We start from the raw sequence: 72089 nt of genomic DNA on the forward strand, positions 1-72089 counted from the left end.
AATTATTTGGAGTACTTCTATATGGAAGATCTATCTCTTCTTTATTTATTTATTCATGTATGTATTTATATCAGTATGGATTTATAGATGTTTATTTTATTCTTTGTGTTGTAATCCAGTTGATTATAAATTCTATTAAAAATAAATGTTATTTATTGTGTTGCTTAAATTGTTTCAGCTTTGCCCACTGGTAACTCTTTCAGTTTAACTCTTGTGCTCCTTTCACATGTATCTGAATTTTTGTATTTCAAACATGTCCTTATTTTCTGTCACTACAAGGTACTCCAACCTCTTATATTTTCCCTTTTAGTTCCTAAATCCAACTAGGCATCTAAGAAGTTTTGAATCATCTTATTAGAGAATGGTATTTTAAACACAAGTTCTGGTCATTGGTTGTTCTCATTGCTGGTGGGATGTATAATCCTTTTCCTTAGCCTCATCAATTTATTTAAGCAATTTAGTTGATTTTCGTATAGTACAGTAAGTTATTCTTTTAATCTGAAACTATAAATGGCAGAAGGATAGTTAATTTGTATTAGAGACATTAAAAGTGGGACCATTTTGTGCAATGGTCTAAATCCTGTTTAATTAAGTTATCATTTCATTTATAACTAGTGTGAGGTGCTCCTCCTCAAAAATATTGGACTCAAAATCAGAGTATGTGAGTTCAAGTCCCAGATTCTATGTTCTTGACGGCTAGGTTATTTAAGCAATCAAAGAGGTATAGATGAAATTAGAGTTTATATGGTTGAATAGTTTACAAAGAGTTGAGTAGGTTTTTTTGTGTGAGTATGAAAGGTTACACTACATACTCATGGTCATGGGCCAGATTTGTACAGAAATAAGACTGGATTCAGGTCATATGGGTTCTCATTTAGTTTACTTTTCACAAGACAATACAGCACCTACATCCCCTTTTCTCATTTTATAGATGATGCTAATTCTACTGTCTACCTTTTATGGTTGGTTTAAGAAAAAAAATGAATTAATTTGTGAAATGCAATATTCAGATACAAGATAATGACTTTTTTATCCTAAAATGTTTGTTTCATGTGCATAAATTAAAACCACCAACTCCCTGAATAAGGTGTTATTATCTTCATCTTACAAATATGTAAAATTCAAAAGAGAGTTGGATTAACCCGTGTAGGGTCATTCCTCTGGTAAGCAAAAACCAAACTCAGATTTTTTTCCCCCACTTTAAACTTTCATTATTTTCATTACTTCAAGATGCCCATTTCCCTTCTTTAGGATACGTGATTTAAAAAGTGTTTAATGGAACTAATCTTTCTACTTTCAAAAACCCACATCTTAGTTTTCATTGCTTATTCATCATATATTGTTATATATTACAGTTAATCATGAGCAATTTTCGTCTTTCCCTGTCAATTATCTGTTCCTAAAGGGAACTTATAAAAACTTTTTTTTTTTACTGCCTTTATCACGTGCTATGTTTTTTATTGCTCCCTTCTATTTTTCTTACATGGATGAAGAATGCAACTTCTTAAGAATGCAAAGAGGCAAAAAAAAAATAAAATAAATAAAATTAAAATAAAAAAAAAAATCAAGAATGCAAAGCAGCTTGCTCTCCTTGCAAAAGGCTTTTTACCTGACTGGAGAAGGGGTCGGGGCCCGCACGTGGCGGACGGGCGATGGGGAGTGTCATGGGCGATGGGGACTGCTGGCGGGCCAGCTGTGCTTTGGCCGCGGCCGACGGCGGCATCGGGGACCTGGACTTGGGCTCGGGAGGTATCCTGGGAGGGGTCTTATGTGGCAGCTGTTGCCCAGTGGCACCATCCAGAACCATCTCAACTGTTGCAATTGATCTGGCATCAAAGTGGGCTTCAATCTTTTCAATTCGGGTTTGTCTTGTTTCTGAAATCTGAAATTTGTTACATTGAGGACGGAAGAAGTGATTGTTTAATTAATAAATGTGCTTCTCAATGGAAAGAAAGGAAGTGAGTAAAAATGAAATGAAATAGTAAAATAAAATCTCAAGCTGACTTTTTTGCTTACTTACCATTGAAAAAGTAGGAAATTTCTGATTTAGTGGATCCTTTGGCAAAGAAGGTTTAGATTGCTTAAATGTTACAATTTTTTAAATGAACTCTCAGTTATTACTATGCATATCATATGAATCAGCTGAGATATTCTGGCTAACTATAACTTAAAATTGAATTAACAATTGAATTTAAATAATTAAAAAAAAACTTTTAAAAAGGATTTTGGGGGCAGCCCAGGTAGCGCAGCAGTTTAGCACCGCCTGCAGCCTGAGATGTGATCCTGGAGTCCTGGGATCCAGTCCCTTGTCAGGGTCCCTACATGGAGCCTGCTTCTCCCTCTGCCTGTGTCTCTGCCTCTCTCTCTCTCTCTCTCTGTCTCTCTGTCTCTCATGAATAAATAAATAAATTTTTTTAAAAAAATTAAAAAATAGAAATAAAAAGGATTTTGGTAGAATGATACTAACAGAAACCTCAGAGTTAGGCAATGTCCAGCTCCTCGATATTTCAGTGATGCTTTCAAGAACTGAGGCTCCAGCCTGTTTTGTCTGTTCTATCACTGCCTTGAATTCCATCCCCAGGTTTGTTATCTAATGTTTGAAAGATTCATTCCTCAGATCCAGCTTTTGGAACCTCTTCCATGATAATATTCAAAACAGGAAAGGGTAGTAGAGAAGAAAAAGGGTTGTCTTCTTATATAAATTTTTTCCTTCTTTTTCTTTTTTTAAATTAGGGAGAATAATCTTTCCAAAAGTCTCTCAGTTGTCTTCCCTTTATATCTTAGTGGTAAAAACTGTGCTACCTGCTTGCACCTCAAATAATCACTAGTAACAGGGACTATAATTAACGTAACAGTATTAGAACAATTCACACTAAATATTGGGCATACTGCTACCCAAACAAAAACAGGATCATGGTTGCAAGGAAGAAGGGATCATTGCGGTGGGATAAAGAGCAAAAAGTGCTTGCCCTGAGTACTTGTAGGCTATAAATCACATATTCCAGTGTCAAAAGACTGCAGCTAAGAACAAGAAACAGAGATAAACTAGAGAACTAATCTGACCATAGAAGTGAGCGGAGACCTAAGTTCTAGTATTTTTCAGTATGGTCCAGCTTCCCCAGGATGCCAAAATGGAAGGAATATCCTAAATCTACAGCAAGATTAAGGTTATTGGGTATGATGATGCAGCCAAGTGAAATCTAGAATTTAGCCAGCAGCTAGGCCAAAGGTTAAAAAATGGTCTGCTGGATAAAGAGGAATATTTAAGCCTGGCCATCTGTCAGGGCTCTACTCAAGAGGACTGGAATCCATGTTCTGAATAAGTGATAACTAAATCTGACAAAAATTCCTAGGCACACACAGAGGACTGGGACAGGTTACCATAACAGCATAGCTGGCAGATAGGTGTGAAGTCAGCGCCACCGTAGGTTTTAAGGCAGATAAGTTGCAAACCACCGGCTTACCTCACTAATAAAGATGGGTTTCCTTAAAAACATCCATGCTTGGTTTTTATTTTCTCAGGCATTGTACAGGGTTGAGCTGCTAAGCCAAATGCCTTTATCACTTGTGGCAACACAAAGCCAGCCTCAAGAGTGACAATACATTTTATAAAACGGTTATATTTGATCGGTGCTAATGAGTAGCAGACACTGTACACACATATGAGCTTATTTAATCTGTCAAACAATTTGTGAGGTAGCTTTTATTATCTTTATTCTTCAACTGGAGAAAATGAGACCCAGAACATAAATATTCCCAAGGTCAAACTGTAAGCAATGAGGCCAAGATCTGATCCCTGTTCTGCTGAACTCCAAAGCCTGTGCTATAAAGCAGACACCATATGTCTCATATTTACGGCTTGTCAAACCTTGATTTACACACAGGAGTTGCAGTTTCTTATTCTACTAGGACTTCATGGGATCCGTTAATCAATCTGGTGGTTTATAAACCAGACAGACCATGTGTTAGAGGACTCTAGAAAGCTGTCTATTCAGCTGCTGCATTATAAGGGCGAGCAAGCCGTCAACTTCACCCCATTTAGATTTTTTCTCTCTGAAGAGCATCTCAAACACATGAAAGTTTTACAAATGTGCATGAGAAAAAAAGAGCAGACCTGAACTGTCACTTTGAATGGCATTCAGAATTGTTCACTGGAGCCCCAAATGAAATTTGGGTGTCTTATTTAATGAAGGACCTGCAATATCATATTTAATCAACACTTTTTAAGCAGACGGTTACAGTGCTAAGTAGAAAAGTAAGCATGTCTTAATTTATGGGTATCTGTCAGTGCAGCAAAATGTACCTAAAATGTTAAATTGTTTTTCTATATACATTTTATGAATTTGAAATAGTCCCTGGGTACTAGTCTTATACTACAAATTTGAACCACACACGAGACAGGGAAAAGTCAAAAAAAAAAAAAAAAAAAAAAAAAAAAAAAAAAACGGAGGAAAGATGATCTCAGCCAAGGTAGAATGGTAAGTTTTGCAAAGCAGCATTTTCAACATGAATTTGTCTGCCAGAAATTCAAATCAGCTGTCCCATTTCATAACCATGTCTCAGCTTTTGTTTTCAGAGAAACGTCAAATTTTGAAGAATGGAATGAACTAAAGAAATTGTAACTGCACATGAAATACTAAATTATTAATACATATGTGGAATATTTTTATTACATTTCTAATTATCTGTAAATTACTAAATATGAGAAAATTAATTGAAAGAATAAAGAATATCCTAATAGAAAACATTTATCATTTTCAAGAGGTTTGATATTTGCTATACAAAGTTTTCCTTAAAGAAGGGAAATTTTTACAAATTGTTTATAATCCCTGGAAACAAAAATACATAAGAAATAATAGTATGAGTTTCTTAAACTTGTTTTATCCAGGATTTTTTAGATATAAGCCTATTCTTCACTTGACTTTGAAATGAATAGCCAATAATAATCAGAATAAGAACTACACAATATGTGCTTTCTATGTGCTAGGTACTTTTTAAAGGGGATGGTGAATTTCCTAAATTTATGACATTAGTGCATAAATAAATTAGATGCTGTTAGTTACATATGATAACAAAAACCAGCCATTCCTTATTCTTCTAAGCATTGTAAACAGATTTCTCTAGTAACTTAACAATATCCTTACCGGTATTATTATCAGCTACTATCAACTACATTGAGTAGAGAGTGTGATTCAAAGCCTCCTGGTTCCAAAGCCTATGGATTACTCTAATAAGCCATAAGGCTACTTATGTCACCTAATTTGGAGATGAACTACTCAAATTCTAGGGTTCTAGAACTAGGTGAAAGATGAACTTAAAACAGTCTAAACCTACTGCATATTCATAAAGAGTCAATTTTGCTGGACTGTGTGGGGAGTTTCTCACGTTGAGATAAATGAAGATCTGTCATAAAATACAAAAGTTTTATGAATTCATAGGCTAAAACAGAATGTGTAAAACAATAAAACATGTGCTCTAACCCTTACACACACTGTGCTAACAAATTAACACTTTGCAATGATCAGACTATTTTTAGTAGCCTATAGAAAGTTCAGGAATGGTGATTAAAGCCCTTTGCCTAAAAACATCTAACCTCATAGGGCCTAAAGTCTCCCTGCTAAATCACTTATATTTAGGGCAGTGATAAGCATTATTAAAATTCAACTTAGCAAAAAAAAATACTTTATATCAAATTATATGTAGAACTGCAGACCTAAAATACAGTGAATATAGTAGCACCCCAAGATTAAGTCTGGGGACTTTTCTTCCTACGTACACTCACTTAAAGATCCAACTCAGTCTCCTGGCTAAATATGAGCAATGTGCTGATGACCCCCAAATTGGTATCTTTAGCTCAGATTTCTACCCTTAGCTACAAACTCACTGTCAATGCCTAAGTCTACTTAGAAGCCTATAGATAGTGTACACAACTGATTTCCTGACTTTTCCCCTCTATTCACCAATTTTCTTCTCTCCTACTGTCTCTCCATCTCATCTTTTGAAAAATTTAAACTCAGTAGGTAAGACCAAAATTCCCTGGAAGCTGAGGGTTGGATTTAACCATCTCTCCCTCCTTCTCTGTCTCACACATGCATACACACACCACCTTTATATGTATATTTGATTTCTATTTCTAATTAATTAGGGTATTCTAGACTTCATCTTCAAAATGTATCTAGAACCTGACCACCTCTCACTATTTCTACCATCTTCTATTATCTAGATTAATACAGTAGTCTCCTGTATGGTGCCCTTGCTCCTGCTCTTAACTATTGGAGTCTATTTCCAATACAGTAGCCATATTGATTCTTTTTCAAGCATAAATCAAGTTTTGTTGATCTGTTAAAATTCCTTCAGTTGCTCTCCATTTCACTAGAAGCATGAGATAAACTTTGCAGATGGATTTTCTTGAGTATTTCCTATTCCAGCCCTAGAATCAAACATTTCTACAAGGAATACTAGTTCTTTTTATTAGAAAGCAAAATTAAAACGCAGATTGTGTTTATTGCCACAGTATTGTCATTGCTGCTAGACTCTCTCAATAGGGTACACATGAATCCTAGATAATGATAGAGAAATTAGTGAGTTTGTAACAGCAGGAGATATAGGCAGGAAAAGTTGATATTTATTTATAATAGTCCTGGCAAACCCTGTGGTCTTAAATAGACTTCTCATATCTGAATGCAAGGAGTGGTGTCTAAGTAGGAAGAAGCCCATAATAACTTGGAATATACCCCTTTAACAAATACTAACCTTAGAGAAAACTGACTGATTATGCTAACTTTGGAGTGTTGCTCAGAATGTAGGAAGCATACCATTGCAAACCCTTAATATGCTGAACTCTTATTTTTCATGTTCACCATGTGAAATCAATTTAACACCTGCATATTTTCACAAAAGGAGACAGTATATACACAACCAAGTAGGAAAACCATCTCTTACTGGAAGTGAACCAGATTCACATGACGCATATCCCATCCTCACTATTCTTCTAATAAAAGTGTTATTAAAATGTTCTGTTGAGGAAGCCACAGCCATTTCCTATATTATATTAGTTTTCAATCACTTCTTTAAAAAATTAACACAAACCTAGTGGTTTAAATGAAACAAATTTATTATGTCACAGTTCTATAGAGCAGAAGTCCAGATATAGTGTGGCACAGCTGAGTCTTTTGCTTAGAATTTTACAAGGGTGAAATCAAGGGCTGGAAAAGTCTTCACTTTTTGGGAGGCTCTGGTGATAAATCCCATTCTAAGCTCATTCAAGTAGTTGGCAGAATTAATTTCCTAGAGGTTGTAGGGCTGTGCTCTCTGTTTCCCTACTGACTGTCACTCTCACGGCTCATTCCTTGGTCCATGCCCTTCCCCCACTTGGCTCTCCATCTTTAAAATTAGCACTGGCAAGTCCAGTTTTTCTCAGGTTTCACATCCAATTTTTCCTTGGCCTCATCTCTCATCTCCCTCCCTCTTCTGACACATCTTTCACACTACTCTCCTTTCAAAGGCATGTGTAATTGGGCCCTCCGAATAATTCAGACTGATCAGAATAGCAATTTAAGGTAAACTTATTTTCAAGGTCAGTTAATAATCTCAACTCCATCTGCAAAGTATTTTAATAGAAATGCATAGGTTAGTGCTTGATGGAATACCCAGTAAATGAGAACCTGGGTAGGGGTGGGAGCTGGAGGGAAGAGAATCATAAATCTGCCTACTAAATATTTCAAATCATCACATTCCAGCTCCGGTCAGAGATCATTGTCCCAGCATTAGCAGCATCATCAACATTAGTACCTGACACAAGAAGCAGCAAATCTACAGAGTGGTCAACAACCTAAGATTTTTCATCTATCATCTGGGAATACAAATGTAGCTAATCATTATTCATGGTTTATGCCTCCTAAAAATGTTTAACTTGAATCTTATTATGAGAAAACAATCAAGCATGCTGATATAGAGGGCATTCTGAAAAACAACTAGCGTGAACTCATTAAAATTCAATGTCATGGAAGAAAATAAAAATGGTTTGCCACTCATCTCAGTTAAAGGAAACTGAAGAGACAAATGTTAATTAGAATATTCTTCTCTCTCTTCTACTATGATACATTATGTAAAGGTGGGAAACATTGCCTTTTGGTTCATAGACCTCTAAATCAAGAGGCTTATACCCAGAAAAGATATCCATGTGAACAGGACAGAAGGGGAATATAATCTTTTCACAGTAAGAGAGAAGGCAAAATTATGACCTTCATTTTTAGAAAACAATATTAATTTGGGAAGGATGCCTAAAAATTGAATTGAATATTGAAACATAACACATATATGCTTGTTAAACTCATATACAAAGCTAGTGAAAACCATGTATTTAAATACTATAAATGCTGCATTACTAAAACAATTATTTACCTTATCAAATAGAGTAACCAAATGAACCGAAAAGATTAACTGATTCACAGAGAACAATAAACTCCTGTGCACACAATCCTAAACCATATGCTACTTTATATATGGTATAATTTTAAGACTGGTCATCATTATGTCATAGATAGTATATTTTCACGTATAAATGTAAACTGACATCTGACATCACTTATTTTAGTGGCACTGAAAAAACACTAACTCTTCAAGTATCTGATACTGAAGGGTTTTTTTTCCTCCCATGGAATGTTTACTGATGTTGATAATTTGGCAGCTGAAAGCTAATGATCAGACAGGGAAATAGGTCTCCCAAATTGATACTGAAAAGATGTTTGCCAGCCTCCCTGGTGGACCAGAATAAATATTCTTATGATACTATTTGCATATTTTTTAAAAATTTTATTTTTAGGTGTTATTGTATGATGAAATAGGCTGTCTTTATTATTTTTTTTCTTAGCATTTCTTAGGTTTTGGCTCAAGATTTTAATAGAGGTTGAAGTTCATCAAAACATAATGTGTTACAGACTTCCGAAATGGTGGAGTAGAAGGACCCTAAGCTCACATTCTCTCATGCATATACCTAGATAACAGCCACATCAGTGTAAATAACCCAGAAAATGACCTGAAGACTGGAAGAGCAAAGTTTCCATAGTTAAATGTAGAGAAGAAATGACACCAAAAAGGGTAGGAAAGGCAGAGACAAGGTGAGATGCTAAGCAAACCTGCTAGACTGTCCATGGGAGGGAAAGATCTTATGGGCACAGAGATGGAGGAGAAAGAGAGTATCACACCAAGGAGGGTAAGAGGAAACTCACTCTTCCCTTAAAGACACAGCACAAGAAACAGGCCTATATAGAATAGCACAGAAACAGTAAAAACCCCTGAGGTATATTGGAGGGATCTTTGTTTACTAATCTCAGAGAATGTGCTAAAGACGCAGAGATCATTAGAAGATTTCTCTAGGACCAAAGTAGTTGGCAGGCATAATTTCCTTTCATCACCTCCAATCCTAGACACATGCATGCCAACAGGAACCAGCACAGTAACAATACTGGCTACCTAACTTGCTAGTAGCATGCTCCACCTTGTGTTCTCTTATGGATATACTGCCTCCAGCCAGGCCTCAAGTCCAGGTCCCTCCCAGGGAAGACCAGTTAAAAGCTTGCTAACACTGTAGGTTGGTCCTGCCATATGCTTCAGTGGCTCACTTCCTCCCCACAAAAAACTGGGCTTCCTCAGTCTCCAGCAGCTACAGAACCCCTCTTACAGCTGTGGAATTTCTGGTACTGTGCACCCTATTCTCCTGTATTTTGGTGATAGACCTATGGCAAATATCTGGTCTGATTCAGCATAAGCCCAAGTCAGCCCCAGACTGGCCCAACAACAATATAAGGACCAACCCCTGCCCACAACAGGCAAAGAGATCAATTTCAAATGACTAGACTGAAAGCAAAACAGCTTAGCTACAATAGTAGGGTGCATGCAACACATGTAGGAGACACTCCTGAGTGCCAGGTTCTGATGAACAAGAGACATTGTACTACAGGGCACTATAGGACCTCTCCTTCATAAAGCCACCACTTAAAGAGTAAGAGATATAGCTGACTTTCTTTCTTTTTAATTTTTTTTTAATTTTTATTTATTTATGATAGTCACATAGAATGAGAGAGAGAGAGGCAGAGACACAGGCAGAGGGAGAAACAGGCTCCATGCACCGGGAGCCCGACATGGGATTCAATCCCGGGTCTCCAGGATCGCGCCCTGGGCCAAAGGCAGGCGCCAAACCGCTGCGCCACCCAGGGATCCCTATAGCTGACTTTCTTAATACATAGAAACAGACACAGAGTTAGAAAAAAAGGAGGCACAGGGATGTGTCTCAAATGAAAAACAGGACAAAATCACAGCAAGGGACCCAAAGAAAACAGAAATAAGTAATACACCTGACAGAGAAATTAAAGTAATAGTCATAAAGATACTCACTGGACTTGAGAAAAGAGTGGAGGACCATGGTCAAATCCTTAAATAAGAGAATAGAAAACATATAAAAGAACCAATCAAAGATGAAGGACTCAATAAACAAAATTAAACTTACACAAAATGGAATAAATGACAGACTAAAGGAAGCAGAAGAATAGATCAGTAAACTGGAAGACAGAATAACGGAAAGCAATCAAGCTGAATAAGAGAGATAAAAATAACAAGAATAAACTAAAATAGATTTAGGGAACTTAATGACACCATCAAGAATAATAAAAATTCTTGGCTCATTGGTTAAACATCATGCTGTTGATTTCAGCTCAGGTCATGATCTCAGGGTTGTGAGATCGTGCCCTGCATTGGGTTCCATGCTGGGTGTGGAGCTTGCTTGAGATCGTCTCTCTCTCCATATACTTCTGCCCCTTCCCATCTTAGCTCACACACTCTGTCTCCTAAGAGAGAAGGGAAAAATAATAACACTATAGGATCTCAGAAGGAGAGAAGATGGAAAGGAAAGCAGAAAATTCAGATCCAGGAGGCATAGACAGACCCCACAAAATCAACTCAAAGGAGTTCCACACCAATATACATAATAATTAAAATGGCCAAAGTAGTGATAAGAGACAATTTTAAAAGCAGCGAAAGAAAACAGTTATATACAAAGGGAAACCCCAAAAGGCCATGAGATGATCTTTCAGCAACAACTTCAGCAGGCCAGAAAGGAGTAGCATGATATATTCAAAGTGTTGAAAGAAAAAAAACCTGCAACCAAGAACGCTTCATCCAGCAAGGCTATCATTCAAAATAGGAGAGGTAAAGAGTTTCCCAGACAAAAAAAAGTTAAAGGAATTCATGACCACTAAAACAATCCTATAAGAAATGTTAAAGGTAATTCTTTGAGTGGAAAGAAAGGACCATAGGTAGTAAAATGAAAAGTAGGAAACACAAAAGCAGTAAAAATAAGAATATCTATAAAAATCAGTCAAGGGATTCATAAAATAAAAGGATGTAAAGCATGACACCTTATACCTAGAACTTTGGGGGTTGGGGACAGGAATAAAGAATAGATTCAAACTTAAATGACCATCAACTTAATAAACACGGCTATATGTAGAGGATGTGATACACAATGGTTACCACAAATCAGAAACAAGGAATTGATATGTAAAAAATATAGAGTGACGGGAATGCAAGTATGTCACTAAAGAAAACCAACTAACTGTGACAGAAGAAAGCAAAAGAAAGGAACAGGTAAAAACTCTGAAAACAACAGTAAAGCAATTAACAAATGGCAATAAGTACACACCTATCAATAATTACTTTGAATGTAGATGGATTAAATGCTCCAGTCAAAAGGGTGACAGAATGGATTAAAAAGCAAGACCCATTTATATGCTACCTACAAGAGGCTCATTTCAGACCTAATGGCACCTGCAGATTGAAAGTGAAGGGATGGAAAAAGCATATACCATGCAAATGGAAGTGAAAAGAAAGCTGGGCAGTGATACTTACATTGCACAAAATAGACTTTAAAACAAAGACCAAAACAAGATATAAAGAAGGGCACTATGTAATCATAAAGGGAACAATCCAACAAGAAGATATAATGATTATAAATGTTTATGGATCCAACATGGGAGCACCCAAATACATAAAGCAGCTAATAAACATAAAGGAATATGATAATAGTTGGAGATTTTAAACCCCACTTACATCAATGGATAGATCATCCAAACAGAAAATCAACAAGGTAACAGCAGCTTTGAATGACGAATTGGTCCAGATTTGGATCTAAGGGATATTTTTATGATATTCCATCCTAAAACAGCAGAATACACATTCTTCTCAAGTGAACACAGAACATTCTCCAGCGTAGATCACATATTAGGCCACAAAACAAGACCCAATAAATAAAAAAATACCAAAGTCATACCAAGCATTTTCTCCAACAACACCACACTGAAACTAGAAATCAGTCATAGGAAAAATCTGGAAAGAGCACAAACACATGGAGGTTAAAAACATGTTACTAAACAATAAATGAGTCAACCAAGAAATCAAAGAGGCACCAAAAAAATACATGGAGACAGATGAAAATGAAAACACAATTGCCTAAAATCTTTCGGATGTGGCAAAAGACATTTTAAGAGGGACATTTATAGCCAACACAGGCTCACTTACAGAAGCAAGAAAAATCTTAATTATACAATCTAATCTTATACTTAAAAGGAGCTAGAAAAAGAAGAACAAACAAAATCCAAAACCACTTAAGAAAGGAAATAACAATCATCATATGGTTTCACTCATACAGGGAATATAAAAAATAGTAAAAGGGATCATAGGGGAAAGGAGAGAAAATGATGGGAAAAATCAGAGAGGGTGACAAAACATGAGAGACTCCTAACTCTGGGAAATGAACAAGGGGTAGTGGAAGGGGAGGTGGGCAGGGGGATGGGGTAACTGGGTGACAGATACTGAGGTGGGCATTTGATGGGATGAGCACTGGGTGTTATACTATATGTTGACAAATCAAACTCCAATAAAATATACTAAAAAAGAAAAGGAATAATATAGGGCAGAAATAAACAAAATAAAAACTGAAAAACCAAATAAATCAATGAAACCAAGAGGTCTTACTTTGAAAAAATAAACATAATTGATAAACCAAAGGGGTAAAAAGAGAATGAGAGAGAGACAGAGAGAGAGAGAGAGAGAGAGAGAGAGAACTCAAAATCAGAAATGAAAAAAGAAAAATAACTGATATCACAGAAATACAAAGGAATTAAAGGGAATATTATTATGAAAAACTATCTACAAACAAATTGGACAATCTAGAAGAAATGGATAAATTCCTAGAAACATATAAACCTTCAAAAATGAATCAAGAAGAAATAGAAAATTGGAACAGACCAATTATGTACAATGAAATTGAATCAGTAATCAAAAAACTCCCAATAGAATATAAATAATAGTGAAAGGGAATAGAGGGGAAGGGAGAAGAAATGAGTAGGAAATATCAGAAAGGGAGACAGAACATGAGCGACTCCTAACTCTGGGAAACGAACTAGGGGTGGTGGAAGGGGAGGAGGGAGAGGGGTGGGGGTGACTGGGTGGCGGGCACTGAGGGGGGCACTTGATGGGATGAGCACTTGGTGTTATTCTGTATGTTGGCAAATTGAACACCAATACAAAATAAATTTATTATAAAAATTAATTAATTAATTAATTTTAAAAAACCTCCCAATATACCTAAGCCCAGTTTCAATTGATTGAGTCACGTGTCTGCTTTGAAAAGAAAGTGGCTATTTGGAAAAGAAATTTCTTTATTGTTTGACACAAAACTAGTCAAAAGCCATAAGTCAAATAAATACTGAATGACTTTCATCACTGTTTTACTAATGTTACTAATTGCCTGCTAATTACAATAGCCAAAGGCTAAAAATATATTTTATTTCTTATCTGTAAGAGCTTAATAGTCTAGCAATATTGATTCGCCTTATTTCTAAAAATTTCTTTTATCCTCTTTGTTGTCTTCAAAGTTAAGTTTTTTCAGCTTTCTCCCTCTACTCCTCCACCTTTGCCCTCTCTTTTAAGAGGAAATTTCCCCTTTTCTGTTTTCACTCTGAGTTCTCTATGGATGGCATTACCCATTCTCATGGTGGTAGTTTTATCTCATGATCCCCATGTGTATGCCAAATTTAATCTATATAGGGACCTCAGACTGAAATCCAAAACCAAACTTAAACTTACTTTTCTCTCACTTCAACTTTTCTTCAGTTTCTTATTTTGGCTATACAACTAGAGTGATTTTTTTCACTCTTGCTTGTGGTGGATAAACTAAAAGCATCTTAGATTCTCCATTTCTCACTGCTATTTTCTACTGTCCATCACCAAATTCTATGTAATCTACCTCAGTAAGAGCTTGGGAATCTCTTGTTCCTTATTTATAGCCTTCCTAGGGCTTTATCATCTTCTGTTTATAGTTTTGTGGTCAACAACCTCCTAATTTTTGTTTTCTTGGCCAGTAATCCTTTCTCAGTCAGATCATTTCTGATACAGCCACTAGAATAGCTAGGACCCTACCTTGTAATCATTCTTATCACCTCCCAGTTAATAGCAAATCCCTTAATGTGGCAAAGAACCATGTTCACAATCTAAACTCAGCCTACCTCTCTGTCAGAGAGTTTTACCATGCCGCCATCTTCCTTTTAACATCCCATTCACAGAATCACTCCACCACACTGAACTTCTCACCACTCCATAAACACACTGAGGCTTCATAATTCTGAACTTACCATTGCAGAGCCCACCCAAGTCAAACATACCCTTCCAGATAATATATTTTGCAATTTCACCAGGAACATTAAGAAGGGGTTGAAAAATGTTATATATTCCTTCTGCGGAAACCACAAATATGAACCCAATGTAAGATCAGAGTCAAGGATAAGAATTTGTATTCATACTGGAGTTTTCTGTACTATTAAAACATTTCCTCTTCTGGTTTAAAATAAGCTTCTACTATGAACTGAAATGGAAAAAAAAATCGTTCAAGTCAAGGCAGACCTTTTATCTTCAGATGGATACATGAAATGGAGTCAACAGAGATTACTTGGGATACAGATATAAATGCTTCTCTACTTTGTGTTGTATGGTACCACACATTAACTTGAAAGGATCATGAATTGCATATATCTTTATATCTAAGGTGACTATTACCTATATCCCTAACTTGAAGCAAAAAATAATCTACCTTGAAAGTATATTTCCTTTGTTAAAATTATCAGAAACCATTTAAAATACTGGTTTGGTTAATATTTATGATGAATTAATGTATTTATGCAATTTTCTTACTGATTAATATTAATTAGCTAGTTAAGTTTATTGGTTTCTGTTAAATATTCAATTCAAGGCATAATATAGGTAAATTGAAATTGTAATGTTACTATTACAATAGTCAATTATGTTTTGCTTGAATTATTCATAACCTGAATGCCCTTATTCTATGGCACATACCCATATGAAAACCAGGTTTTCAAATACATATTTAGTCAGTACAAAATATTAGCTGGTTACTGAGAATTCTGTTACAGAAGTCACAAATAAAATTACCATGACAAATATGCTTAATGGTTATTCTGCAGATGTTCCATTATAAAACTCTACTCATGCTATTAATCTTCTGAAGCCTATTACCATTCTTACAGACAAGACCATCAACTACACTAATGTTGTTAATTGTCTAATTCCAGTAGTCTTGAAAACAGACATTAGAAGCAGCCTTAGGTAAGACCAAAAAAGCCCAACAATAACCCTAATGTATGGCTCTACGTTATAAAATGAAGTAACTCAAAAAATTTTATAATGACAGCCTTTTGAATGTATACATTAGGCTGTCACTAAAGCTGGATATTCATTGTTACTAAATTTCAAAAATTGTATTTTACAGCTCCTAGGCAAACAAAGGCTTAAAATTGCAATATTGTGTAAAACACAATAAAATACTGTTGATAATTTTTACTTCCTATCAACTAATTCAAATGACAGTTTTATCTACCTGAGAAAATTAAGCATTATATATATGCTTAGAAAATTAAGCTATATATGCTTAATTTTACACCTAATATAAATTATGTAATACATTATAGAATACATAATCACATATATAAATATATATATATCATACACATTTCATATATATAATTATGCATGTATCTATGAAAGTAGGACTAGCAGAGGACCCATGGAGACAATTAATAGACTCTAGGAGAAAAAATAGATTCCTTTTCTAACTGTCCTTTTATTTACAGAAGAAAAATAGCAAAAAAATATGAAAGTAAAACTTATTGATCCAGATATTAGCATGAATAGCTTTTTTCAGAAGAGTTTTATGATATTGTTTCTATCTTCCTCACTATGCATCTCTAAATAGAACTTTTAGTTCCCAGGATAAACTGAGAACCAAGCTCCTAAAGAAGTCCTTTCCACCTGGCTTCCCTAGCTTGATGGATAGATGGGTGTTTTCTCAATCCCAATAGAATACTCAAATATCATGTGTAATATATGCATCAGAAACACAAGTGACCTATGTGTGTATCTGTTACCTGAATGAAAGGACATACTCTCTTAAGCACGTGTGTATTCTATTAGTCTTTCCTACCCTATGTTAAAATTCATATTAAAATAATTATGGTCTAGCCCCTGCTCTTTGTTTTCACCATTTCTTCTATAAAAATTCAAGATTTAATCTACAGTTGCCTTTCTTTGTGCTTCTTCCCACCAACTGTTTTGATTTCTGGTTTTGGTAACACTCTTCCCACTTGTTGACCACCTCAAATTCCAGGTGCCCACCTACATGCCTTTATGGTTAGACTGTCATGTTCCTTCACAGTCACTCTTTCTAGGTTCTACTATAGCAGCCTTTAATTTCATTATCACATATTACACTGCAAAGGACTCGCTTCTTTGGCTTGCTTTCACTTTTATATGAAAAGAAGAGACCTTGGCAGCCTGATGTTTATGACTCCTCACAAACACTCAAACACAAACACTGTGACTCATCAGTGTTTGGGACAATTCCTGACACAGAGTGGTCTCCCAAGATATAGGTGCTGAATAAGTTCATAAAAGAGTAAATTTTATGCTCATTAAATTGAATTGTATAAAAAAAAGCATTTGATTTCAACTCCTTCAGAAAAGCACAGCATAATCAATGAGGAAAATTGGGATACCTTCACAAATATTTTTCTTATATTTTTATTTTTTAATATTGACTCTATTAAACATTTGAAGAATAGCAGAAAAGTCAATTTGAAAGGAAGAAAAAAAGAACAAAAGCTTTTGCAACACTTTCTCCTAGACCAATCCATGAATCAAACAAGCCTTCATGAATTTAACTACATTGATAATTTATTTTCAGACATGGAACTCTATATCGACTCTAATTTGCATTGTTCACCTGAAGATTAATAGTATAATTATGCATTGTTTAATGTGTATCATTTTTAAGGGAAAATAATATACCTAAGATTAAACACACACACACACACAACACACACACACACACACACACACACACACACACAGAGTAAAAACCCTGGAACTGTCTTGCAGAAACAAACACCTTTCATCCAAATAATTTTTAAGGCTGTTAGAGTATGGACTGGGGGTATGATCATTCAATCATGATGGGAAATGACACCAAATGACCCTATAAAAGTTTAAGTTATTTCTATGGTATCTACAACTTATAGTTAAAAATCCTTTTAACATATTGGTAACACATACTTTCTGTAAAAATCTTTATCCATTGGAATAATTGTATCCATTGGAATCCATCAACTTTTAGCTTTTATTCTATTCGTCATCTATGACCACATTCTTATAAAAATGTCAAGAAAAGACCCTGAAAACATTGGTGTTTAGTGATTAAAAAATTGTTCATGGAGGCAGGCTATCTCAGGATGCATTTCTTTACCACATTTTTCTCTAAAACAAATCAACCTCAAATGACCTTACCTGGAATCCTGTTATCCTGTTTCAATTTTAATGCTTAAAAATAAAGGCTTTAATATTTCATATGAATAAATGAAGGTTAGCTCTTCTCTGAACTTTTATTTTATCTCAGAAATAGTGTCACCATTCAAGCATACAATCTCTTCTGTCCTGCAGGTAGAATTTAATTTATCATCAATCCCAGGAAAGAAAGAAAAAACACCTTGAAGAAAACTAACATGAGAAAACTATTTTCATATGTACCTTAACAAAAATCACTCAAAATTATTCTCATCCCTTGAGAGATGTATACATATGATATATACGATAAACAATAGCAAAGGGCTCTAGTGAAATATTAAAAGGTTCAGTGGGACCATTTCATTGGCTACTTGGAAGACCAAACCCTGACTGAATGGTACTTCCTTTGCAAATTCAGGATCAAAAGGTCAGCAAATGTGCAGGGGTAAATGGCTTATGTTTTATTGGCCCACCAACACAGTGCTCATCTAATTTATACCTTTCTGGATATTAAAACCCTGAAACATGTTTAAAAGGAGAGACTCAGATCAATGAGATACAAGAGGTCAAAGAGCAAAATATCCCAGCCTAAGCAGGTTGGGAAGGAAGTGTCAATGTGAACACAAAGGAGTGAAATGGGCCTTATAGGATCCTGTACAATAAATAAATATCAGTGAATGAGGAAAAAAGAGGTAGGCAGGCTTTTCTTTTTCCAGTTATTGATAGTATTTGTTTGCAAATATAACCAAAACAACAATAAAATAATTAATAAAGAGAGGTCGTCATTCTGATCCTGTTGTGTCATGAATAAAGCATATGAAACCATAGAATGGTTTTTATTTATGAGAAGTGTATGTTTTAAGCACAAAAATATGGTGTGAGCCAATGAGTCAACATTGGACATAAGTACAAATTTGGGGTTTGTAAGTAATTAAGTGTATGAATTTGGGGATGTCATTTATCTCCCTGGTGTGCATGACTCAAAGTACTTAAGTAGTACTCAAAAATATATGGCCTGTAAAATCTTCTGATTAGTACAGCTAAAATGCCCTATGATCTTTGATCTTACTATGTTTTCAGGTAATTTAAAAAATCTTTTCATTTAATTCCTTAAACCCGTCTCTTATCATTGTCACCTCCTTTATTCACCTGTCCCAGGAATCTGCTGGAGTTTTTACTCCTTTTCTGTATTCCACAATATGATTGGACTGACTCTAGGAAAGATAGAATTTCTGTTTTAATCTAGGGCTATTTGCATGCCAAAGTCAGGGAAGTTAGTGACAGCAACTCTTTGGGGTCTAGGTCTGTGAGAAGAGTGGACATGGGAAGGGAGGGGCCATTTATTGTCTGTACAGAATTGGACAACAATTATAAAATCAAGGAAAAGCTGGCCTGCTTTGCGTTGTCACTTTGATCTGGTTGTTGTTTTTTGTTTGTTTGTTTCATCTTGATCTGCTGGTGGTAAACAATGTCAGTAATAAAATCCAGGAAAATCTTGGGTTGGCTTAAGTTCTAAATAATTTCCTGTGCTATACACATCCAGTCGCTGTCTGGGATCAGTTTTCACTCAGTCATTTTTCACTTCAAATATGAAGGATAGAGAAAATACCACACTTCAAAGATGAAGATGTCTCATATGAAAGTACAATGTGAAAGGAATTTATCAGCCAAACAATTTCAGGAAGGGAGATTACTTTGCATTTAAATTAAGTATAATAAATATGAGTTGGTTATTTAATAATAGAATGAAATACATAAGTGCCATTAAATTTATCTTTTCTGTTCTTTATTGTTCATTAAAATGCAAGCAAAGCAAGAAAGAGTACTGAGATGGATGTTTGTTTTGTTCCTAGTTTTATGTACATGTAACTACCTGAGTTTATTCCTAGATAGAAATAGATATTTATAACTACTTCAGTATTTTGGATCAAATCATGATTTCAATCATAAATAATTTTTAATTCAACATTCATTTTGAGAGAGCTATAGATTTACATGTACTTGTAAAATCAACAGAGACATAGTTTCCACTAATGATGACATCTCGGGAAACTTAGTACAATTTTGTACCTAGGACACTGGTATGCATGTAATCCACCAGTCTTATTCAGATTTCCCCAGATTTATTTGTACTTGTGGTATGGGGAGTGTGTGTATGTGTGTGTATGTGTGGTGTGCACACATACATTTACTTCTGTGCATGCTTGTCACATGCTTAGATCCATGTGTGTATATCCAACTGCAGTTAACATACAAAACTGTTCCATGACCTCATATGAGGATTCATCCTGTGGCCCATTCCATCCTCATCTTTAAACTCAGCCATTGCTGATCTGTTCTCCATATCTATAATTTTATCTTTGCATGTATGCTAATATAAATGGAATCCCACTGTACTGAAACATTTGGGATTGGCTTTTTTCACCCATGCATGTCTCTGGCAATTCATCTAAGAGGTTCCATGCATCGATAGTTTGTTCCTTTTATTACCATGGTATCTGGGTTAATATTAAAATACTTCTCTTTTTTCTTTGGTACCACAACTCTCATGATTTATATTCTTTATGTGTTAATATTTTACATTGGGGAAAATGCTTAGTGCTTTAAAATATAGACTTTTTCAATAGCAATAATAGTAAATACTTAAATGGAATGTATTATCACTTGGGATTGTCTAAACTCTTTAGATAAATCAACATGTTTAATCCTGATTACAATTCTACAATGTAAGAATTGTACCTTTCATTTTGTCAAAGAAGAAATAATACAGAAATATTAATAAACTTAAGCTAGAGACATACTACCTAAGAAATGATCAATATTTTTACCCAGATGCTAAGGCTCTGGAGTCTGTACCTCCAGTATAAGCAGAAAAACTTGAGGATTTGCATTTTACATATACATATCAACTTCTCCTCTTTCCCTCAAATCTATTTTGAGAGAGAAACAATTGCACTATTATGTCCTCTCATTTTAGCGCCAGTTTTTTTTTTTTTTGGACATTCATATACTATATGCTTTATTTAGTGCTTGGTGCTGTGAAACTACAGTGTGAAATGTGAAATACATGTTTAATTAAGAATTTATATAGCAGGGACTCCTGGATGGCTCAGTGGTTGAGCATCTGCCTTTGGCCCAGGGCAGGATCCTGGAGTCCCGGGATCAAGTCCCACATCAGGCTCCCTGCATGGAGCCTGCTTCTCCCTCTGCCCATGTCTCTGCCTCTCTCTGTGTGTCTCTCATGAATAAATAAATAAAATCTTAAAAAAAAGAATTTATATAGCAAAAAGTTATGATAACTAGAATTAGGTAGAAACTGCTATGAACATAGAGAGGAGAAAACAAGTAATTTTTGGAAGTGAAGCATGAACAAGGTTTGAGAACACGTATTTTAGAATTTGATTTTGAAGGTTAGGAGAAGTTCAGAAGTGTTTCTGTTCCAACAATAAGAGAAGAAAATGCTTGGAGATGTGGTTGTATATAATAGGACCCAGGATTACGTAGTAGTTTTCTATAGCTGAGCTCACAATGCATAAGGGCAGTAATTCTGGAAAATTCCAAGAGATAGTCTAGGACTAAAGGATAAAGAACCCTGTGCTATTCCAAGTGGTTAGAATTTTTTATATGCAATGAAGGAGCTTTTTTTTTTTTTTTTTAAAGGCAGCTCGTGGACTTGCTGTTGTATCTGAAACCTACTATAGTTGTGCCTTCAGAAAACTAATCATAATCTACTCAGAAAGCAACTGTTTAAAAGCATGGTTGTTACCTGAAACATGAAGGAGAAAAGTGGTCATCTATGGAGAGTCCAGGAACTCCTGCAGGTCACAGGAGTATTCCTGTAACTCCTGAATTTTAAAGTAACAATTTTAGGAACTACTTGTCAAATCTTATTTTTTAATGAAAATGTAGACACATCAGTTTCCTGAGATAGATAAATTTTAAACCTATCATGTTTGATAGGTTTTAAACAGGAGTAAGATTTCTGTTTCTCCAGGGGCTTGGACGTTAACTTGGCCTTAACTGCACAGAAATAGTTGAATCACACAAATTAATACGCTATTTCTTTTTTTGTGGCTACTTGTGATGTCTTGATCTTTTCCATTTTTGAGAGAGACATGAGGATAAACAAACAATTTACTACTTTAGGAAAGAGTAGCAGCACTAATGTGGTAATAGATGATAACAGACGTTCAGGACCATTTTCAGAAATCCAAAAGTAGTTCTAGGAAGGCTGAGGAATTGGGCACACAAAATTAATCTAAGTCAGACAACCACCACTCATCTGTAAGCTGACTGCTGCCATGCAGAAATCAGACTCAGAATTTTTTGGAGATAATCTTTTTAGATTAAAATGATAAATGAAAACCACTACATTATTTTTATCTTCAGTATTTACAAGATGGGCTAGAATAAGCCCAAAGGCCAATGGTCCCTTAATTCAAATTTTGAAATGTCCAATGGGACATATTGGTGCAGGGCTAAAATATGAGGCAGCCCTGCAAGATGAGCTAATTACACATAAACATTTGAAATGGAATATTATATTTTAAGACCAATTGTTTTCTTGGAGATTTTATCAGAAATGCAGAGTGATGTGTATATCTTCTGTCAATATTAACGATAAAATTATTATTTTCCACTTGTTAATTCAAACTAAAATAAAATTAGATGCACTTCTATTGAAATTAGATTTAAAAATTATCAGGAAAGTCTCATACATACATCAATGATTCTATCTGTCACTGAGTATAAACTCTGAAATATACCTTATTTTTACTTTTCCCCATAACTTCTTTGCTAGGTGATCACTGAATGAAGCTGATTGATTTGGGTTGCCCATAGAGAAGAGAAAAAAATATGTAAAAAACCTTGAAAATGTGAAAAATGCTGTATTGTGAAAATATATAACAAAAGAATACATGAACTTAAAAAAATAACTTTCCTGTCAAATGCATTAGATAGGTCTCCTAAAAAAAAAAAATACTGTTTGTATTAAGCTTTTTCTTCTGTTCTTGAGGATAGTATCAGTAACCACAATGCGGAAATTTTATTGGCAAATAAAAAAAAAAATCCCTCTCAAGAACCTCGGATTTTACAATGTAGAATTTTTTAGCATCTAAAATTTTGTATGAACTTATCTGCGAAGAAAATTAAAATTCAATAAGGAGTGAGTTAATTATGAATCATAGGCCATGGCAGTTGAGCCTGATCCACACTCTGCTGTGGGTCCTCCCTGGGTGCCCAATGAGACCACACATGGGTTTTGTACCTGATAGAAAGTGCTGCAGAGCCATTATGGGCTCCGGAAGGTAACACTCAATTATTTATGTGATGCTGCTGCACACAGAATCACTGCTGTAACATTAAAATAATTTTAGACTTCTTATGTTGTACATGTTTAAGTCACTCCCACATAATAGATTCATCCATTCTACGAACAATTATATTCCATGCAGTATAGAGTACACAGAACATGTAAATATATAGGATATACTCCTGAACATTTTGATAAGAGAAAACTTAGCAAGTGATTGCCTAACTTTTTCATCTCTTTCCTAAGCTCTTGCCCATGCTTATTTTTTTAATTGAAATGGCTGAGGATTCCTTCTGTTATTTACAATTCTGTAATTGCCATAATCTTAAGGTTCCAATAACCTGAGCCCTATATTCAGAATAAATTGGTATTGTACAGAACTTAGAAATTATTTCAAACACTTCACACACCAAAAAAAGTCTCTGAAAGGGGTAGGAAGTTAAAACATTGCCTACTGGAATGTAGGAATGATACTTAATATTTGTTGATCTTCTACCGCCATCTGGTGGTAATATATGGTATGGCCCAAATGAGATAATTCTGATGTGATATCACAAATAAATTCCAATTTACAATCACATATTCATTGGATTATTTAATTTGATTTTTAAAAAGGTAAATCTTTCTACTCCAAATGCTCTTCTTGCTTCCCAGTTCCAGAAAACAGAACAAAAATATTACTTAAGAAATTTCTTTTTTGGTTAACTCACTGTAATACAATTTGAATAAACAAATGCCATTTACATTGTCCAAAAACCATTCCTTTGACTCATTAGAAGTGCTATATACTTTGATACATTGTCTATTTATTTAGAGATTTTATTTATTTATTCATGAGAAATACAGAGAGAGGTAGATGGAGAAGCAGGGTCCCTATGGGGAGCCCAATGCAGGACTCGATCTCTGGACTCCAGGATCATGCCTTGAGCCAAGGGCAGATGCTCAACCAGGCATCCCTGATGCATTGTCTATTAAAACAAAATCTTAAGCTTAAAAGAAAGTGTTTTGCTTTTATTTGTTTTCATCCTGATAGTTTTGAAAATCAACAAAATAGATTAGCTAAATGCATATTATCTACAATGAAATTTTATATTTTATTTATTTATTTCAGAGAGAGAAAGAGAGTGCAAGCATGAGCAGTAGGAGGGGCAGAGAGGGAAGCAGACTCCCTGCTGAACACTGAGCAGATGTGGGGCTTGATCCCAGGACTCTGGGATGATGAAGTAAGCTGAAGGCAGTTGCTTAACCAACTGAGCCACCCAGGTGCCCCATAATAAAATTTAAATCTATTTTAACTTATTAATCTTCAGGTGGGGCATTTTTCATAATGACACAACTCTATGGAGACAAATTCAAACACTGGTTGCAAGGAAATCAATGCAAACTTCAAACTTATCAGTGTTTTTTTTTTTTTCCCTTTGAAAAGTCTCCTCCACCCATTATGCCCCTGGTCCAGTTTCCCAAAAAGATTCAAAAGAAAAATTTATGTAGGTTCACAGAGGGAGTGGGAATGATGTGGATAATTCACTTTTTCTTTTGCTGTTTTCTTCACTGGGTCTTCACTGGGCTCTGCTAAGATATGTTTCATGGTATGTGTCCTTGCTCGTATACAATAATGTGTGGTGGGTCCTAATATAAGGGCCATCATGATGGCAGCTGTTATTGAAATCTGGCAGCCCAGTGAAATCTTCATTTATGAGATTTCCCAAATTTGATCCTTATTGTCTCAATTTCAGCCCTCTCTGGTAAAGATTCCCTCTGTGCTTCAGAGTTCCCTCTTAGAGAACTTCTGGATCTGTTATATGTTAATCTTAGGCTGTTGAAAATCTTAGACCATAGGGACCATCTCCAGAGACATCATCTAGAGATACAGCAATGCTACATGCTTCATATCCCAGTGACATGTGAGCAAATGCAGCACTATGCCAAGTGTTTGGTTTTTTTTTTAATTTAATTTCTTTATTCATAAGAGACACAGAGAGACAGAGACATAGCGAGAGGGAGGAGCAGGCTCCCTGCGGGGAGCCCTATGTGAACTCAATCCCAGACTCCCGGATCATGCCTGGAGCTAAATGCAGACGCTCAACAGCTGAGCCACCCAGGTGTCCCTATGCCAAGTGCTATAAGATTTTCCTAGTCTTAAAATTGGGTAAGGTGTTTCTTCAAATATTATTCTATTTCAAAATTACTAGTCTAGTTCTTTTGTTTTTCCATATAAATTTTAGATTCTATGTAGCTATCTATTCTGATATTTGCATAGGTATTGCATTAAGTCTAAAGATCAGTTTGGGATAAGGTCACCTCTTATGATATTGAGTCTCCCTATGTATTTTTCTCCTTTATATAAAACTTCTGTGATATCTGAAATACTTGGTTTTACATTTTTGTTGTTATTTTTACAGCATGTGTGTGTATATTAGTATAACTTTTGAAATTCTGAGTTCTATGTGTTCATTGCTTGGATTTAGAAATAAAATTAAAAAAATAAAGAAATAAAATTAATTGTTGTATGATACAGGCAATTTGGTAATTGGTCGAAGAGCAATTGTGACGAATGTGTATTCTCCTATTGTTGGGTACTGTGTTCCATACCAATTAGATCCTTCTGGTTGCTGATGTTTTGTTCTTTCTTTTCTTAACAGTATTCTATTGGTTCTATTTACTACTCCAACGAGAGAATATTATTTCAGTCTTCAAATATGGTCATAGTTTGTCTATTTTTCTCTTTTATTTCTGTTTTTTTTTAAGATTTTATTTATTCACGAGAGACAAAGAGAGAGAGAGACAGGCAGAGGCATAGGCAGAGGGGGAAGCCTCTGCCTGGGATCATGACCTGAGTGGAAGGCAGATGCTCAACCCCTGAGCCACCCAGGTGCCCGCCCCTCCCTTTCATTTTGGTCAGCATTTGCTTTATGTATTTTGAAGCTTGGTTACTAGGTGTACTCACAGTTAGGATGATCATATTTCTTTGGTAAGTTGACCAGTTTATCACTGTATTATGTTCTTTATCCCTGAGCATTTCTTTTCTCACTTGGAAGTTCACTTTATCTGCTATTAATACAGGCACTCGATTTTTCTTTTAATCAGCACTTGCTTGATATATCTTTTTCCATCTTTTTATTTTAACCTATAATTAGCATTATTTGAAGTGACTTTCTTATAGAGAACATATAACTGAGTAATGTTAAGAAATTTTACAAAATGTTGAGTTTATACTATATAACATAATTATCGCTATTTTTGGATCTAGGTCTACCATTTTATTTTATGTTTTCTATGTTTCCCTTTGTTTTGTGTTCCCCTGTTTCTACTTTCTGTCATCTTTTCAATGATTGAAACCTTTTTTAGAATTTATGTTAATTTACCTATCACGATTTTGAGAACGTTTCTTTTATATATTTCAGTGGTTGATCCAGTAACTAAAAGTGCATACTTAACTTCTGCATATCTATTTAGAATCAGTATTTAGCACTTCAGTTCAGAATGTAGAAACTTTGCCACAATATAGATTCCTTTGTACACTCCATTTGCACTAAAGTATTTTATATATCTGTGTCCACTGAAATACCCATTAGATAATGTTAAAATTGTTGCTTTCAACCATTTCTTGAATGTTATCTTCAAGAACTCAAGAAGAGAAAAGTATATTATATTTGTCAGATATTTACCATTCTGCTGCTCATCCTTCATTCCTGATATTTCAAGTTTTTATCTGGTATAATTTCCTGATATTTCAAAATTTTAACTGGTATAAAGGAAAACATCTTTTAACAATTCTTTCACAGTGTGTCTGCTGACTAAAATTTTCGTAGATTTTCTTCATCTTATGTATTTCTCCCTTCTTGAAAGACATTATTACTGGATGACATATCAGAGTAGCAGAAATACAGGATTAAATAGTGGGAATATAGAGACAACTAAAGATGATAGGCAGGATGGCAGAGGAAAGACATCCCAAGTTAAAGACAACTCTTGATACTTCATTGGAAGTTCACTTTGAACATAGTAATGATAAAGCAAGATACAAATCAGACTTCTAGGAATAACAGAGAGATGAATGAAATCTAAGGGGAACACTAGAGAAGCAACTTGATTGGAAATGTATACTACAGTTTAATTTTATGAATAATTTCACCTTTAGGGTTATCATAGTGATAAGAAAGAAATAATTATTTAGAAAATTGTATTTATTGAGCCAACAAGGACAAAGTACTATGCCAATGTTTTTAGAATTCACTATTGTGGTAAAAAGATTTCATAGTTACATATAAAGGGCCTGCCATGTATTAGCTGCTCAATAAATAACTGCAACAATTATTATTGTATATTTAGCTTTATGTATCTTAATAATTGTCAATTACTTTTGAAATATGTTTAGCACAATTATTGTAATAATTATTCTTATTTTAGGGTCAGTGTGCCAATGAAGGAAAAATAAGTCAATACTAACTATGTATTCAGGAGCCAACCAAATTACCAAAATATAGGTTAGTATACTATGTATTATTCTCATCTGACTGGTAAACCTCAATGGAATAGTGTGTCCCTGGGAAATACTTTGAATCCAGAGATAGCATCTATTAAGCTCTGAAGAGTAAAAACGTTACCATTCCACTGAGTATAGCCATTCTGGTAAATACTGCCACATAACTTTGGGGAAGGCTAAGAGGAAGATTTGCAATATATAGTTATGGCAGTATCTCAGAGTCTTTCCTTAGCAGGAAATTCAGCTTTCACTCCATTCAAGAGGTTTTGTGCCTGTGAACTGACATGGGTCTGAGATCTGAAGCTGATTCTATCTGACAAACAATGGAATCGCTACTCACAATATTGTAGTGGTAGCCAAAACTGAGCTCTACAGTCTGCCTGTCTATTGGCAATATAGACACATAAGAAAAATGACTTGAGTCACAGAATCCTGGAAGAAAGGAGAAGCCACTGCTTTCTGGCAGCAGATGTAAACAGACAGAAAGGTGGCCCGCAGACTTGAAGTCTTAAGTGGCTTCCTTGCGAGCTTCTGTGAATAACCTGTTCCTGCATAAATGATGTCTGAAAGCATTACTGGAGGTTTTCTTGTTATACCTTGTTTCCCTGATCTTCATTTCCCTAGTCCTTTCAATAGCTGGGTGAAAAGTCATGTTTCAAACAGATCTTAGATCATTTTGACATGAGCCCTACCACTTTTTAGGCATGGAATTACAAAGAAAAGTGTGGACTCTTTGATCCTACATTTCCTCATCTCTTATACGGTGATAATAACATTAGTCACTTCTTGGGGTTATTATGAAGATACGACACTTGGCACTTCATCTGACATCTACGTGTACTTAAGAAATGCAAATTATAGTTATTATTGTGACATACAAAAACATTTCTTTCTGATACAAACCACAAAACCCTTTAAATTTAGTACCTGTAAGTGGTTTGTGTTTCTAAACACAATGTTTACTAAGAATCTTTGTCAAAACAAAGATAGGAATAGTGAAAGTCTTAATGTAGACCTAAACATTATCTAAGAGCTAAAATATTTTGTTAGAGAAGTGTATTATCACAGTATGAAAGAACACTAAATATTTGGAGAGTGTGAAAAGAAAATATACAAAAATATTAGCTGTGATTATTTTGAGTGTTGGGAAAAAGATCAATTGTCTATATTTTTTCTGCTTTTGTAACTTTTTGACGTTTTTTTTACAGTGAACACCTGCTACCTATAAAATTGGTTTTAAATATACTTTCAAAAAATCATATGGGGAGACTATACCATATGCAAGGCTTTTAACATGCAATATTAATCTTCATATGGGCCACCTGAGGAGAGTGGGCTTATTCCTATTTCATGAATAAGAAACTGAATGTCATAGAAGGTAATGATTTGTCAAAGGTTATGCCTACACTAAAGATCAGAACTCCAAGGCTTTTTTTTTTTTTAACAAAGCTCTATCGTATTACCCCCTACGTAGGAGTAAAAGTTCAGGTGGATTACACTAAAATACTGCTTATATTTCCAGTAACATGGAGTAGATAAACCTTAGCCTATTATTACCATTATGTACAACTAAAAAACTTGGACATTGTATATAAAAGAAATGATGGAGAGAGGCAGACCAGGTACAGATTTTGGAAGCTGAGGAATGACATGGTGAATTCTATGGGCTTCCTTTTTTTGAGGGGGTGGTGGTGGTCAGGAGGGGATTTATATATTCCAGACTAGAATTGAAGAAGCCAGCAAGCTGGAAATACCAGTAGCACAAAAAAAAAAAAAAAGGAACAAAATAAAAAATCCTTCTCTCTAGACAAGGGACCAGGAAAGGGGCTTCTTGGAAAGACACAAAACTTTTAGACAATAATCACTCGACTACAATAAAGAAACACAAGAATGAAGTAAGGGATATCACTATAGTCCATGGAAACATCAAAATGATAATAAGGGAATACTGTAAACTAATCTACACAATTAAACTTGACAACTGACATGAAATGGATCAATTCTTTGGAAAACAAAAACATCCACAATTCACCCAATGGAAAAATGGATACTTGACTAATTTACAACTATTAAGGAAAATAAATTTTTATTTAATCATTCCTCCCCTCAAAATCCTCTAGAAGTAGATTATTTTATAGAAGAATTAACACCAATGACATATAGTCTCCCTGGAACATAGAAGACAAAGGAACACTTCAAAATTCATTTTATAAAGCTAGTATTATCCTGGTGCCAAAACTAGACAAAGATAGTATACAAAAATAAAACTATGGGCTAATACCCTTCATAAATATAGATATAAAAATCCTTAATACATATTAGTAATAGATTTCAGCATTATATTTAAATAATTTAAAATCATGACCAATTAGGGTTTATGCCAGTGATCAAAGGCTGATTCAATATTTGGAAATCAAACAGTATAATTTACTATATGAACAGACTAAAGAAGAAAAAAACATGATCACACCAACTGATGCAGAAAAACATTTGTTTTCAAGATTCAACTTCCATTCATGGTAAAAACAAAAACAACAAAACCTCTTAGGAAAAATCAGAACAGAAGGGAACTTCACCAACATGATAAAGACCTACATATTGTTGATTTCATTTATATGAAATATATAGAATAGGCAAATGTATATACAGAAAGTAAATTAGAGAATACCAGGTGTTGTAGAGAGTTTGAAATTGTTTAAGAGTTACAGGGTTTCTGTTTGGGATGACAGAAATGTTTTGCAGTAAGGTTGTGATGATGGTTGTAGAACATTGTGAATCTAATTAGTGCCATCAAATTGTATACCTAAAATTGGTTAACGTGGCAAAGTTTCATATATATATGTATATATATATATATATATATACACACACACTCAGTGAACATGTAGACATTGAAATAAAAAATACAATACCATTTGCAATCATTCAATAAGTGAAATATTTAGGTGCAAATCTAACAGAATATATGGGAGTTGTATACCAAAAACTGTACACTACTGATGAAAGAAATCAAGGATGATCTATAAATAAATTAAGAGATACCATGTGCATGGATTAGAAGAGGCAATATTATGAGGATAACAATTTCTCCAAACTGACATATAAATTTAATGCAAGTCCTTCAAAATCCCAGCAAGAGTTTTTGTAACTAAGGACAAGATTATTCCAAAATGAATAAAGAAATGCAAAGGAACTAGAACATGTAAAATGATTTTGAAATAGAATAAAGTGGGAGGAATCAGTTTACCAAATTGACTGTGTTATTGGCAGAAGAGCAGACACACAGATCAATGGAACACAACTGAGAAACAATATATAGACAAATACGCCAACCGATTTTCTTTTTACAAGAGAACAACAGGAATTCAATGGAGAAAAGATGCCCGTTCAACAAGTGCTGCTGGATAAATTGGAAAATGCAGGAGAATATGAAAAAAAAAATAAGTCTTACTCCTTATACAAAAATCAACTCAAAATAGATCATGTATATTGGTATAAATAGTAAAACTATAAAATGCTAAGTGCCAAAATTAAAACTATAAAAATTTTAGAAAAAGCAGAAGGGAAAATCTTTGAAATTTAGGTTTAGGCAATGAGTTCTGAGACTTGACAGTAAAGCATAATTCTCTAAATAAAAGAAAAACTTTGTAAATTTGACCTCATCAAAATTAACACTGTTCTGTGAAAATCTCTGTTAAGACCTATTAGGCTAGGAGGAAATATTTGCAAATCACATATCCAACAAAAGGTTCATGTCCAGAAATATAAACACCGATCAAAAATTCACCAGTAAAGAGCCAGAGGATCTAATTAGAAAATGGACAAAATACATGAAAAGATATTTCAGTGAAAAGGTTACACATATGAGAATAAGTTAATGAGAAGATCTTCAGCATCATTTGCCATAGGGAAATGCAAATTAAAACCACAATGACATGGGGTAACTGGGAGACAGGCATTAAGGAAGGCACGTGATATGATGAGCCCTGGGTATTATAAGCAACTGTTGAATTACTGAACTCTACATTGGAAACTAATGATGTACTACATGTTGACTAATTGAATTTAAATTTTTTAAAAAAGACCAAAAAGAAAAAAAGAAAACCACAGTGAATGTTACTACATTCCCTATGTGAATGTCTGCAATAGAAATTGGTGATTCTATCAAGCCCTGTGATAATGTAGAGCACCTGGGTCATCCATACATCACTGGTGGGAATATAAAATGGTATGCATAGTCATTCTGGAAAACTGATAGTTTCTTATAAAATTGAACATTCAACTACCACATGATCCAGTTATTGTACTCTTGAACATTTATCCCAGAGAAGTTAAGACTTAGTTTACATAAAACCTGTACATGAATATATACAGCAGTTATATTCATAATAGTCAAAAACTAGAAGTAACAACCTGGATGTCCTTATAGGCAGGAATATATAAACAAACTGGTACATCCATATGATGGAATACTAGTAAGCAATAAAATGCACTGAACTATTGACATCCAGGAAAATTTGGAAGGGTTTCCAGAGAATTATGCTGAGTTAAACAAAAATTCCAATCCTAAATGGTTACATACTGTATAATTATAATTATATATACTGTATAATTCCATTTATATAACATTACTAAATAACATAATGGATATGAAGAAAAGATTAGTGGTTGTCTGGGGTTAAGGAAGGGTGGAGAAGGATCTTGGTATGGCTAAGAATGGACAAAATGAGTAATCCTTATGGTGAAGGAAATGTTCTCTAACTTGACTATATCTGTAAAAATCCAATTGTGATGTTGTGCTACAGCCATATTTACTGCTGGGGGAAGCTGGGTAACAGAGGGTACAGGAGATCATGTTACCAAGGGAATAAAGTGCAAATTTCTTACCTCATAATTCAATGTTCACATCAATACTTTTCAAATACCATTTAAGATGCATTTCAACCCTTTCAGCCATATGAATGGCCTGGATTTAATTCTGTTAGATGCTTGATAAAATTTTAGGAAAAACTTGAGATCCATTTAAATAGAATGGTTACTTTTTAAAAACATCCTACCCTGGCTACTGAATCACTGTATAGGTGGTAAGGAACGAAAACCACCCTCAGTTTTCTAGCACCATTTATTGTTTTTATTATTGTGATGTATTCTTTGACACTGCTTTTGTATGTGCCCCTCCCTTCTTGTACTACTACACTTTCCGATTCCATTTTTTCTGTCATCATTTCTGGTCTTGTGAACGTCTTGGTATACCAGAAAGTCTTAGTATCTTTACTTGTGCCATCAGTACTTCCTACAAAAATCCTTAAGCTATGTGACAATGTCTACCTTTTATCATTTTGAGTAACTACATATCCTGACCTAGGCCTGATTCTTGAGATTCAATTCTAATAGCAAACATTTGGCTGAAAACTAAGCAAGGCATGAGCCAATCATTCTCTGAGAAATTCAGGCTTCTACCCTTCCATAAAGCTTTTACTGAACACCTTAACTAGGAGCATGATATCTTTCATTCAAAAACTTTATGATAATTTTTGTAGCTTTCACTGAATGAATTTTTAACTTGTTTAAAATCAGGATTTTTATTTATATAAATGTATAAACAAATATGATCCTTCCATCTACCCTCTTAATTCTTTGATATTTACGACCATATCTTACATTTCATTTCATCCTTTATGGTACTTTACATATAGGCAGCAGGTCAAATATTTGGTTGTTTACTAATTGTTCTCAGAGAAGATTTAAGTGTATCCCAGGTCAGATCCCTACAAACAATACTATTCAGGTGCTTGAATTCCCTCCAGAATATTTGTTGGCAAACCCAATCTATCCTGGACATTTATAGAGATGTAAAACATAGTTTCAAATATAGGAAATATAGTCATCTCTTAACACCTGTAACATAGTTCCGGTGATTTTATCTTAAATAAAGCAATTATTCAAAGTTGGTGCCTTTTCATTCTGAGATATTTTCCATATATAAAGTCACAATAATTGCTCAAATAATATAGGTAAAATAAGGGATACAATAAGAGAGTTTCCTTACAAATATCAAGAAATTTCTTTAGGGTAAAACACCACTTACACCATTAGTGATTTAGACTAGATCAGAATAAGAAATAGTTGAACAAAAGAAGTCTTCATTTATGAGAAAGAAAATAATTATCTGTTAACAATGGTTGAAATTGATGAATTTTTTATGATTCAAAAATGAACATATTTGTGGGTGGGAGGATGGGTGAAATAGGTGATGGGGATTAAAGAATAGACTTATCAGGATGAGCACTGAGTAATGTACAAAATTGCTGAATCACCCATCATATTATACACTGTGAAGTCAATCTAACACTATATGTTAACTATACTGGAATTAAAGTTTTAAAAATACTTAATAAAACATTTTTTAAAAAATGAACCTTTTATGGACTAAATTTGAAGCCACAGTAACTCAGTAGAGCTTCACCTTTGCATACCTAGCAAATAGAAATATGATCAAAGCTGGACAGATCTATTTAGGAAGATTTCAAACAGATTCTTAATTGGGGAATTACTGTTATTTCTGTAAGTAATGTAGAGACTTTTATATAAAATGTACCACACTGGTAGGCAGTTAATATTATTTTATAAGGCAGATTTTTGAGAATTTTAAAGAAACTTACCAAAAAAGTTGGTAATACAATAGATTTGAAAATAGTTTCATTAAAAGTTCAGAATTTAAAGTCATAGGTGAGTTCTCTTCCTTTCTGTGTCTCTTTCTAAAAATAGTTAAGAACTTGGACAATAACATAATATTTCATTTATATATTTCCTTTATATTTTCAATTACTCTGCTTACAATTACTATTAATTTTATGTAGTTAAACAAATATAATAATGAAGTGTCACCTACTGAATAAATCAAGTTTATATGGTAATTGATTTTTCTGGATTACTTGTGCTTACTTACTTTGACAGAGGCTGGTTTTGTATTTTCATTTGTTTTCTCATTTTCATATTATTGATTAAGATTGCTGGAAAAATTGGAATTGTGGCTATTGTTTTATGGTATTAATTAATTTGATTTATTCATGGATTACACTTTGAATAATTACATTATGACAAAGCTACACCAACGTAAATAAATCACTGTATTGAATACACTACTTTTGGTGGTTGTAATAAGTAAACCTCTCATTTCTTAAAAAAATATTTGTGATTAGAGCAAAATCAGTACCATAATTTTTCATTCTTTCCTGCACACAAAAAGATATTACATTCTTTTTTTTAATATAATCAATATCAAGTTGAGGGAAAAAAAAACTAAACTAAACAAAAAATCCAGCAAGGGTGATCCCAGACCCCAGTGTTTGATGTTTTAGTTAATGGCCCAATAAAAAGTAAGCATTTTCCTTAGTATCAGGTGAGCTTCACAAACTCTAGGTTAAAGTAAAGACACCTTCAGAAGTTTTCTGTGTGAAATGGTAATAAGCAAGAAAACTAGGAATGACAAAATCAGGACTGAATATCTGTATAAATAAAAATGCCTATGAAAACTGGTGAAAGAGGTTTGTTTGGCAATGTACAGGTATAACAGTAAAATGCCAGAATTGTAATATTTTTTAAACAAGGACCTACTATTGCAGCTGCGGAAAAATGGTGATCTTGCATGAATAAATAGTGAGATAAAAGCTAGGAAATCTTAGTTTTCTAGTCATAGCTAGGCATTTATTTTATTCCAAATTAAATAAACTCTACAAGTAATTCTACGAATAAATTCTACAAACAATCTTAGAAAACAAAATCTGGACACCACTCAGAATCCAAAAAAGGTAACAAAAGTCTAAATGAGAAAAATAAATTTATTTCTTTTTAGCAATAAATACAGTTTGTTTTTCAAGTATAGGAAAAATGCTGTTGGGCAACCCGGGTGGCTCAGTAGTTTAGCGCCACCTTCAACCCAGGGCCTAATCCTGGAGACCTGGGATTAAGTCCCATATCAGGATCCCTGGATAGAGCCTGCTTCTCCCTTTGCCTGTGTCTCTGCCTCTCTCTCTGTCTCTCTGTCTCTCTCTCTCTCTGTGTGTGTCTCTCATGAATAAATAAATAAAATCTTCAAAGAAAAGAAATGAAAAATGCTGTGCTACAAAAAAATTCACAAATTAAGAAACTACTAAGTAAAAAGTGGTTTAACAAAAGCATGTAGAACATACATTAATATTGAACTTTATATTTTCCAGAAAATATAAAATTTTCTGCATTCAGTGGGTTATTGAAAATGATATGGAATCAAATGATGTGTGTAAAAGAATGATGTGTGTACTATGAGTGGGAAACTTTGATTTAACCTCTTGGGAGAGAGATATTATCATTGAAGCTTATCCTAATACACTTCTCAACCAAGACAAATGGAAAAGCAATTCTTCATATAAATGATGAAAAAGAATGAGTGTCAACTTAGATTTCTAAACCCAGAGACTAGATCTTTAAAAACTAAAAAATGCTATTTTCAGAAAAAAAATAATTTGACAGAATTCAACTTCTGTAGACAAATATTAGAGGGTGCCCTTGGAACTAATTATTAAATACATAAGGAAATGCAAAGGACCATGAATAGACAAAGTATTTAATAAGAACAGTGTGGGAGGGATTATTTTACTAAATATGAAGAATTGTAATAAAACTACAATAATGAATAAAAATAGATGAAATAAAGAGCACAGAAATAGACACATGTTTTTATGGAAAATTAATTTCCTTCAGAATAGAGGGGTTCTTCAAAGTGAGGAGCAAAGTATGGACTTTTTAATAAATGATGCTAGAACAATAGGACAAACACGTTAAAACAAACAAAACCAAGAAACCCAAAGCTTGATCTTCATCTCAAATCATGTTGAACAAAAACAAGAAAAAAAAAACTAACTTGTAAAAGCTATGAACAATAGTGCTTTTAGAATATAACGTAGGATCTAGTCCTCTTGCTCATTTCTTTTTCCATTTTCTTTACTTTCCCATTTCTTCCTTTCATCCCTTTATCCTTCCCTTCCTGAACAAATCTGTCCAAAGCCATTGGGGGGAAGGGCAGAAGATGGTAAGAGTCTGTATGAGTATGTGTGTGCATGGTGTGTGTGTGTGTGTGTAAGAAGATGTGGGCCACCTAACGTGGGGTGTTGAAACAACCCACATGATGAGAATGCATATGCAGGTGGTTGGTTGGCGAGTGCAGAGTGCTGGGTCATGTGTTGAGTGATAATACATAGGCGTAATAACAGCCCAGCACATGGTATAAAAACTCAAGTTTAGCAAGAAGAGCTACTACAAAGGAAAGTAGCCTGGCACTGCCTATGAAAGCCTGAGCAGAGTTAGATTGTCCATCCAGTTATGGAAGTAGTACTGGCCAGGTGGCAGGTATTCGATCTTTAGGAGGGTGAAAAGGACACCAGTGTAGGAAGGTAGTTTATTGGAGCCTAAGTGTAATAAAGAAGATTACTCATGTGAGACAGTGGTCTGTCATGGGGTGTTGGAATTCAAGAAAGGTAATCCAACATGGAATGCAAGAATGTAAGAAAGTTGAGGAGAGTGCCTTGGTAGAAAGACCTTGAGCAGAGCTGGGGGAAAGTGAATCCAATTACTATAAAGTTTTGGCACACAGACAGGGTGAGAGGGACAGTTCATTGAAAGTCATCCCGGAGGGGCACCTGGGTGGCTCAGTGGTTGAGCATCTGCCTTTGGCTCAGTTCATGATCCCAAGGTCCTGGGATTAAGTCCCGCATCAAGCTCCCCCCAGGGAGCCTGCTTCTCCCTCTGCCTATGTCTGTCCCTCCCTCTATGTCTCTCATGAATAAATAAATAAATAATCTTAAAAAAAAAAAAGAAAGAAATTCAGCCCAACTTAGAAAGTTAGCACCTAAGCAATGTGAGGAAAGAATCCATGAAGGAAGGATGACCCATCTTGGGGTGTGGGAGCCCAAGCAGAGTGAAGAAGGCATTCAAAAGGGAGGGCATCATAGTGCAGAGTAAGATGACACACATTTGAATATCAGAACATACATAGGCCATGTGAACAGCTTGAAGTGGTGGCCTGTTGTTGGGCTGCCAGAGCCTTAGTGAGCTGAAAAAGGGATCATTAGGGAATGGGGGAATGGGCATGGCCAACAAGGGAATATTGAATATATAGAGGTGGATTAATTGAATAAGTAAATATATTAAAGATAATGTGAGCCAGGCATTTTACTATTGGATAAGGGAGTTATCCAATAACTCTATTGGAGGTGGCGCTAAACTACTGAGCCACCCGGGCTGCCCAACATCTATTTTCATCTATGAAAATGGAAAAACAAGAATAAACTGCTGTGTTAAATTAGAATTAATCAGTGTGAGCTCATGATGTACAATATGCATCAATCTATATAGAAATAAACACAGATGTTCATGTATGTGCTTACACATGCACATATGTGCATGAATATATAGATTCCCTTGCCCTGTTCACTTAGAGGGCCTGAGAGCAGTAATACCCTCAAAACAATGAACACAACTAGCATCCAGACACTGATTTCTAAATTAGATTTGGCACACTAACAAGAAACAGAGCTTCTAAGAGAAATGACTAATTCCTGGATTAGGCCAAAGAAAGAATAAGGTGCTAATCAAGGGATTTCCCTCATTACTATCAAGGAAGCCCAGTTACTGCATCTCCTGCCATGAGCCCTGACCTACGGAGAAGTCACTTTAGTGATGTTGGTGCCGCTCTTAACAAAATATATATTTTTTAATTTTATAAATGAAATGTTCCTCAGGCCCTTTCACAGAGCACAGTCATATGGTAAGTTCTCCAATCTTATGTAGTGTATCCATATATCCACTCTATTATATCTGATTCTCTGAGCCTTTTGATTCCTTCTTCTACCATGGCCACAGCACTTTGGTAATTTTATTTCGTGTAATGAGTCTTGTTCATGCTTCTAATAGCCATCCTAAGGGCATGTTAGCATCATCCTTGCTGGGACATTAAATTGAATATTGACAAACTCTCCCTTAGCCAACTTCATTTTCCACACATCTTCTCTTGAACATCCCTCACAGTCCAGTCCCATATATATTTTTCTGGCTCCTATGAATGCACACTGGCTCTAGAATGGTGCTGGCTAGGTTATGCTCAATTTAACCTGATTTGCTGGTTTAAATATTGAGAATAGCTTTGGGAACAGGAAGCATTTCTTTTCTTGCAAAGTAGAGGCCTTTGCCTTGTTTTCCAGAAAGATGGCGTATTTGCCTTTAAGAGCAAGATATGTGTCATACCTATAGAGAAATTGCATTTTCAGGAAAATCTGGAAATTCAAGATTTTCAAGTGAATTGACCTAGATGTTCCCAGTCCCCTCCCCTACTCTCCCAGTATTCAGTCAGGCCCCTTGCCTTAGTGAGGCAGATCTGCCAAGACTAAGAATTCAAGCTTCTATGGATTCCTGATTTTCCTATGATTGAGCCCTAAGTTCAATCTTCAGTTCTTCCTGCTTTCTGAGTACAGGAAAGTCTCTTTATAGCTTTCAAGGAAGCCATCTACTTTTCACACTTCAGTTATCTTCCTCCAAAGAATTTATTGCAATATTTACTGCAACATTCATTGAAACAATTATCTAATTCCATTTTCCTTTTAACTTAGATTTCTGCCCTTAACTCAATTCAATTGCATGCTATGTTGCCTCAGCCGTGCAATTTCTCTTACCATTATGTGAACCTAGCTCAGTGAAAATTTCAATAATCGTAATGCTCCTATATACTGAACTATGAACTATGTATGGCATGGAGACTGTGGGGATTATGAACATAACACCTACAACTAGGAACAGCGTCCTCATTACCAACCGAATGACAATGGTCGAGCTCCAAAGTCCTAGTGTAAGTCTGTTTCTTGTACTCCTCTTGTCACTAAGTCTTAACAGGTTTAGTTTCCTGGGAAGGAGACTCTGAGAAGGACATTCATGCAGGCAGTTACTGGGGAGTCCTTTTAGAAAGAATACCTGTAAAAATATCTGAAAACAGGATTTGGAAGAGTTGAGAAGTTGGTCATAATAAAAGTCTTAGTCCCACAAGGAACCTGAAAGCTGGGATGGTCATACAGAGTTACTCCAAATTAGGATAATCTGGACATTTCTATTCTACCCTGAACAATCACACTACAGGAAGTGAGCATAAGTTTGAGCAAAGCAGGTCTGTTCACATCAACCACAAGTAGAGAACTCAGCAGAGAGCCTTCAGCCATCATCACCCTCGGGATCTGGGACAATGAGTTATGTCATACCACACTACTGTCAATAGGTATAAATAACTGGGCAAGTTTCTTTCATTTAATGCTTTGGGACACTGGAATTTTAATGCTGTTCTTTTATCAAATGCATGTGTGATGTGAGAGCTGGCTGTACTACATGAGCTGGCTCAGATTGGGTATCACAGCACATGGTATGGTAGTAAATTTTTTGAACAGTTGAAACAAAGTGACTATTTCATTTCCTCCTAGGTAAAATCCTTTTTTTTTTCCTGGTTGATATTACATTGTTTCTCTGAAAGGGATTCCACAAATAGTCATGCAGAGGTTTAATTTAATTTGTTCAGTCCCAGGAAAATTGTACCTTTGGGAAACCTATTTGGCAAGAACAATTTAGATTAATATCCTACATTGAAATTAGCTTCTGAAGGTAAAAGCAATAGCCTGAACTGCATTCCAATAATTTTAGAGTTTCATATTGAAATATAGACTGTTCTCCAAATTAAAACAATATGAAAATGGTTTAATAGTTTTTAATTTGCTTTCTTAATTAATATTAATACAGTTGACAATTGAACAATGTGGCTGCTAGAGGTGGTGACTCCCTGCACCGTCAAAAATTCATGCACAACTTTTGACTCCCTCAGAACTTAATACTAATAGCCTACTGTTGACTGGATGCCTTACCAATAACAGTATGGGTCAATTAACACATATTTTGTAAATTATATGTACTATACATTGTATTCTTAAAATAAAGTAAGCTAGAAAAAAGAGTTTAAGAAAGTCATAAGGAAGAGAAAATACAATTACACTACTGTATTATATTTATTGAAACCAATTTATATATAACTAGATCCACACAATTTAAATATGTTTTGTTCGTGGGTCAACTGTATTTATTTATTTATTTTTTTAATTTTAAGAAAACTCTACTCCACACCTGGGGCTTGAACTCAAGACTCAACGATCAAGAGTCACATGCTCTCCCCACTGAGCCAGCCACAGACCCGTTAAGGGTCTACTGTATAAATTACAAGCTATAACTGGAATTACTTGAACTGAAGTGCTATATAATAAGAAGTTAAATATGATGTTGTAATGACAGATTTCTATAAGGTATTGAAAGTGATTATCATAGGTATATATTAAAAATTATCTGAACATTCCATGTTTGGCTATACCAATTTTTTTTTGCCAATAAAGGACTCAAGGATGAGTTTTGTAATGTATATCACTAACGAATAAACACAACCAAAATCTGACTGATACCATTGTTCATAAGAAGGAGATATAATATTCCTGTGATAAAATTATGAAAGTTTTGAAATAACTATTTCTATTTTTTTAAAAAAAATCTCTATTTTTAAATAGTACTTGTACACAATAAAACTCTTCATTATTCTCTCCAGTATCTTTATACCATAAAAATATTTAATTACATTTCTGGAAAACACACACAGACATAGTGAGATAAAATACTACACATATATCAAAATCACTGTAATGAAGACCTGACTGTATCAAGTGAATATCTAAAGCAAGAAAAACTTTTATATCCTGCTAGTAGGAATATAATTGCTATATCTTTTTGAAATTAGTTAGGCATCATATATTAATGGTGAGAATCTATATACCATATGAGCCCAAAATTCTACTCTTGGGTAATCATACAGAAGTGGGTACATACGTGTACTAAGAGAAGTGTGCAAGGCTATGTACGTAAAGAAAGCAGTCATAGAATCAGGGTCAATGATTTCTAGCATTCAACAATTCAATGTATGAATTTCTTTCTTTTTTCAATGTATGAATTTCAAAGATTTGGAGAATGCAGAATAATTATAGAAAAAGTGAACATATGGTGGAATCCAAACAAGCTTACAATGAAAAATTTAGGATCTCAGAATAAAAAGCAACACTATTTAAGTACTTGAAGGATTACCAAATAGAGAGTTTTAAAATATGGAATGTAAAGTAAATACAATAAGCCACAAAACAAACCCCTGGTGCCTGACTGTAACTCTTAGGGAGAAATTTGCAAAACGCCTTTGCCTGACACCTGACCTCCATCTGAGCCCTTCCAGTCCACTAACCATGTTCTTGTAGCTCTGAACCCCAAACAGCTGAACATGATGTATTCTTAACACGATTTGGGAAACACTGCTCATGACTGTGACAGTTCTCTCCCTTCTGCAAAATCACATATGGATTCCTTGGTAGGAATTCATTAAGGAAGAGCTTTCTACTGTTGAAAATCAGTCTGGCAACGAAGTTTTAGGAGTAAGTTAACTTTAGAGAGACAGCAAAACATTGTAGCATTCACAATATTATATGTAACTCTTCACAGTCAGGCAAGGAGCAAACTGCAATCCCCTTATCCTATCTGGTTCCAGCATAAATGTACTCTTCCTCCAAGGCTCCCCCACCAAGCAAACTTCAGGAAGATCTGGTCGTCCGGCTCACTTGGTGCCAATGTCACTTTGGCCAAGAGTTATTTATCCTCTTCCAGAAGGACGTGAATATGACTTGAGAGATTCTCTTACCTGAAGGAAGAGTCTAGGATGGCTGATTTTGGAGCCTTAGACTCTGACTAATCCATGGGAAATCAAGTTCTCTCAGTTTTATAAATCAAGTACAGCCAGTTGTTTGTAAATCTCAGGCAGCTTTTGGGACCACAAAACTCTGCTGGACCCTCATACCCACATTTAGTTATATTATATTGGCTTCCCATACAACTTTCACTGATTTGCTCCTTGATTGAAAGTTCATTGGTTTACAATGAAGGCTGCTCTAAAAAAAATGGTCCTATAGAATTCACTATGAAGATGATGAGAATATATTTCTCCTTCAATCACACAGTTTCTTTTCCCCTTAACCCTCAATTCAGTTAGGGCACCTTGAGATTAATTTCCCCCTTGTGTAAGTACAAGGAACAACCTTAACTCTTGTAAGCAAGTAGTAGTAGTAGTTGCTGTTGCTGTTTTTGAGTTGTTTACTTTTTTATCTCATGGGCACAGTTATTTTTGATGACTGAAAGGTTTTTCTTTCTATGCTAGATAGTAATTATAGAGTCCAACTAATAGTTCACATAAATCATGGCTAGACCATAATGGCAGGCACAGGTCTTTATTTCTTTTAACTATCTTTTAATCCACACTTTCTTTTTATATCTGATTACAATTAAAAATATGCCACCCTTTTTATGAATTTCTGTAAGTTGCTATACTGAAAAAGTGAAAACATAATTAAATAAATAATATTCCTTTGTTCTTATCTGTGTTTTTCATGCTCATTGCATTACTTGTTTAAAAATTAAAAATAAAACAAATCATATATCTTATAATTCAGAGTAAAATTTAAATAGAAATGAACATTTTATATATGTATAAGGCAGAATTTACAATACATAGCATTTACTATTTATTCTGCATGAAATATTTCAAATTGAATAAAAATCATTAATTTTTCTTTTTTTAAAAGACTTTATTTATTTGATAGAGAAAGAGTTTAAGCAAGCACAAGCAGGGGGAGGGACAAAGGAGAGGGAGAGCAGATTCCCCACAGAGCAGGGAGTCCAACATGGAACTCCATCTCAGGATCCCAGAATCATGACCTGAGCTGAAGGCAGATGCTTAACCTACTGAGCCACCCAGGCACTCCTATCACTTTTTCTAATTCATTTTAGGAAGATCACGTATTACAAACCTGAACACTTGATGATGTGGCACCATAAGTAACACTATAGAACCAAATATAGGAATAATGGAACCCTAACAACTGTCAGATCTGGAGGAAAACATTGACAAAAGCAAGAATACAGATGATTTTAAAAACAAAATCACAGACATATACTTAATTGAAAGTGCTCTTCCAATCTGTGTTCTAAGCAGAAGATAAGCTTCCCTTATGATTTTCCTTAACCAGTAAAATTATTTAAAACAATTATATATGCATGATAATTTTAAACAAAACTCCAGTAAATTTCACAAATTGGAAATTACCCAGTCTATATTTTCTGTAAGTAGCACAGTAAACTTAGAGTAGTAATAGAAGTAAAACTAATTTATTAATAAATAAAATCACAACAAATGAAAAGGGAAATAGTAACCAGCTTTCATTAAAGTGGAAAAAAAAATAAGAAGTTCAAAACCTGTGTTATTTTTTTGCTCATCTTTGAAACAGATCAATGTTATATACATTTTAAATGAAAGATTCCACAAAGCCAGTGAGGAACTTAATTTAAAAATTTTTCTAAAACAATTTTAATAAAAACAGAAAAGAGATTAATAATAATTTGATGTGATTTTTGCATTATAAAGGTATTAGAGACCAGGTATAGCAACATTTTCTTATTAAAAATTTACAGACTTCATAAGGATTAAAAGCTTCTGGACAGCAAAGGAAACAGTCAACAAAACTAAAAGGCAACTTGTGGAATGGGAGAAGATAGTTGCTGATGACATATCAGATGAAGGGCTAGTATCCAAGAGCTATAAAGTACTTATCAAACTCAACATCTAAAGAACAAATAATCCAATCAAGAAATTGGCAGAAGACATGAACAGATATTTCTCCAAAGAAGACATACAAATGGCCAACAGACATCTGAAAAAAATGCTCAACATCACTTGGCATCAGAGAAATACAAATCAAAACAACAATGAGATACCATTTTACACCAGTGAGAATGGTTAAAATTAACAAGACAGGAAACAACAAATGTTGGTGAGGATGGAGAGAAAGGGGAACGCTCTTACAATGTTGGTGGGCATGAAAGCTAGTGCAGCCACTCTAGAAAACAGCATGGAGGTTTCTTAAGAGATTAAAAATAGAGCTACCCTACGACCTAGCAATAACTCTACTGGGTATTTACTCCAAAGAAACAGATGTAGTGAAATGAAGGGATATCTGCATCCCAAAGTTCACAGCGACAACATCCACAACAGCCAAACTGTGGAAAGAGCAGAGATGCAAGATGTCCTTCCACAGCTAATTGAATAAAGAAGATGTAGTATGTGTGTGTGTGTGTATATACACACACAATGGAATATATATATTGTATACACATACATACATACATATATACATTGTGTGTGTGTATATATGTGTGAGTGTGTATATATATATATATATATATATATATATATATATATATATATTTTAGTAGAATCTTTTTTATTCAGAGGAAAAAAAAAAGTTTTCCAACCACACAGAGAAAGGGTTTGGGTAGGGGGAGGTGTCTGTCCATCCAGCCCCAGCCCTCAGCTCATGTGGTTTTGGCAGCGATAAGGGGTGTGGGGTAATGGCCCCAAAAATAAAAATGGTGTACGTGTGTGTATGGGGAGGAGAGGGGTGCAAAAGCAGTGGGGAATGGTAGGGGGCGGGGATAGACGAGGCCAGTACTGGGAACGCCGCAGGTGGGAAGCCATTGTGTGTGTGTGTGTGTGTGTGTGTGTGTGTGTGTGTGTATGATGGAATATTACTCAGCCATCAGAAAAGATGAATACCTACCATTTACATAAACATAGATGGAACTGGAGGGTATTATACTGAGTGAAATAAGTCAACCGGAGAAAGACAATTATTATATGGTTTCACTGATATGTAGAATATAAGAAATAGAGCAGAGGACCATAAGGTAAGTGAGGGAAAACTGAATGGAAAAAATCGGAAAGAGAGAAAAAACATGAAACTTAGCTCTGGGAAACTTAGCTCTGGGAAACAAACTGAAGATTTCTGAAGGGAAGGTGGGTGAAGGGCTTGGGGTAACTGGGTGATGGGCCTTCAAAGGAGGGCACATGATGTGATGAGCACTGGGTGTTATATGGAACTGATGAATTACATTCGAAAAGATGTTGGATGGTAGGGGGGGGGGGATTTAGTGTGGAGTTGTGAATTTAGAATTAATTGAAGGAATAAGAAAGAAATAAGAAGATTAATGAATTGGGGGGTTATGTGCAGAAAATATAGGTGGTATGGGAGGTTAATTGTTAGTTTGTTTGTTGTTTGTTGTAGATATTTGGGTTGATGATTTGTATGTGTAGATTGTTTTTGTTGGTTTGTGTTTGATGGGAAGAAAAATTGGATAAAGGTTATTGATTAGTTTTAGGGTATTTGTGAGGTTTATTTTATTGTGTTGTTTAGTAGGAATTATGTATGTTTTTAGTGTTTTTGGAGGATTGTTGGGGTGGGTGATGTTTGAAATTTGTAATATAATGTTTTGTGTTGTTTTTGTTGTTTTGGGTTTTATTATTTATGTTTTTATGATATATGGTGTTGTTTTTTTGGATGAGATGTATGATGGGTGTATTTGTTGTTGATGTTTTTTGTAATGATTAAGTTTGAATGATGTTGTAGTTTGGTGTGGGGTAAGTTATTATTTGTTTGTTGGAATTTGTTTTGTGGTGTTTGAATTGTTGGTGGTGTGTATTAGTGTTTATTTTGGATAAATTTGTGTGTTATTAATTGTTAGTTGTTTTGTATTAGGTGTTTGAGTTTTGTTTGGGGGTAATGGATTTGGGGAGGTTGATAAAATTGTGGGGGTGTTTTGTTGTTTTGGTAGGGTGGGGGATTGTGTTAGGTGTGAGGTGATTTTATGTGGTAGTTTTTTTGGTATTGGTATTAGGATTGGGTTATATTGATTAAAGTTTGTTGTTTATTATAATTTAGTGTTATAGTATTTGTTGCTTAAAATGTGAAAACTTTATAAACCTAATAAAATATTCTCATGACATTTTCAATTAGCTTGTTTTCATTAGAATGTTATTTTAATGTAGCAAATTTAAAAGTACCTGTAAACTAATTCTCCTGACTTTTTCAGAAAAGCAAAAATCCAAGTAAATTGAATAAAGTAACAAAAGGTAAGATATTGTCACCAGTTTCATGTGAAAAACAGTATTAGTTTGATGAAACATAAACATCCTCTAAAACATAAGTAGGATAATAGCCACTATTGGCAAAGTTTCCTTAAAGTTCAGCATTTCTATATAAACACCTGCTAAGATTATTTGAATAATTCATTATTATTATGTACCTTTTGCAGGCCAAAAAAATTTTGAAAACATCATTGGTGTAATTTATCTTTCTTTTCCTATGACTCACTGATAATTACATAGCATACTGTTATGTCACACAATTGTCCTTTCCATGTGCTGGCAAATCCATATATAATTTTTTAATAGCTTAAATTTTAAATATACCTTAATATTTAAAAATAGGCTTTCAATTTTGAATTGTTAAAGTATCTTTGGTTGCAGTTAAGTAATTTGGATAAAGTTAGATAAATCCAGGGGCCTGCAGGGGCCAAGGGTGCCATTTGGAGATTAAAATGCATCAGCCTAACCATGACACTCATACATCGAAACAACATATTAAAGTCACTTATTTCTTAGCATTTTCCTGCATCATTGTGATCAACACCTATAAATGGTATTGGCAATCTCTGGCAACAAGTAAATCAACTAAAAATTATTATACCTCGGAGGGCTCAGGAAAACAAAAATACAGGCGAATGCTGAAATTATTTGTCCTCAGTGCTTATTTTTGCTGCCTACCTTTTTAGTAGTAACACACAAAACTCTCAGACACTTAATGGCATGTGTTCTATGGCAAATTAAGTCTATTTGTTTCAATTTATTTCAATTTATACCACACAATGCCACAAAAGAATGCCATATTTCATTTACTAATCCACAATTTTAAATTGCTTGGAACAAGATAGACAAAGAAATTGTGTGGGGATTTACTCTCACTGCCTTGGGAAGAATCAAATCCTTTTTATAAATTGGAGCTAATAGTGGTCACCGTATAGTGTAGTTCCAAATCGTTAGGACTGTGTTATATGACTCCAGAGTACAGTATATTTTTAAACACTGAGTCTGCAGTCTTAATATTTTATGAATATTTCATTTTATAAGTTGTAAGTTATGAGTTTTCATAACCTATGAAAAGACCTTAGAGGTACATAATATTGAATGGTTGTTCGTGAAAAATCGCATATTTGTGAATTCATCGGCAAACTAAAGTGAAGGAGGAAAATAAGAGAAAGGCTCAGGACTGGATATTGGGAATGTGAATAATGCTCTGATGACTCCTATTTATTAAGTAATTGGGTTTCCTTAGGCGAGTCCCTTTTTTGGATCTCGGTTTCCTCACCTATCACAGTCAGAAAGCTTGGATAGGAACCTTCAAAGACTCTCAAGTCTAAAATTCTGTCTTTTATTGTGATGTTAATTCTACCATACGTGCATGGAAAATTATGTTGCACACGTATTTCAGGCTACTAAAACTTGCCTATCTCCAGAAACGTTTTATCCAGCAAGACTTCTTTAATCATTCAGGCCAAAGTAACATAGCTTCTCTTTAAAATTCTATAGCTTACATATTATAGTATATTGGGTTTTTACATTAGTTCTATGACTAATATGGTTCTTGTCAGTTCATTTGCCTTGATTCCATAGTAGAACTCAGGAAATACTTATTATTTGTTTTGATGACTCCCTTTCTGCTGAATTACCCCTACCATAAGGGCCTTACAGTATGCCACATGTACAGGGAAGGTATAGTAAAGTTGCAGGAAAAATGCCTTGGACAAAACCAGGGAACAGGGCTGTCTCAAACTTAAATCTTACTGTACCTGAAAGCTACTGGATCTTCCTCTTGATCATTTGCCCTTAGCAGTTCTTTTGATATTTCCTGGAAATTCCAGTCCTGAATAAGTCATTGCTGATTTCTTAACTTGCTAATGGTATTGTCCTTTCAGTTTCAAATTTGCTATCTACTACCTCAATTGATAACTCCACATCTCTTTCAAGAGCCAGATTTCTCTATTTTTGTCAGAAACTTTGACAAAGCTCTTTTTCAGTATTTCCTCAGTGGGACAATTTTTTTTAACCATTTGGCTAAAAATGGTTAAAAATTTATTAAAACCATTTGGTTAAAATTTTGGTAAAAAGAATTTTAAAATTTTTGTATTTTTCATCAGAAAATTTATTAGTAACTTTGAGATTGGCAGAGCTCATTTTCAGTATTTCCCCACGCAAAAGCCTGTTTTAACCATTTGGAAGAAAAAGAAATAAAAAAATATTGTATTTGGGAAATGGCCTTCAAATCACTGTATTGTACCTTTATCAGAGCTTGATCACATTTCATTTTAATTGCATGTTGATTTTTTACTACCCATTGGACTATGAATTTCTAAGGGCATGGATTTTTGTCTTTTATCTCTGTTTACTCAGTACTTAGCATAAAGCCTGCCAAAACACCCCACAGAGCATGCAATATCTGAATAAATAAGCTCTGTGAGCTCTGTGTGAGGGCTTGGGTGGAATACACAAAAACTAGAAATTGTGGTTGATGCCTTAAAAAAATCTCACCACGTATTTATGGTGACAATTCAAAGTGTATAAAATATGGCAATAGAAAAAATATTGAGTAATTCCTAGATCTTGTTATCTTCCAGGAAATAAAATTCTCCTGTTAGTACAAACCTAAATATTCAGTGTAGAAGTGATAGAAACCTGTAAAAGTATGACGATGTTAAAAAGAGTGAATTATTTAAGCCTGTAATATTACTTCTCCACATCTCATACTATTCTAGAAAGCTTAAAAATGTTAAAATGATACATTGAGAAAATAGATACGATAAATTAGTCTGATTAAAGTGATAGTACACAAATCCCCAGATAAAGGCATGGAAAGAAACAAATCAAAACTAATGGCATTCTTCTCAGTGAATATTGATACAAACATAAATTATAATTTCCATTATGTTCATGAAGTGTTAATTAAAGTTCTGCTCTGCACAGCATTACATATGTATGTTTGTAAATGTTAGTGATAACATATTTTACTACTCCTAATTTATCACCTTCAAAATCAAATACGTTATTTTTATATGTTGTACACTGTCAGAAATACAATAGGCAGACTTGATCTTTGTAGAGAATTTCCTTATCTCTGCTGATAATTATATGCTTTTCCAGAGATAATTCTTCTGGGGATATGTGTGAGTGTGTGTGTGTGTATGTGTGTGTATATTATAGTCAGATTATATATATCATATATATAGTTATATGTAAAAATATATACTATATATTATTATAAAAATTATAATTCTATATAAATATATATTTCTTGAGTGTAATTATACTAATTTCATGTTTTTCTAATCTATATTATGTGAAAAATATATAGAGATAATTTTCCATTCTAAAATTGGAGGTCTTTAATGTATTTGATGTTAATAATATGTCTTACTGGGGATCCCCTGGGTGGCTCAGTGGTTTAGCGCCTGCCTTTGGCCCAGGGCGTGATCCTGGAGGCCCCAGATCAAGTCCCACGTCAGGCTCCCAGCATGGAGCCTGCTTCTCCCTCCTCCTGTGTCTCTGCCTCTCTCTCTCTATGTCTATCATAAATAAATAAATAAATAAATAAATAAATAAATAAATAAATCTTTAAAAAAATAATAATAATATGTCTTACTTCTCAAACCTAAGCCCAACAGTAATTTCTCCTATTTCTGTATACTCCACAATAATATCCAATTTACATTTTCTAATTAATTTTTCTTAATTGATGAAGAGGTTAATAGCTGATTTTTCAGTTTCCTAAAAGTAACTTTATACTTTCAGTAGTACTACACCAGAAAAAGCCTGAAACATCAAAATTATTAAGATAGCTTCCTATTTTGAGCACATAAACATTTTCTTAAAGTATCACAATAAAAAAAAATCAGGAAAACTAATTTTCCCATTCCATTTCAACCTTCTAACCTCCATATTAGAGGTCAAAGCCATCTTGCAAAAACAAGATCCTTGAATTTATTTTGACTGCCAGGTTTTGCACATTTTGCGTGCATAAAAGTGCTAATGGATGAATAAATAAAGGAATTTCTTTAATAATAATAATAATAATAATAATAATAATAATATGGTTAGCACATATTTGCCTTGCCATTTTCCAGACACTGCACTAAATATCTTATGATCAATTTGCTCCTTTTTCAATTTTTATTTTTACAAATGAATATTAGAAAAAATATATAATTTCATCAGCGTGACACAGCAGAATTGATACCTTTTATGTCTTCAAGCCTGTACCTCATAGACTACTCCATGAAATTCTATTCTGATAAGACACACTGTAACATGTCTCATTTCTACAATGTGATAGGGACATAACAATGCTTTTTGCAGGAAGGGAAGAATACCAAAGATATTCATAACACCGTCATGGACTATTTTGAGAATGAACTTTGGAATAATGAGAATTTAGAAAGTCTATGTAAGTCTAAGTACAGCCATATACAGAAACAGTTAACCATTGCTAGGAGAAATCATTCAGATAAGAATAATTCCATTTAGGAATCACACATTTTACTTCTCCTCAATTCTCTTAAGAATAATTTACAGAGAATTTATTTCTAGACCTTTAAAACCCAAGCTTCTTTGGACTTTATATGGGTATCTAGTGTATATTATCAAAATGAATTCGTTTTTCTAAGCTGAGTACATAGATAACAGGGCTTGAAATGAATTAATTTGACATCAATTTGTCCAACCCTGTGTTAAGCAGATAAGAAAAGAGTCTCACTGATGCTAACAATGACAATCCAGAAAGGGGGAAAGCATGGTCTTTAATAATTAGAAGAGTAGAAGTCTATTTCCAATTTGGGGCCACTTCTGTACCTTCTAGTTCCTTTACATGAGATATTAATCTTATTTCATAGTTCTTATGAGATGCAGTATGTTTCACATAAGTTTTCTGTAAAAATGCCAAAGAACTATACAAAAGTGAAGTTTGAAGTTTTCTTTAGGCAACACAGCGACTGAGTGGCAGAGCAGAGGTGCTGGTGACAAGGGAGTGGTATGAGCTGGGGAAAGTCATCCAGCCACTCGAGGAGCTCACCCTGGAACAGCTCTCGGACCAGGGTACTGAAAATCAGCTTTAGTCCATTACATTTATATGACTGTTTCATGGAACTGAGTTATGGTGAGAAATTTCTTTTAAATCAAGTAATTAGCAGATGGCCATTGAGTCTAAGCTTTGGAATTTATTGTGAAGACAAGTTTGAACTGAACCACTATGAAATCTGATGAACACAGATTCATCATATAGCCTGAGACAGACTATATTTCTTCTGTATGCAGGATGAGGTAAATAAGAACATGATCTGGAATCAAACAGATGAAAACTAAATTCTGACCCAAATATATATATATATATATATATATATATATTTGGGAAAGCTAATTAATGCAGATATTTGTGCTTTAATTTCCTCTTTGTAAAATAGGAGAAATTAAAATAGGAGAAATTACAGGTCTTAGCCCAATGTGCTGGAGAAGGACTAGTTACATAATATATGCATATTATGCAAAATATAACAGTACCTAGGATGAAGTATCTGTAGGTTAGCTAGTAGTAGTAGTAGCTCAAAACAAACCATGGCAACTCACAGACCCAAGATGACCACTTCTTTTCTTTCTAAGGCATTTCTTCTTTCTTGAGGGTGTGTTAATAACATAGGGTAAGCTACAAACATTTTACATTCAAACATGCCTTGATTAAAATTTCAGATTCTTTTATACTCTTTGATACACATTCTATCCTACTCTGCAGCTTACATTGATTACATATTAATGTTATGTGCTTCTACAAAATACAACTTAATATCCAAAATCTGGGTACTTTTATACTATAAAATACAACTTAATATCCAAAATCTGGGTACTTATATACTTCTACGAAATACAACTTAATATCAAAAATCTGGGTACTTTTATACTATAATTTCCTATGCAGACAATAAACAAGCTTATGGCCTTTCCTTGTCCAATTCTCTTTTCCTTGATAGAGACTATTTGGTCTCCTTGCTGCAGATATTACTAGTAATCCTGGTATCACATAGAGGTCACATGAGAAAACAAGCATGCTAAAGGAAAAATCTTGTTCCTTTGAAGTAGTGAATCTTACACACTTTGATTTCAGGAATTTTTTACACCCTTAAAAGTCATTAAGTACCCCAAATAACTTTTGCTTATTTGGGTTTTTATCTATTAATATTTAGTGAGTTAAAAATTAAACCCGAGAAATCTTAAAAACATTTGTAGCCCATTTACACATTAATAAATCTATATTAACAAAAATAACAAATAATTACATTGTCTGATACAACAATTACTGAAAAGAGTGGTATCATTTTTGCGAACTTTAAAATATTTGGTTTATTAGAAGGCAACTAGGTTTTCATATTTGCTTCTGCATTCAATCTGCTGTAATAGGTTCAATTAAAATATAAAGAGTAAATCTGGCCTAATGCAAATGTGTTTTTGGAAATGAAAAGAAAACTTAAAAGCCTTTTGAGATAATTATGAATATTATTATTTGATACTCATCTAAACAAACAGGTAGTTCCTTAAGTATGAATTGCAATGTAGAATCTTCAATCATATTAAAGATCTTTTTGTATGCTGCTACATTAATGCAATGTTCTATATTGTCCTTTTAATGCATCTTTTACTTCTACGTGATTTCAAAGTGTCATGCATTATTTCAAAATATTATGCAACTTTCCATAAAATACTGCTTCACTGAGCTATACATAACTACAGACACATTTTACTATGCAGTACATTTTTAAAAACACATTTGTTAATACACCACAGATCTCATGAGAAAATCTTTAGTGTTGGGAAGATGTTAAACTCACATGAGAAGATACTATTTTACCAAAATTCTAATATTCTCTTAAAAGTCTGAGTGTTATTGTTGACAGAAAAATACTCTCTTTTCCTTGGACTGACATTAATTTTTGAGAATTATCTACCAAATACCTATTCCCAATAACAGTGTTTGTAAAGCAAAATGACTTTTTATGAAAAAAAAATAGCTAGTTCAACTCTCAATTTAAACAATCACACAAATACTTTTTGCCCAAGGAAGTTATTTGAAGTTGGGGATTGAGCAGAAGTGCCTTCTTTATACTTCTGATTTCTTCATACAGAATGTTAAAAAAGACTTGTATTCAGAAGTTGAGATTTCTAAAAATGTTTTGCTGATTCATCAAAGCATTCTTAAATAAAAGCTGCTTCTTTTTAAAACATATTATATGCTGAAGAAGATACAATGACAACTAGTTCGTTTTGATTTCACTATCTTAATTCATGCTAATGCACTAGCAATTTTACCCATGATTGTTTTTGTACCATAAATAAAAATATCAATTCAGAGGAGACAGCAAATAGTGTTTGGGCATATTATGAAAAGCATTTGACCACAGAGAGACCTCTGAAAGATGGTGGGAACCTCTGGGGTTTTGTGGGACACTTTCAATGAATTTGTTTTCTTACAGCAAAATCTGAGCAGATTACATCTTCCCTAATATATTTCCTTTTCAAAACTGTAATTATTTCAGAATTTCTATAGACAGCTTGTAAAATGTTCCGAGAGAGAACATTCAAATTAAAATAAGGGAATTTAGTATGTCAAAGATTAAATAGTTTGCCTAAGGTCATAGAAAAGACTAATGATATAACTAAGATTTATGTCTTCTAAAAAAACCAGTTTCCTCTCCTATACTACATTTCTTCTTAATTGAATCTTGTAAAATAAAGTTTGCTAAGGCCTTGATTCTTCCTAAAATGTTTCGAACATCTGATATATCTTTGATAAAAATCTTCTGGATTCAGAAATACATAGTCTTAAAATCTTAATGGATCACAAATTCATAACAGATTTGAGACAGAATGTGAAGAAAATATGACCTAACAGGAGAAAACACTGAATAATTATTTCTCAATAAAATATCAAACCATATGTAAAATATATTTCTGGGCTACATGTTTTTAGTATAACAAAACAGTACTTACCATAAGAATGATAAACTTTAATTTTTACCAACTGTATACATTACCATTTATTTCTATCTTTAGTAACACAATCCGCTTTCTATTTAAATCAGCTAAAAATATTTTAAAATTTTTTCTAGGGACATGTGAGTGGCTCAGGGGTTGAGCACCTACCTTTGACTCTCTCACAGGGAGCCTGCTTCTCCCTCTGCCACTCACCTCTCTCTCTGTGTCTCTCATGAATAAATAAATAAAATCTTTTAAAAAAATAAAAATATAAATATATTTTCTAAACAAAAATGGTTATTTTGGAAGGATTGTAATTTTGAAATGCAAATTATTATTGCAAACACACCACTTAAAAAGAAAGCATTAATACTATATTTCCAAATAGCTTTTCCTATGTATTTTTCAATATCATTGATCAAATATTTACTAATACTAAAATTATGAGAATGAAAATATCTACTTAGGAAAGACTATACATGTATCACTTTTTATAGGAAAGAAACTGCATATTTACAAATTTATTGGTCTCCAAATTTTAAGAATTTTGGCCCCAAATTAAATCTGAGGTTTATATCTTTTCTTATTAAGTAAAAGTATAACATCTCATATTATGTGTACTCTGAGATTTTTTTGAACATGTCTTTAAAGGCCATATAGTCCTTGTCTCTGTAGCCTTTCATGCCAAACATAGTTCTTTTCCTATGGTGTATGTTTAATAAATGCTGGTCAAATGGAATTTTTAAATGTATATTTAGAACTCCTCATTTTCTTGGTAGAATAATGTTCATATGACCTATGAAATATGGAGAGTAAGATGAAGAATGGATCATTTAGATTTCATTTTCTAGAGCACATGGCCTTTTTTATATGCCAGCATAATGGATACATGGGTGCAAGGAAGCTGGAGAATTTTTCTCCTGGGTTTGTTTCATATTTATCATCTATGTTGTCACTGGGTACACAAGGTCTATGCACTTTGTAAGAGGATTTCTGCCTAGAGAGCTATATGTTATTTTTCTGCTAAGATGATCAGTATAAAAATGACAAAGTGTTTGCAGCCAGAGTTTAAAAGTAGTTCCTGAAACTAGATCATGTTGTTCTCAGTCTTAATGGAGTCAACAGTATAGCCGATTGTTTAATGCTTATTCTCCTTGTATAGAGAAGAAAGCCCTGAAGACTCACTGGTCTAGAGTTAATAAACTAAGCAAAGGAAAGGCCAGTTTACTGTCTATATGAGTCAAAAGGCTGCATGAATAAGCTACTATCCAATCTGTAATTATATTTATACAGCCTAATAAATCAGAGCCATTGTATGAGTTTCCAGAGACTTTGTCAGTTAAGGTAATTGTAAAAATCACCGTGAAGTGCCTTGATATCAAAATGCAGTCAGTCTTGTTACCATTCATGAAACTTTTTAATCAAATAATATTTTTTGGTTCCCCCCTGCCATTTTCAGTATAAGGGCATTTAAACTAGAAAGTATAGATTTTCCTGAATATCCAAATAACTGAACTACAATATTTCTATCCATCTTTTCAGATATTTACACATCTGTGTACAGAAGATGTACAGGTACAAAACAAACAAACAAACAAAAAAACTCAAGAGAAAGTTACTGATTTGAATGGACTTCAGATGAATAGTATTAATCTCTCTTGGTTGAAGTCCTAAATGCATGTGCACATAGAGAAAGAGATTCAGAGGAAATTTTGTTTGTTAAATTTTAAATTCTTGATATTTATATTTATTTTTGTGCTCTATATTTCTTAAGTTAAAGAGATACATAAGAAAAGATGAAAATAGAAGAGATCAGGAGATAAAAATTGAAAGTGCAAGGACTGAAGGCTATTTCTAAATTTTCTTTTGACTAAAGACTAAATTTTAGATATCTTACTAAATATTTTTAATAGGCATTTTTTAAAAAATATTAAATGCTATCTTTCTTATTTAGTGATTCTCATATCTCTGAAATTGTATTAGGAGTAACTTTCATATGATATATAGGTAAATCAATCAATATTGATATATAAGCATTCAAAGTGTATCTACTGTGAAGAATATGAGAAAGCATTATGTGGTGGCATATGATTTGGAGAAGAATTTGTCTGGTGTAAGATTTTCTCTTAATGGCAAGGTCTTTGATTTTAACAACATAGGTGCTAGTGTGGATTTATTCTAAGTTCTATTATCTAGCACAATTCTTTAATTTGAACTCCGAAAATTTCTAATAGGACCATTATTATAGAGGATATCTCTGAATTTTAATATTTTTACTTATTACAATGAATATTTCCATCTCCTTTGTCTTTTTTTGTAATGATTTCACTTAAAATCTGAAATAGTCCGTATTTCTCTAATACACCACGAAGATGATAATGACAAAAAAAAGTGCTATTGCTCATGAGCATTTGTTATGTGCCAAATGATACACCAGAAACTGTACATTCATAATCTTTGGTAATGCTCACAATGACCTTTAGGCAGAAACCATAATATACTCAATACACAGAAGAGAAAGTGTGTCTCAGGGAATTTAAATAATGTGCCCAAAGTCACGTTAAATGTCACTAATAAATGATAACCTACACATCGTCACATGTTTGATGAAGGCCTGTTCATCCAGTGTCCCTTCACCACTTCCCAAAACATAATCTGCTGTCAGTACAGATGAAGCATTGTTAAAATAATAATGAAGCAGTATAATTATATCCATCCAATGGTAAGTAAGTTTTATGACCCTTGGCTACATTGGGATCTTTTGCAGATTTGAACACTAGTCTATTTCCTTCTTGGATTAACAGGCTAAAAATTTTTCATTCTGTGTTCAGGCAGCAAGCATTCTCAGTTTATAGGACCTGTAAACTGGAATGTCACTCAGAGCCTTTTCTTATTTAAGATAAAAAAAAATTTAGAATTATGAATTTGGACAACTGAAACTCTCTTTCCATCCATAATATCATTCATTAAGCAAAATTCACAGAATGAATACTAAGATCCAGGCACTGTTCCAGAATCTGCAATATATAGTCATATAGTTTTATCTGTGGTCTCAGGTGCTTACATTTGTTAACAGAGAATGAAGAAGGAGACAGGCAATAAATGAAAAAAACAACATATGAATATAATAATTGAGTGACATATAATAAACATAAGGTGAGGGTTGTAATGGAGACCAATAGAGATGGAGGAATGTTACAGGCCGTAAAAAATGAAATAAACAGGTAACAGTCAAGGTAAGAAAAGAGAGTTATAAACAAAGGAACAATGTGCTTTTCACTTATTTATTTTTAAAGATTCATTTATTTTAGAATGAGAGAAAGAGTGAACAGGTGTGCAAGTGGGGGAAGGGAAAGGAGGGAGAGACTTCAAGCAGACTCTCTGTTGAACATGGAGCCCAAAGTGGGGCTTGATGCCACGACCCATGATATCATGACCTAAGTTGAAACCAAGAGTTGGATGCTCAACCAACTGAGCCACCCAGGTGCCCCAGCAATTCACTTTTTAAAACAAGCAGACAACAACAAAACTGAAAAAGTCCTACATAGCTGAATCATAAAGAAAGAGCAGAAGCATGAACTGAGGTAAGGGCAGAGGAATATTTAGGCAGGGGACAGAACATATAATGGAGATTTAAATCTCACACACATCAACAGTATAGATTATACCTCTTCATATTTATGAGTTTCAGCATAGATCTCAACACTGAAAATCTGTGGATATCACATATGCATGTTTGTTCCTCAGGAGGGCGTATCTGTCTACACAAATGGAGTAAAGTTTCAGATTATTCCAACCAAGTAGTTGAGTAGCTGATCAAGAACTTCAGCTGGGGGGCACCTGGGTACCCCAGTGATTGAGTTTGTGCCTCCAGCTCAGGTTGTGATCCCGGGATCCTGGGATCGAGTTCCACATAGGGCTCCCAACAGGTGAACCTGTTTCTCCTCTGCCTCTCTCTGTGTGTCTCTCATGAATAAATAAATTAAAAAAAAAATCTTTTAAAAAAGAGCTTCAGCTGGGGAAGCTGTATTCCCTTTTAAGTGGAGTTTAAAATGTAACCCACCATAAGTACTGCCGTTGTAGCCATGGGGGAAATACTCAGAATGTTTCTACTCTCCAAATGTTTAACATACTATAATTTAAAAATATACTTTCTAATCTTAACTAAAATAAATTTGAAAGAAATAACATGTATGGAAGAAGAGTTAAATAGCCAATGTAGTTCTCTTAAATAATATTTTTAATTTGAAACTTTTTATCAAACTAGACTCATGCCCTATCACTATTCTTAAAGTCTTCTAATAAATCTTCATCGCAAGTTAGAATAGAAGTTAAATATATTAACTGGCCTAAACGGCTGTGCATGGCTCAATTTCTGTTTACTACTTTCAAACTCACCTGATCCTGCACTTCGACTTCCGTCTGCTATACTCTACTTACACTGGCCTCCTTTCTATTTTGAATATAGCAATTTCATTCCTGTCCATGGGCCTTTGAAAATTCCATTCTTTTTCCCTGAAAGCTATTTTATGTGTACTTACCATTAGTTTATATGAACCACTTGGATTAAATTACATCTAATTACAAGGACTTTTTAACCATCCTGGCTAGTAAAGGAGTCACTAAATACCTTCCACACACATAATTTCAGTCCTACTTTATCCTATGACTCTTCTGTTCGTTTTATGATACTAATGTACTACCAGCTTAAATTAAAATTTAGATTGGAATTATATTACTTATTCTGTGTGTTAATTTCCATCTCACTCCACAAAAACATTAAACACTATATATGTGAAAATAACACCTTTTCTATTCACCACTGTTATCAAAAGAGACTACAGTAGTACCTGGCACATGACACGGTGTCAATGAGCAGTGATTTGGAAATTCCAGAAAATACAATATTGCAATTTTTAGATACTCAAAGAGTTACCTTTACTATAATACCTACTTTACATTGGAGATCCTATAAGAGAATCATAGAAATTTATTTACTGTAGAAATGTTGTCAAGGACTTTTTTATAATTACACTGTAGACTTCACAAAATTGTCTCTCAGCATTAAGAAAACAAGTGTTTAAAAAAAAGAAAAGAAAAGAAAACAAGTGTTTGTTTTAAACATATGTTTGTGTTGCTTTTTATGAACTTTATCATCCTTGTGAAAATATTGTCCTTTCTTCTCTGGGTATTAAGGACTTTGAGTGGGACTTATGACACTATTTCAGTGATGTCCAGAGTCATGGAGTGTAGATATGTGTCCACCAGTCTCATCTGTCTGAAATTTTCCTCTTCTGAATTTCACTTATCTAATGTTTCTAATAATCTTATAAATGTTATATATTTATAATATAGTGGCCTTATTTCACCTTGTGTGGAATCAAAAATGACCAAAAATTGATTTTCTAATAGTGGATGATCACTTCAAAATTTTGGGAAAATAAAACGGAAAAAATATTAACCCAACAAACATTTATCAGTAAGCTTTTATGTGATAAATGTTTTCCTACGTGTTTCCACATAATTTTTTCTTGAATTCTAACATCATTTCTCAGAGAGACGTATTATTTATCTAAGTTACAGATAAGAAAACCAAGAAAAATTTAAGTAAATGGCCCTTAGACAAATAATTTGTGAATGATAAAAATTAACTAAGTCCTTCACTTATGCCTCCAAATTCAGTTTTTTTCTTCAAGTATTCCCTAGAGCCATCAACTGAGACATCAATTTATGCATTCTACTAAAAACCAGTGACAGCTACAAGAGATACATTTACTTTTCAAGGATGAAAATATTGGTATTACCGAGAGTCACAACATCTAGAACTACTTATCTTTGTCTTGCCTTGAAAGGCAGCAAATACACACAGTAACGGTACATGAACTGATCATAATTCTGGTTGAGAATTATTTTCTAAGCCTAAAGCCTTAATTGTGGTACTACGTATGCAGTGTGGGTGTTTTTGTTGTTCGATACTTATGACCAGACACCTGTCTTACAGCCTGAGGGAGCAATAGCTCAGGCGGACTCCGTGAGCCATCTGCTGCTGACACTCTCAGACTATGCTGGGTCAGATTTCCTGGGAGTTACCTAAGAAGTCTTCTGTGACCCACACCTTCAGGCCTATCAGGTCACATTGATAGCTGTATGACTTTCCAGTGGGCCACTTTTCAAAATGGGAATGTCAAACTGAGTGAAGCAGCTGATTGTATACAAGGTACTTAACAAAGCAAAACAACTTTGCTATTTTAATATGAAAAACGAGCTGTGGATTTTACATGTTTTAGTGAAAACATATTTTTCCTTCATGTGACAGTCTCATGCTATCATGGTTCATGCAATGCGTCAAGTCCAAGAAGTCTTCACCTTAGCTCTCTGGGAAGCTTTGTCTCTTCGACTGAAATGAATTGTATAAATGCCAATGGCCTTAAAAATAAGTAGGGATAACTCTGGGTAACCGGACAGAAAGGAACACTATTTGCAGTTGAAATTTCTGAACTTTGTGGAGCATTTTCAAAGAAAGACCTTTTTGATCTTAGGAAATAACTCCTTAAAAAATGCGCTCCCAGTTTAATCTAATATTCAACTCCTCTAATTACAGCTCTGCACCTGTGATTAGTGTTAAATGGATTAATAGTCTCTATTCTCTTCCTGAGAATGAATCTTCATTGATCTCATCTGAGATCAAAAGAGAAAAAACATATTAAAACTTTTACTATTAAATCTCAATGCCCTTAAGCAAGTGGTCTGGCTGAAAGGTGGTAAAAACTACTAAATATGCCCTGGAGCAGCTTGTTAGAGGATATCAATTAATATTGCCAGATTTTTATTGCTTGATATGTCATTACTTGCACAATCAGTACTATTGAATTATTAATAGTCTGCAGTGCCCTGGGACTTGCCTCAATTATTTCCATTCATACTTAAAGAAAAGTTTTAAGACATATGAAACATATTCCGGGTGCAGTCACAATTTTTGTCATGTCTATTTCGAGATTCTGTTTTTACCTGGAAATTATAAGGTGATAACCTAGATTGTTTGATATTAGAAATTATGGGTCAATAAGCTGCTATAATTGCATTGTGTGATCAACTGCAATAACCTCTCAGAGTAGATAATTCAGAATAAAATATTCAATCTTTAATAAAATTCCAGAAACATCTCTAAAATCAACTTGCCTCTACACATACCTACTTGGAGGATTTCTTAGAGTTCCTAGAGAAAGAAACAGCAGTTCACTCCTACCATGCAAAGGGCTGAAGAGATACATCCCAGCACCCCAATCAATCAGTGTACCACAGTGATTAGACCCACAACATTTCTGATTAAAATAGCATGGTAGTCAGGGAGATACCACCGTTGTGGTCAGCACATAGTAACTGTGGTTTGTAAACATTGATTTTATTTTGTGAGAATAAATTGATTTATGATAGGGTAAGCACAAGTGATGTAAAACTTGTTGAATATCTAATCACCTCACCTATATTGCTGTCGAAATAGAACTGTGTATATTATCCCTTGTGATGATTTATTGCTGGGTGTTTTATGCAATTTTAACAATTCTGACATAAGACAGTAGAACTTTAACGTCTATTTTTAATTTAAAATATTCATAGTAACATATTTTCATAGTTTTATAAAAATATTCATTTCACTATATAAATTTTTGGTCCTTGATATGTCAGTACATATCTGCATTTGACAGGCAAAGGCATTTTTGAGAGATACTCATGATAAGCACAGCAGTCTGGTGGTTAAAAATTTAGGGAAAAAAAGATTTGACAGGGCTTAGAAGCTTATAACCTGTTGCTCTCAACAGGAAGATTTTTTAAATGACAAAATATCACTGTACAACCTAATGGGGAAGCTAATAAGGTCACATGATTTAGGAGAAGTCATAATTGGTCATCCATAATATCAACTATCTTTGGAATAACTAAAATGTAAAAACATTTAAATTAGCATCTGGTAAATCAAAACAATTAGGTATAAAATGCTGTATTGAGTTACAGATACTCCCCAGTATCCTAATAAGAGAAAATATGTGATAGAATGGAAGAGTGAGAGATTTGCATAAAGCAATACCATTCATTTGTGGCCCAGTCACAACCAACCAAAAATATTCTATTTTTTTGTTCTGAATTTTAATTATATTGACATTTAAGTGATCCTTCAGAGCTTAAAAGTACTGTTAAGAAATAATGTTGATACTAAATTGCAATAATGACTACAGTATTTTTAGATTGAAAATGGATAAATAAAGGTAAATTACTTCTAAACAAATCATGTATTTACACAATACTGAAGTGATATATAACTCACCTAGGTTTATTTGGAATATTTAATGGAAAAAATTAAAACTTTGCCATATAGACTGGTTAATATTCAACCTGACCATTTCCCCAACTGGATTTTGTCTTTCTCTGTGAGCTATGAATAATGTGGAGGGAAAACAGCACTAAGCTGCCTTTTTCCCTCATCAGAATGCCTTGTACCAAGTGGTTGGTTGTTCAAAAGCTCTTGATGGTGATCAAGAAAACTTGTGATACGGAATGGATTCCATAAAAAGAATCTTTCCTTGCTATGCTTAAAATGTCACTGAATACTTTGTTAATGCAGTGACACACTTATTTTTAAATGAAAGCTTTTAAGTAAGAATTCAGAGAGTTCTTCTTTCTCAAGATTGCTTTGACTAGAGCCTTTTGTGGTTCTATAAAAATTTTAGGACTGTTTTATCTATTTCTGTGAAAAATGCCACCAGAATGTTGATAAGGATTGCACTGAATCTATAGACTGCTTCGGGGAGTATGGACACTCTAAAAATACTAATTTTTGTGATCCATGATCACAGGACATTTTTCTTTCCATTCATTTGTGTCTTTAATTTCTTCCATCAAAGGGTTGTACTTCTCCATGTAGAGATCTTCGACCTGTTTGTTAAAATTTATTCCTAAGTATTTTTTTCCTTTTAATGCTACTGCGAATGAAATTGTTTCATTTATTTTTCAGATAGTTTATTGTTAATGTATAGGGAGACAGATGATTTTTGTATGTTGATTTTATATCCTGTTATGTTACTGAATTTATTAATTCTTACTTTTTTTTGGTGGAGACTTTAGGGTTCTCTACATATGTCATCTGCAAATAGAAACATTTTGATGACTTCCTTTTCAATTTGAATGCCGCCTTTTATTTATTTTCTTGCTGAATTATTCTGACTGGGACTTCCAGCATTATGTTGAATAGAAATGTTGAAAGTGTGTACCCAGATCTTTGAGAAAAGACTTCAGCTTTCCACAGTTGAATATGATGTTAGCTGTGGGCTTGTCATATATGCCATTACTATGTTGAGATACATTCCTTCTATACGCTGTTGAGAGTTTTTACCTTAAAGAATGTGGAATTTTGTCAGATGCTTTTCCTGAATCAAAAGAGATCATATCTTTTTAAACCTTCACTCTATCAGTATGGTATATCATACTAATTGATTTTCATGTAATTCAGCAATGCTACTTCTGGATAGCTAAATATCCAAAGGAGATAAAAGCAGGACCAAAGAGATATCTGCACTCCCATTTTTAATAGCAGCATTATTCATAATAGCCAAGACATGAATCCAACCTAAGTGTCCACCAATGAGCGAATAAACCAAATGTGAATATATGTGTCTATATAATTGAATGTATAGATAATATATATAAAATGGAATATTATCATCCATAAGAGAGAAAATTTTGCCACTTGTGACAGCATGGATGTATGGGGGCATTATGCTAAGTAAAGTAAATCAAAGACAAATACTATATTATCTGTCTTAAATGTTGAGTTTAAATGAGTCAAACTCAAACACGCAGAGAGTAGGATAGTGATTACCAAGTTCTGGGGAGTATGATAAGTGGGAAGATGTTGGTCATGGGGAAATCTTCATTTTTAAGATGAATAAATTCTAGAGATCTAATATTTAGCTTGGTGACTATACTTAAGAATACTGTATTATATGCTTGAAATTTGCTAAGAGGGTAGATTTAAATGTTCTCACCATGCATAACTATACGAGGTGATAGATGTGTTGACTAACTCTATTGTGATAATCGTCTCGCTATATATGTATATCAAATTTTTAAAAAATAGTTGAGAGATTTGTGACAGAATCAAAACTATCAAACCCCGCCAGGCTAACTGAGCCCTAGGTTGAACTACTTTTCCTTTTTGTGTGTTTGTTTTACTTTATGCAAAATCTAATTATTCAAAGTTATATAAGTATGTTGATTTAAAAGCTAACTTGAGGCTAATGTACAAATTTGGCCTAGAAAGTTTTTGAGATACAATATGCCTGTTAGTTAAAACATGACAGGTAATCTCTCTAGAATTGACTGAAGTGGGATTTGTAGTTCTATAATTCTACAGGGAAAGTAATGTAACAGCTGCTAAATAATGTGATTCTTAAATGGCATTTTTTTACAAGTAGTAAGGATTTTTAATTGATGTATTTAGCAGGTATTAAACAGCTCTCTACACTCTTGTCCAGTGGGAAGTGGTTGTCATGTGCCCCATGCTGTTATCCCATATGGCAAAACTGCCCATGTTTAAAATTCCTTCCATTTGGATCTGATCAAAATCCCTGAATAATTTAGACTTGCTTTTGGAAGTGCTGTAAAGAAATATGAACAAAATATTACACCTAAGTTAAGGTTTTCCCCTCTAGCTCTCTGTAGCTCAGACAAGCATGTGTAGCTATGTTGTGTTTCAGGATTAAGACCGTGATAATTTCTCATGTGTTGATATCAGATAAAACATTCTTACCTTTTAAACAATTTGAGTGGAATAAAAAGTCCTATACAACATCAAGGAGTTTTCAAAGAGGATTTAATATTAGTATGTGGGAACAATTTATAAATAGTAAAGTTTGACACAATATAGAGTATACTTGGTAAAAGTAGTTGTACTTCTGTATTGAGTGTGATGAATTGCCCTAAAAAAGGAACCAAGATAGTAGCAGTGAGTTGTGGTAGTAAGAGCTCAGGATTTCTTTCAAGTTTTTATTTAAATTCCAGTTAATGTGTAGTATAACATTAGGTTCAGGAGTAGAATTTAGTGATTTGTCACTTACATACAACATTCAGTCCTCAGCACAAGAACTCAGGTTTTGAAGGCAGGTTATCTGAGTTTTGGTCCTAAATCTAAACTGTATTGGCTTGGTTTCATTTAACCCCTCTCAAGTTTTAGTGTTCTCTTCAGGAAAGTGTGGATAGTAATGTTAATAGGATGATATTTACCATTGGGAGTAAATTCGATAAAGCATTTGAATAATATCACTTAACATCTGCACAATTTGAGGCACATGTTAGTTGCTCAATATTCAATAAATAAAGATCTTTTTTAAATTCCACACGAGGGCACAAATGTTAGTTGCTATTCTGATTAAGTACCTGTAATTAGAATAATCTCAAGACAAATGGGCAACAAAGAAAAAGTTCCAACTCCTTTCTGCACAGAATTGTGAGAACATATTAAAAACTAAAATGTTCTTTGGACTGATGTCTGTTAGATGTTTGTTAAATTTTATTTATACATTGCCACTGCCCTGAACTGAGGAAGTAAAATATAGTTTTGTCAGATTTAGAGAAAAGAAGCATTCTTCCTGTTTTAAAATTGTGCCTGTGTGTGTGAAGGAACCAGATGGTAGAGCAGAGGGACGAGATGGCTCACATATATTATCAAGTGCACAGCACATAAATCAATACTCCTTTAAAATCCAAGTTTAACTTCAGAATGACTTGATCATATGCAGTATAAGTTATGTCATCTCCAACATAAAATATGTTGTTAATAGAACAATCTTGTTGGTGTTGTTTTGTAAAAACTATGATAGATAAATTATATGTAATATATAAATTATAGATATCATACCCAGGTTGTTAATATTGTGCTGAAGTTAATGAGATTCTGATTTAGAGGAATGCTTATTTCCACAAATTAATCTTCATTTGGAGGACTGAGAAATCTTTACTGAATGTATAAAGGGAAGACTGACTGTCTATCATTGCTGAATTTCACCCATGCTTGACATTATAACGTCTTGCCACTAGAGCTCATTGTTGCTCTTTCCATAGATTCCAAGGTTCTATCTCCATCACTTTCTTTCTTCCTTCCTTTCTTCCTCCCCCCACCCCACTTCAAATTATTCTGCTAGCTGGCATAGTCCTCTATAAAAAATATCACATTCTAAAAATATACTGATATATAAGAATAAAAATATCCCAAGATCTGGAATCTCCCTCTAAAAGCATGGTAAGATTTCAAAACTAAGGCAATCTCTGATATTACTGCACTGTACAGAATAGTCTCAAAGATTAGTCTGGTAAACAAATGTCTTTTAATTAGACATATTACACCATGTTTATCAAACATGTTAAATTGCTCATTTGCAAATATTCTCCAAGCTTGATCAATTTAATTAAAAACACTAAAAGATTCCATCATATATAATTTGTACTTGAAAATCATCTCTACTGTAATTTCTTAAAAACTAATCCTTTTAAACATTCAAATATAATTTGAATGTCTTATTTATTAAAAAAAATACACAGTCCAATAGCTCTGAAAGAGCTTTTTAACTCATTTCTTTTTCATTTTATATTTTTTAAAAGACTTTATTTATTTGAGAGAGGCAGAGAGAGCACAAGCAGGGGGAGAGGCAGAGTGAGAGGGATAATCAACTCCCTAGTGAGTGCAGAGCTATATGCAGGGCTCAATGTGGGACTCAGTCTCAGGACATTGAGATCATGATCTGAGCCAAAGTCAGATGCTTACCAAAGGAGCCATCCAGGCACCCCCAACTCCTCATTTTATAAGAAACCTAGGTTTCCTCTCTCATTCCAAATTAAGACTTTGTCACCTTCAAGTTACATTTGAAAATAAGAATATTTATAACACCATGATAAAAATATTTACAAAAGAGTAATGATAAGTTCCCTCCAGTTTCTACTTCATCCTTGTGTTCTTGCACTTTCAAATCAGTGCACGCTCTTGCTGCTTTCCTATTAACTCAGAGATTGTCTGCAACCTAACTCTAACATCCAGTCAAATAGAGAATGATCCCTCTTTATTGTTGCCCTCATACTCATATTACGTGTGTGTGAATTTTCTGGATTCTGTTAGATAATAGAAGACCCAAAGAAAATGTCCAAAATAATTTGTCTCTATTTACACTAAGTCAGTGACCATGAAGTCATGTTCACACCTATCTATTTAACTGCAGATGCCCTTTCCCAATGGAAATTCCTGATTTTCCAATGGCCCAAAACAAGTTAAAATTCTAACCTAAAACTTCTCTACCTAGTTGTAAGATGGAATTCTAACTCATTTATGCCCTGGTTCATTTTCTAATGAACTTTCCAATTAAAAACATAATTTAAAAATGTGTGCATCACACTTGCATGGGCGCGCGCACACGCACACACACATACATCTCTACCTCTCAAGCTTTGAGCTTTTATGAAAGCTCATTTCATAATAAAATGGAGTACTCTGACTTGGCTCTTCCAAGCATTTTGCTTTCATTCCCCTGCAAATGCAAGCCTTAGGCTCACTCCCAAGCCCACCTACCCTAATCCCCATCTGATTGAGACTTTGCTTCTTTAGCTACCAAAGCATAGGCTTTCCTTCTGCTCTACCCTCTGCTTCATGGAGGCAGGAGTCTGAGCATTTCTCTTATAAATCCCCAATTTCTTGGATGAACAATAACAGATAGTTAAATTGCTTATGTACATTTATAAAATGCTAGGCTATGAAAAGGAATTGGACTGAAAATTTAGGTTCATATTTCAATAACTGGAATAGGTAACTTTCCTATTTTTTGCCTAGTTAATTTTATATTCTGAGAGAGTTCCCAGAGATACAGACAGGGTAAGGGCTAGGAGAAGGAAGATGGACAATGTAATTTGAATGAGAAAGATGTACAGTGATACTTTTCCTTTCAAATTACCTGACAATTCAAGAGACATGGGTTATATATTAAGGAAAGAATGTAGTCCAAGACAGCATATTCCTGCCTGCCTGGGACTGTCTTAGATAAATGGACAGCTTTCTATACTGTGGAAGTTAGATATTATATTCAAGATAAAGGGTTTGACTGACAGATCAGTATCCGAGAAATACCTGGCATATCAATATCTTCATGCAAATAAGGACAGCCATTCTAAAGTCATTAGCTGAACTTTTGGTTGGGGGTGGGCCTGTATCACTAAAATCAAGAATGCTGAAGCACTTAATGTTTCCACAAAAATCCACAGATCAGAGAAGCTATGTGTTAAAAACAATATAAACTTAAAATAACTGTCAAAGAAAATTGGTGAAATATTTCTCTTGTGTGAATTATTTTATAAAATATAAAATCTTCCAAACCTTTATTTTGTAATATGTGCACAATAGCAGTGCGTGACAATGAGAAGGAGACTTACATGACAACTTCTAAAAATTAAATGTACAGCAAATATAAATGACAGTTATCATTAACGGATGATACAATTGGGTTTTTCCTTTCCTTTTTTTTCTAATTTCTGCCTATACATTTTTACTTTTCTAATTTCTGCCTTGTACATTTTGCTTACCATATTTAAGTAACCATGTTTATTATATTTGCAAAATATTAACCACTATTCTAAAATTGAGGACTATATTTTAAGTTATCCTCAAGTATAGGGAACCAACTGGTCCTTAAAGCCTAGCTTTTTTTTTTTCATTGTACTATCTTCTTTGAACTTTCCCCATCTTTAGTCAATGCTTTGTGGATTTGAGACTTCCAAGTTTTTAAAAGCTTTATCAATTCTCTTTTTACTTTGAAATATGTTTTGAAGTAAAAAGTCATCAACATCAATACAGACAAGGTGGTGTGAACATTGTTTATGATATCCTGTCCTCCTTTTTATCCTAGGACAAGCATTGGAGATTGATAACTGGAAACTGCTAGTCTCATTGGAACAATTTTTATAAAGGGAATTGATGCTTATGTAAATATAGAGTGCACACTTTTGCAAGCAGTTGTTAACCTTTAAACTGTATCCAACTCCTCCTGAGCACAGCCATTTATTCGATGATATCAAGTTAGCATCAACTGAACCAATTTCATCTTGCAGGCATTTGGAAAGATTCATGTATGCAATTATTTATTTGGTGTTTATAATCTGTAATCTTTTCACCTACAGCTTATTTTCATATGGTACAAGAACTCAAAAGTACATCTTCTCATACAGCAAATCTGCACAAAAATTTTTGGTATTCCACTTTCTTTGAACAGATGACACTAGGGTTCCGAGTTGTTGCAAATTCCTAGGCAATGTAGCTCCAAAGCCTATACTGATTTAAAATATGCAGATTTAAAAAAAAAGATAAAAAAATAAATAAAATATGCAGATAAAATTCTAAAGAAATACTATTCATTTCCCATATTATTTCACATGTGGGAATATGATTCATGTTCTAGGTATGTACATGTGTGAGTGTGTGTGTACATTTGATGAAGGATTCTAGAATTATGTAATAAACAAGGAAAGTCTGTATTCATCAGGAAAATAGTTAGCAAACTCTGCTCCTTTTCCATAGGAAATGTTTATTGTGTACTATATTTTCAGATGCTCCTATATGAATTATCTTTTTTGTGTGTCTTATTTACGTTTATTTATTTTTCCATCTCAAATCACTTTTCCCCAGAAACTCAACTGATTCCTAGCCTATCACAATATATTGACAAGCCAAAATGACCAAACAGAATGAACATACTTAGTCATATATTCAAAAGCTATTTGGATTTCTTGAATGAAATAATGAAATAAACTCACAGAGATCTACAACTCTCTCAAACTTCTTCATAAAATACCTATTGATTTCTTTATTCTCTCCTGTGCTTTTTCCTCAACCAACTGAATTGCCCATTTAATTTACAATGAAGTGCTCAGAAACCTATGTTGTCCCTAAATTTACCCATTTCCACATACTTACCTCCAAATAACCATCCCTTAAAGATCACTTAAAATCATTTTTTCTCATGCCCCTAACACTTTTTATTATTGTTTCCCAACTTCTTTTCTATGGTTAATTGCAATAGACTAATTTGTATGCAGTCTGGAAAGCTTCTAAATATGAACAGGCATTTTACTGAGGAAGATAACAAGATACAAATAAGTCTGTGAAAAGTTGTTGAACACAATTAACCAAAAGGGAAATGTAAAAACCATAATGAGGTATCACTAAGTACCTATCATGATGACAAAACCAAAACCAAAACAAAAGAAAAAAGTAAAAAAACAGAAAACATCAAATGCTGACAAGGATGCAGAGAAAGAGGATAACTGATTCCTGTTTTGCTGGTGGATATATTAAATAGTACAACCATTTTGAAACAGTTTGGCAGTTTATTAAAAAACTAAACATGCAACTACCATAAAACAAACAATTATAACCCTGAATGTTTATCCCAGAAAAATGAAGACACATTCACATAAAAACCTTTGTATATATGTTTACAGCAGCTTTACGCATAACAGCCTAAGCCTGGAAACAATCAGAATAGATGGTTACACAAGCTATGGTGTATCCATGCCATAGATTATTACTCAACAATAAAATGGAACAAAGTATGGATATATGTGCAACCTGAATAGCTCTCCAGAGAACCCGCTGAGGGAGAAATACAAATGCACAAGGGAGAAATACAAATGCACAAATTGAATCTGTTTATATAACACCCTTGCATTGACAAAATTACAGAAATAGAGATCAGACCAGTTGCAAAAAGGTAAGGACCTGGTGGAAAGAGGGTAGAGGCTGGAATAGCGAGTTGAGGCAATTGGAAAAGGACAGCACAAAGGATCCTTGCAGGCATAGGACTGTTTGTATCTTGCCTGTGAGATGGAAGCACAGGTCCACACAGGAGACAAACTTGCAGAGAACCAATTACATACATACACACACGTGAGTACAAGTAAAACTGGTGAGGGGAGAGAGGCTATTGCAGTATGGGAGAGAATGAAGTAAATTCTGCTGAAGCAAAAGGCAGAGAAGTGTTTATGCACTGGGGCAAGCTGGCAGAAAGGTGCTGCCAGAAGTTAACGGGAAGGTTGGTCAACGTGACTTGGCATCCCTGTTTGTAATTGGCCCTTCTCCAAGTTAGGCTTCTGCCCTCCCACAGATACTGCGATACAGTCTATGCTACCTCATAGACTATGTTTCAAAGGAATTGTCCCCAGGTCCTTGAAAAAGATATTCTTCAGTTATAGAAGATTTT

Source organism: Nyctereutes procyonoides, unplaced genomic scaffold (genome assembly GCF_905146905.1).
Source record: "Nyctereutes procyonoides isolate TBG_1078 unplaced genomic scaffold, NYPRO_anot_genome, whole genome shotgun sequence".
Lineage (NCBI taxonomy): Eukaryota > Metazoa > Chordata > Mammalia > Carnivora > Canidae > Nyctereutes > Nyctereutes procyonoides.